This window comes from Myxine glutinosa, chromosome 3, assembly GCF_964187855.1.
Source record: "Myxine glutinosa chromosome 3, kmMyxGlut1.1, whole genome shotgun sequence".
Lineage (NCBI taxonomy): Eukaryota > Metazoa > Chordata > Myxini > Myxiniformes > Myxinidae > Myxine > Myxine glutinosa.
The window spans coordinates 7,646,094-7,718,182 of NC_136263.1; positions in this window are offsets into that span (position 1 = coordinate 7,646,094).

The window sequence follows — 72,089 nt, forward strand, 5'->3', positions numbered from 1 at the left end:
AAGGTGCTTCTGGAAAGCGCATCGTGCGCGAAGAGGATATCGGGAAAAGCTCATTGTGCTGTTTTGCCAGCGTACCGCGGGTCATGGTGGCGAGGTCAGCTGTGGAGCCCTGGAGAGGGGCATAAGACTTTATTGGGGCCGTCCCCTGGGGCGAGACTGTCCGGTAGATGTACACCCTGGGCCCGCCATGCGTCGAGGTGGTCCCAAAGTTTACGAGGGCTGCGGCCGCTCGGAGTGCGTCAGTTTGTGTTGGAGTTTTTGGAGTTGGCAGTTGGAGTTGGAACTGGACCTTTGCAGAGACAGCATCCCTTCCTCATCGCCATCCTCCTGCCCAGTGCCACACCAGACCTGTACAACACCAACCTGCAGAGCCCATCCTGGACTCACAACCAGCTCATGCCTTGCTCAAGCTCTCGTCCAGTAGGTCAGACAATTAATCTTTCAACTCAACTTTTTTCCTTCCTATATACAGTAACCACCTTCCAAAAAAATGTACAACACACTTACACTCCAGGCCTTCAATTTGGTGGCTGATCAACAACATCTCATTTATTCCTTGGTTATATTGAGGAATCATGGTCCTCGGTTAGTCCTATGTCAGTAGGTTAACTAATTCATCCTTCATCCTTTAGCTTCTTAAGAAACCTCAATATCAGGATACAAACTAATAAATGCAGTTGATCCAAAAGAAAGTTCAGTGACAGAAAAATTGTCTAAAGGAAAACATCAATCACAAATTTCTTAACACTACACAAGCACAGGTAGATGCAAAAAATCACAGGTAAGATTTCGAGGTTGTGGAAGGCTATATTTGCTTTTTTGTCAGAGCAATGGTGTGCTCATGATACATCGTGAGCAATTCTGTCTAAGAATCAACCTTGGACAGGTTGCTCGACAGTCACAGAGCGTGCGGCATTCCCGCTGAGTAGCCTTGGGAATTGAATCCACATCAGCAAAGGCAACAAAGCTTGAGGCACTCCATCACCAATACACTCAGGAGCAAAAGTACAGCACGAGAAAGGGAATATCCAATCAATTAAATGGAAAAGCCTCACTTCTCCTCGGTTATCCACCATTCCCTATCTCCCAATTTTTACCCTGCCCACTCCACCTTTGTGCACCTTTCTGCCTTCTAAACAAGCATAAAGGAAATTGTGCAGGGTGCTGAAGATCTAAGTGGAGGTGACGGTGAACATGTAGAAAAATTGACATTCATTCCAAATGACTCAACATCATCATCATCATCATCATCATCATCATCATCATCATCATCATCGATATACCATTCTCTTTACAGAGCGTTGGTGTTGCAGTTCCTGGTAAGGGTCTTTCCGATGGACGGCACTCACAATGATGGATTGCCCTGCGTTGAAACACCAGCATTCGTTTATTTGTTGATTTGAGATCCAAAGCCAAGCTAGAGGGCTTAAAGGTGAGCGTACAGACCTCTGAGCTCTCCTCTAGCCCTCCAGAAGACAAAACAAAAACAGCAATGCTCGTCTCCCAAATCAATCAAGCAATGCAGCACAAAGAACCTCAAATGATTCGACCATCTCTGGGTTAATGAATTGGTGATAGCTGCTACCTAGGGTCTACCCAAATAAAGTTCCATGACTGCCTCGACATTGATCAATAGCAACAATAAACTGGAATGGAAGCACGACTCCCAAATTTGAGATTCCAAATCAGCAAGGTCCACCAGACACTCACCGCCGCAAGCGGAAGGCAGTGGACAGAGTGCAAGGTGGACAAAAATCCAGGGCACTGGCAATGTCGGCACCAACTTTTCCAAAGCAATTATCCTCGACTGCTGCAAAACTTCCCCACAAAAACTTATCCTAGAACTCTGAAACCCGGTCTCAAAACTTTCCCGGAATATCAAGAGATTTCACGCAGACTGATGCGATATTACTCCCTCCCACGCAAACGTGGTCCTTTGCAATTATTAGAAAGATCAATTGCAATTTTCAAACAAATGCCACCGAATTCTCACTTATAATCATTTTTGTACAAAGGTTACACCACACATTTGCTACGTGCTGGGGATCGACTTTGGGATTTAATGAACGCTATTGGGCTCGCCATGGAGGAATTTGCATGGACACGTTAATAAATCCATATTGGAGTTACGCTTGCGTTCCGTTGGAAGTGGTAATTACTCATTTTGGATCAATTTCATGGCTTTTAGTGGACTCCCCCATCGGGTTTGTGAAATACGTGACACTTTATCCCACCCAACTCCCGACTCGTAATTCCCTTTGTATCGAAATATCCGTTTGATGATAATGTGCTGCAGAGTAATCGTCGACCTGAATCGTCAATTTGTTCCACGTCGATTTTAAAATCATACCTGGTGACGAGGTTCGACCTGCCTCCTTGGTTAGGTTAAGCTCCAACCTAGTCGTTGACCGAAATGACTACGTATTTACATTTGCACCAAACAGTGGGAGCTATTGGCCAGCCCCTGATATAACTAGATGGTATTCATAGAATACTTACCCTGCGCAGTCAACTTGTTGCGAGCTAACTCTTCTGTCTTTGAACATTTTAAAAATTTGATCCAATATGGCTGCCAGACCACGTGAGTGATGACATCATGAATTTATATTCTCTAATATAATTGTTGCATATATCATGCTCAATACAATTCAAACTGATCAGACTAAGTGTTGTCCCTGTCCAATTATGACGTCATAATTATGGCACCAATGACGCCATCGTTAACAACACCTATTCTTCATATGGAGTTCTTTACAATGGGCCATGTTTCAATTTTTTCCTTGCAGCAGTTTTGGGGATATAGAGGTGCAACATTTTTCGGTTTATCCAAGATGGCGCCTGTACCACATGACCTATGACGTCATGACTATCATTGAAATATTCTACATGCGGAAGCGTTGCTGTGGTGAAAATTTCGTGCCCATCAGACCAACAGTTGCTGAGGAAAAAAAATTCACAATGATCGGATAAGTGTACTTGTCGAATTATGACGTCATAACGAAGGCACCGATGACATCATCATTAACATATCTTATTCCCCAAGGGGAGTACTTGACAATGAGCTATGTTTAAATTTTTCCTATTGAGCGGTTTCGGAGATATAGAGGTGCAACATTTTTCGATTTTTTCCAAGATGGCGTCTGTACCAAGTGACCTATGACGTTATAATTTATCATTAAAAAAATTCTACAGGAGCCACACATATTCTGAAAATTTCGTGTCCATGGGTCTAACAGTTGCAGAGGAATTTTTGTTTTATTCATACTGATTAGATCAAGCGTTGTACTTGTCGAATTATGACGTCATAATTATGGCACCGATGACACCATCAACATACCTTATTCCCCATGGTGATTGCTTGACAATGAGCCATGTTTCCATTTTTCCATTGAGCGGTTGGGAGAAATAGAGGTGTAACGTTTTTCCAAGATGGCGTCCATACCACGTGACATATGATGTCATAATTATGAATAAAACAATTCTACAGGCGGATTTATGGTAAACTTTCGTGTCAATTGGACCAACGGTTGCCAAGAAATTAAAAAATGCAGACATGTACGGCACACGGCACACGTACGCAAAAGAATGCTTAACCCCGCTTTTCGCTTCGCGAGCGCAGGGTAAGCAGCTTAAGCCGATTAAGTCACCTGAAGCATTATGTTTTCAGGTCGTCCGTCCTGCTGTCTGTCCGTCCGTCTGTCCGTCAACCTGTCCGTGATAGGTTTTCATTACCACAATAACTTGAGAACAGCTGAAGGGATCTGAGTCAAATTTGGTACAGGTATGTATAACGATGCAAAGATTAACCGTTTAAATTTTCGGGTCAAGAGGTCAAATGTCCAGCGTCCCGTCAGGTACAAATTCTGTTAGCGAGCTAACTTATGAACCAGTCAAGGAATTTTCACCTAACTTGCTATAATTACAGACTTGGCATTTAATATGGAATATTTTTTTTTTCTTGACTTGGGTTTACTTTCTTAACTCAGTATATCAATCTGGTGAGTTTCTTTTACACTTTGGTGATTTATTTGTTAAAAGAACCATGTCACTGATTGTCGCAGCAAGAAGTCAACAACAGGATTATATCACAGGTGGCGTGGCAAAATGTACGGACAGGTGCATTTGACAATTGGCTTCACAGTCGGGTATACAAGGGTTGTTGCGTTCTGAATTAGTGGAAAACAACTGCTGCACGCCTCCAAAAGTTATTGCCGCTTCCTCTGAAGATGGTCCGTCAACTCGACAATGCTGTTTGTCATGGAGTGGTGGCTTTACGAAATTACGGCATGAAACAGCGTGCTATTGCTCGGCAGTATGGCATCACTCAAGATCAGGTGTCAAAGATCCTGAAACGAAATGCTCAGAGCGGTGTCCCTACTCCAATACTGAGGCCAGGACGTCCCCGCAAAACTACAAGGAGGGATGATCGCCAGCTGCACCGGTTAGTCCGCAATGGCCGTACCAAGTCAGCTAATCGGCTTAGGGCTGAGTGGCAGCAACTGACAAATGTGCCTGTATCCAGAAGGCTAGTCAACCAACGACTGGTTCAAGCAGGCTATCGTGCCAGGCATCCCCTGAGAAAGCCACGCCTGATCAGACAACACCGCCAGTGCCGATTGCAGTGGGCCAGAGAGCACCGTCAATGGCAGCCAGGACACTGGAATGACGTGATCTTCAGTGACGAGTCTAGATTTCTGGTCTATCGTCAAGATGGCCGCGTCCGAGTGTGCAGACAAGTGCATGAAGCCTACAACAAAGATTGTATAGTGCCAAGAGTCCAAGCTGGAGGTGGTGGGGTGACCGTTTGGGCTGCTTTTCATGCAGGGGGCAAAACTGACCTGTTGTTCTGAAAGGAAACCTGAACCAGTTCAAGTACAGGGCCATTCTGGAAGAAACATTGCTTCCATTTGCTCGTGCAGCCTTTCGAGGAAACTTTATCTTCCAAGATGACAATGCACGGCCTCATCGTGCTCGCATGATCCAACACTTTCTTGCTGACCGTGGTGTAGAGCATATGGAGTGGCCTGCCATGTCCCCGGATATGAATCCGATAGAGAAGTTGTGGGCAGAATTAACGCGTCAATTCGACCACTTGGACCAGCAGCCGACCTCTGTGCGTGAATTGCAGCAGGCTATTGTCACTGCATGGCAAGCGATTCCTGTCCAAACCTTGGCAAATCTCGTGAACAGCATGCCTCACCGTGTACGTGCTCTCCTGAATGCTCGTGGGGGTTACACGAAGTACTGAACTGTAATTTTACTGTCCGTAATCCCAGTCGTAATTTAACTTTTGTTTTTGTTGAAAATTTTTTTTGGCTAATGTGCAAAATAAAGAGATACTTCTGGAAAACGTACAGAAGTTTAATACAGTACTGTCCATGAATTGAGTTCGATATCAGTTTACATCACTTTCAAGGATCAATTTATTTGTTTCGAAATGTCAAATGTGGTTTTTGTTTCTTTTAAAGGTCACATTAACAAAATCTAGAACAATTTCAACATAATTCCAATGACCTTTTGGTTCTAAGACATCTTGAAAAGTAAGTTCACCCCCACAAAAAAAATATTCCATATTAAATGCCAAGTCTGTATATATTATGATGGAAAGATGAACTGATTCGATTTTGGGGTCAGGATGTCAAAGGTCAGAGGTCATGTTAAGTAAAATTTATATTGCCAGGCCAACTTGTGAACAAGTGATGGGATTTTGAACAAATTTGGTGTAAGTATATATGATGCAAAGATTAACTGATTGGATTATGGCACCAAGATGTCAAAGGTCAGAGGTCATGTCACGTAAAAATGTGTTAACTTGAGAACAGCTAAAGGAATTTATATCAAACTTGGTACAGGTATGTATAATAATGTAAAAATGTGGGCGGAGGCATATTATCTGGTTTATTTGCATAGCAACATCATACCTGTGCACAAGATTATTTAGTAACATGGTGATCAGTCGGGAAACAAGAGACTGTCTATTCAACATTGGTAATGGCCAAGCAATTGGGTATTTGGATGGTGGAGTAAATTTGGGATGTAAAATTCAAGTGTGTGTGTGTGTGTGTGTGTGTGTGTGTGTGTGTGTGTGTGTGTGTGTGTGTGTGTGTGTGTGTGCGCTGTCTGTCAGTGTTGGTGACACACCAGCAACTTAAACACACAGTAATGGAAGTGTATAATAATCTACACCTGTCCAACATCTCTTAGATGCCCTCTGTGATGAGTCAGGGGAAGAAACACCATTAGTGTGGCAGGATGATGTGGCAGGATGATATCAAGATGCCAGGTATCGTGTAGGCCGTAGGGTATAGCTCAAATACAATGATATCACACGCATTTTGGCCAATCGTCGACAGGATGTAGTTGCCTCGACCACATTTACTGGAAAATGGACGAAGTGCATAATTTTCTGTTTAATGATTTCCATCTGTCCTGTACTCCACCATCTCTTCACTGACTGATCGACTATCTCTTCATTTCCAGACATGAACAATGCCTGGAGCTCATTTTGAAAAAAAATAAAAAATAGACTTTCCTCAATCAGATCAGACATTCAGCCTCCAGCTATCCTACCAAACACCTCATCCCTAATGCAATGATTCATGCAGTCAGGATATTACTGGAAGGCAGTTTGTCTTCCCATCTTGAAAATAATTCTGCATTGATGACAACCTGATGTCTCTTCAGTAAGCTCCTAACTAGTGTTTCAGTCCTCCGATGCACCGCATTGTGTATCAGACCCACCTGAATTTTGAACTCACAGGTATTTCACCATCCACATAAACTTGGAGGCAATGGTCTACTCTGTTTCTGACGCATTCTCATCTGTTCTTCCGCTCTTGAAGGATCAGGTCCCCATGGACATTGTTCATGGTAAGGCGACTGCCGCAACTATTTTTGCAGGAAAGGCCAATGTCCATAATTCCTCTCTTCCTGTACCCATTCTACACCCTCATTGCAAACATCTGACATCCTGCAAGGGTGGACAAAATATTCTCCTCTCTTGGCTCCTCCATCACTACTGGATCAGACAGCACCATTGTTATAACAATAAAAAAAAAGATATCCATTAGTCTCCTCGAATGGTTATCAGATTTCCCATGTAATTGCAAGCAGTTGTTTGTTTTGGTTGTAATTCTATCCCAAACTGTTCCTCTTGAGGCCAGAGATCCTCGAGGTAGTCTTATGGGACCAATTTAGTATTTATCACTGTAAAATCAATTGTATCACTTTGCAGGTGACTACTCTGTGCAGGACTGTTGAACACCCTTCCACCTGGCAAGCTGTGTCAGAATCCCTCTCCACCGATCTAGAGAAAATACTTAACTGGTAATAACCATCTGGAAGATCATTTTAGTGGAAGAAAGATCCATATTCTAACTTATATCCTCCATAAGGACTAGCAGGTAAAATGCTACGGTCAGCCTCTGGAGAGGTACACTCTACAGAGATCCCATATCTCGTTAACAATCAGGTATAACCTCACCTCGGCAGATCATAGCTCCAACCTGGCCTTAAAATCTGCCTTCACATCGGAATAATTCGCTGGGTCAAGTCCTTCCTCTGCCACCCTTAGTTTACCTGCAATGATGTACAAAGCCTTCAGCAAAAGTTTACCTACAATGATGCACAAAGCCTTCATCCAGAGTTTACCTGCAATGATGCACAAAGCCTTCATCAAGAGTGTACCTGCAATGATGCACAAAGCCTTCATCAAGAGTTTACCTGCAATGATGCACAAAGCCTTCATCAAGAGTTTACCTACAATGATGTACAAAGCCTTCATCAAGAGTTTACCTACAATGATGTACAAGGACTTCATCAAGAGTTTACCTACAATGATGTACAAGGACTTCATCAAGAGTTTACCGATAATGATGTACAAAGCCTTCATCAAGAGTTTACCTGCAATGATGTACAAGGACTTCATCCAGAGTTTACCTGCAATGATGCACAAAGCCTTCATCAAGAGTGTACCTGCAATGATGCACAAAGCCTTCATCAAGAGTTTACCTGCAATGATGCACAAAGCCTTCATCAAGAGTTTACCTACAATGATGTACAAAGCCTTCATCAAGAGTTTACCTACAATGATGTACAAGGACTTCATCAAGAGTTTACCTACAATGATGTACAAGGACTTCATCAAGAGTTTACCTACAATGATGTACAAGGACTTCATCAAGAGTTTACCGATAATGATGCACAAAGCCTTCATCAAGAGTTTACCTGCAATGATGCACAAAGCCTTCATCCAGAGTTTACCTACAATGATGTACAAGGACTTCATCAAGAGTTTACCTACAATGATGTACAAGGACTTCATCAAGAGTTTACCGATAATGATGCACAAAGCCTTCATCAAGAGTTTACCTGCAATGATGCACAAAGCCTTCATCCAGAGTTTACCTGCAATGATGCACAAAGCCTTCATCAAGAGTGTACCTGCAATGATGCACAAAGCCTTCATCAAGAGTTTACCTGCAATGATGCACAAAGCCTTCATCAAGAGTTTACCTACAATGATGTACAAAGCCTTCATCAAGAGTTTACCTACAATGATGTACAAGGACTTCATCAAGAGTTTACCTACAATGATGTACAAGGACTTCATCAAGAGTTTACCGATAATGATGTACAAAGCCTTCATCAAGAGTTTACCTGCAATGATGTACAAGGACTTCATCCAGAGTCTACCTACAATGATGTGCAAAGCCTTCATCCAGAGTTTACCTACAATGATGTACAAAGCCTTCATCAAGAGTTTACCTCCAATGATGTGCAAAGCCTTCATCCAGAGTTTACCTACAATGATGTACAAAGCCTTCCTCCCGAGTTTACCTACAATGATGTGCAAAGCCTTCATCAATAGTTTACCTATAATGATGTACAAAGCCTTCATCCAGAGTTTACCTACAATGATGTACAAAGCCTTCATCCAGAGTTTACCTACAATGATGTACAAAGCCTTCATCAAGAGTTTACCTACAATGATGTACAAAGCCTTCATCAAGAGTTTACCTATAATGATGTACAAAGCCTTCATCAAGAGTTTACCTACAATGATGTACAAAGCCTTCATCAAGAGTTTACCTATAATGATGTACAAAGCCTTCATCAAGAGTTTACCTGTAATGATGCACAAAGCCTTCATCAAGAGTTTACCTATAATGATTTACAAAGCCTTCATCAACAGTTTACCTACAATGATGTACAAAGACTTCATCAAGAGTTTACCTATAATGATGTACAAAGCCTTCATCAAGAGTTTACCTATAATGATGCACAAAGCCTTCATCAAGAGTTTACCTGTAATGATGCACAAAGCCTTCATCAAGAGTTTACCTGTAATGATGCACAAAGCCTTCATCAAGAGTTTACCTACAATGATGTACAAAGCCTTCATCAAGAGTTTACCTACAATGATGTACAAAGCCTTCATCAAGAGTTTACCTACAATGATGTACAAAGCCTTCATCAAGAGTTTACCTGTAATGATGCACAAAGCCTTCATCAAGAGTTTACCTACAATGATGTGCAAAGCCTTCATCAAGAGTTTACCTGCAATGATGTGCAAAGCCTTCATCAAGAGTTTACCTACAATGATGTACAAAGCCTTCATCCAGAGTTTACCGACAATGATGTGCAAAGCCTTCATCAAGAGTTTACCGAAAATGATCTACAAAGCCTTCATCAAGAGTTTACCTACAATGATGTACAAAGCCTTCATCCAGAGTTTACCTATAATGATGTGCAAAGCCTTCATCAAGAGCTCACCTGCAATGATGTGCAAAGCCTTCATCCAGAGTTTACCTATAATGATGTACAAAGCCTTCATCCAGAGTTTTCCTATAATGATGTACAAAGCCTTCATCCAGAGTTTACCTATAATGATGCACAAAGCCTTCATCCAGAGTTTACCTGCAATGATGCACAAAGCCTTCATCCAGACTTTACCTATAATGATGTACAAAGCCTTCATCCAGAGTTTACCTACAATGATGTACAAAGCCTTCATCCAGAGTTTACCTATAATGATGCACAGAGCCTTCATCAAGAGTTCACCTGCAATGATTTACAAAGCCTTCATCAAGAGTTTACCTATAATGATGCACAAAGCCTTCATCAAGAGTTCACCTGCAATGATGTACAAAGCCTTCATTCAGAGTTTACCTGCAATGATGCACAAAGCCTTCATCCAGAGTTTACCTACAATGATGCACAAAGCCTTCATCCAGAGTTTACCTACAATGATGTACGAAGCCTTCATCCAGAGTTTACCTACAATGATGTACGAAGCCTTCATCAAGAGTTTACCTACAATGATGTACAAAGCCTTCATCCAGAGTCTACCGACAACGATGTACGAAGCCTTCATCAAGAGTTTACCTACAATGATGTACAAAGTCTTCATCCAGAGTTTACCTACAATGATGCACAAAGCATTCATCCAGAGTTTACCGGCAATGATGTACGAAGCCTTCATCCAGAGTTTACCTGCAATGATGAACAAAGCCTTCATCAAGAGTTTACCTTCAATGAAGTACGAAGCCTTCATCAAGAGTTTACCTACAATGATGCACACAGCCTTCATCAAGAGTTTACCTGCAATGATTTACAAAGCCTTCATCCAGAGTTTACCTGCAATGATGCACAAAGCCTTCATCAAGAGTTTACCTGCAATGATTTACAAAGCCTTCATCAATAGTTTAACTACAATGATGTACAAAGCCTTCATCCAGAGTTCACCTGCAATGATGCACAAAGCCTTCATCCAGAGTTCACCTACAATGATGCACAAAGCCTTCATCCAGAGTTTACCGACAATGATGCACAAAGCCTTCATCAAGAGTTTACCTGCAATGATTTACAAAGCCTTCATCAATAGTTTAACTACAATGATGTACAAAGCCTTCATCCAGAGTTCACCTGCAATGATGCACAAAGCCTTCATCCAGAGTTCACCTGCAATGATGCACAAAGCCTTCATCCAGAGTTTACCGACAATGATGCACAAAGCCTTCTTCCAGAGTTTACCTACAATGATGTACGAAGCCTTCATCAAGAGTTTACCTGCAATGATGTACGAAGCCTTCATCCAGAGTTTACCTACAATGATGTACGAAGCCTTCATCAAGAGTTTACCTACAATGATGCACAAAGCCTTTGTAGTGAAATCGTATCCGTACTGAACCCGGGTGGGGATGCTCGCTGCTCGCTGTCATTGTTGTCCCCACTAGGGGCGTGACTATAAGACCCGTTGCTGTGTCAGTGCTCCGAGACTTCTCCCTTGTGACATGTTACATCGGTAGCCTCGTTAATGGTACGCCTTTATAGAATATCTAGCTTGCTTGCATTGACTGATATGAATGGCTTTATGAGATGTCGCATCGTATGCTTATTGTGTATTTCTACTTACAGGAATGATCTGATGATCTAAATGCAATTAAACCAAACCGTTGGACTAAAGTTGTGCGGACCTGAATGGTTTTCCACAACACTTAATTGCATTTAAGATCTGCTGACATGGCTGGCAACAAGACGTTGACGGTGTCCATTTTCAGCGCCGACCCACAAGCCACGGACGGAGGCTTGCAACTCAAGCACTGGCTCCGACAACTGGAGCATCTCTTTGATGAGCCTGAGACCGCTCCGACGCCTGCCGCGAAGCTGGCAATATTACACTCAAAAATCGACTACCGGGTCTACCACGCGGTCGCTCAATGCACGACGTATGATCTTACCATCGCGGAGCTCAAGCGGCTTTATATAAAAGAAAAAAGCCCTGTGTATGCGCGTTATTTGCTGCAGACGCGGCGGCAGCAGCCCAACGAGCCTATGGATCATTACGCCCAGGAGCTCCGGCAGCTCATGCTGGACAGCGCCAAGGAGCCACGGACTCCCGAGCAGGCTAAAGATGATCGACTTTTAGATGCCTTCATAGCAGGGGTCTCCTCCCAGGAACTACGTCTCAAACTCTTGGAGAAGACCGACCTGACCTTCGCTACGGCGGTTGAGCAAGCGACGGTGTATACCGAAGCGCGGATGCAATCGAACGCCTATGATCGCACGCGCCTTTTGGCGGGCACCTCACTACACGCCCGGCCGGAGAGTACCACTGACGAGGACGTGGATCCGCCTGCTGAACTCCGGGAGGCTCCGGAGGATGACCCTACCCTGACAGCTGCCGTTACGACCAGCAGACCCAAGGCCTTGCGCGGGGCCGCATGTTTTTTTTGTGGAGGGCCTCGTCATGCCCGAGTCGTGTGTCCGGCACGTGACGCTATTTGCCATTTGTGCTCGCTAAAGGGACATTACGCGAAAGTGTGCAAGAAATCGGCACGCGGCTCGCGGCCCTTCGACTCGCGCAGCCGCGGTCGCGCAGGCGCGGCAACCTTGAACGGGCTTGTAGCAGAACCCACGAGCCCAGCGCCTTACCCGACTTCGAAGGGGAGGGCCCCTCTCCGCGGCCCGCTGGGCGCGCAGACAACCTTGACTGGCGCCACCGGACAGCCACCAACGTCTCATTCTCCATCGGGGACAAAGGTCGCGTCCTTGGCCAAACCTCGAGCCACGCAAGGGAAGAAACAGCTTTCGAATACTACGGAAGCCTTTTGTCAAAGCGACCAAACGAAAAAGGCGATTTCGAATACTACTACGGAAGCCTTTTGTCAAAGCGACCAAACGAAAAAGGCGATTTCGAATACTACGGAAGCCTTTTGTCAAAGCGACCAAACGAAAAAGGCGATTTCGGCTTCAACGGAAGCCTTTATCTGCCAGGAGTGTCAAAAGGCGATGCCAAATACTACGGAGGCCTTTTCTCGTCGGATTTTGAATCGCGAAACACCGGAATGCTGGGGAAAGCCCTCTGATGACGATAATGGATTCCCCATGGTCAACGCAGACACCGGCCACGATCGCAAAACTGCTGCTGGTGTAGGATCCACCCGCGAGGCTGGTCCGACCCATTCGGGGGGCTCAGTCCCGCTCCCAGCTGCCTCGTCTGGCCTGGCTCAAGCCCTTATTCCCCTTATGGTTGAGGGCCATTGTGTTCAGGCCTTGGTGGACACCGGATCTACGGATAGTTTTATCGACCAGCGACTTGTGCTCAGGCATGGATGGCGGATCGGGCGGTCTACGAGACGGATCTTCATGGCTTCCCAGGGACTCCGGCTTAGCACAAAAGGGGAATGCCGATTGAAACTAGTGCTAAAGGGACGGGTTTTCCCTGATGTACACCTTATGGTTTTACCCGCTTTATGTGCTGATATTCTGCTAGGACACGATTTTCTTAAGCTGCATGGACGTCTGGTAATGGAGTTCGGTGGGCCTGACACTCTTGTTGTGGGGGCGGACGACGCGCTAACGGTGTGCGCCCTAGCGCAAATGGACGTCCGTCCGCTTTCACTGTTCCCCAATCTAACCTCCGACTGTACCCCTGTCGCGGTAAAATCGAGACGCTACTCTCGCGCGGACATGCAATTCATTGCGGACGAAACGACTCAGCTCTTGAAAGACGGCATCATAGAACCTAGTAGGTCGCCGTGGCGTGCCCAGGTCTTAGTGGTGCGCAGTGAGGCCCATCGCAAACGCATGGTGATCGACTATTCCCAAACGATTAACCGCTTTACACAGCTGGATGCCTACCCCCTTCCGGGGATGGACGCGCTAGTGCAACAGGTGTCCCAGTATTCGGTCTATAGTACTCTCGATCTCCGTAGTGCGTACCACCAGATCCCTATCTCTAGGGCGGATCGTATCTATACCGCTTTCGAGTCGGGGCAGCGGTTGTACCAATTCACACGATTGCCCTTTGGGGTGACGAACGGGGTCGCTTGTTTCCAGAGGGCCATGGATGACCTCGTTGCGCGGGAGCACTTAACCGATGTTTTCGTCTACCTCGATAACCTTACGGTTTGTGGATATGACCAAGGGCACCATGACGCTAATCTGAAGCGCTTCCTTGAGGTCGCGCAACGGTATCACTTAACTATGAACGAGGATAAGTGCCGATACTCCCTACGCACCATAGATCTTCTGGGGTACACCGTGACCCATGGCTCTGTCTCTCCGGATAAGGAACGTCTGCGACCTTTGCTCGACATGGCCCCTCCCTGCGATCGGGCGTCCCTGAAACGCGCCCTTGGGCTGTTCGCCCATTACTCCAAATGGGTGCAAAATTTCTCCGCGAAACTTCGCCCCCTTGTGGCCTGCGACACTTTTCCCCTGAGTTCGGCCGCATTGACGGCCTTTGAAGGTCTTAAGACCGACATCGCCCGAGCCGCCGTAGCAACCATCGACGAGAGCGGCTCGTTCGTCCTCGAAAGTGACGCCTCGGATCAGGCCATCGCGGCGACCCTCTCCCAAGGGGGACGTCCCGTGGCTTTCTTTTCACGGACTCTTACCTCCGCTGAGCGGCGGCACTCGTCCGTTGAAAAGGAAGCGTATGCGATCGTCGAGTCTATTCGGCGATGGCGCCCGTACCTACTCGGGCGGAGCTTCCAAATCATCACGGACCAGCAAAGCGTTGCGTTCATGTACGACACCTTACACGCCCAGCGCATTAAGAATGAGAAAATCACTCGCTGGCGTATCGAACTCGCCGACTTCTGTTACACCATCAAATATCGCCCAGGGAAGGATAACCAGGCCGCCGATGCCTTATCGCGCCCCACTACATGTGCTGGTATCACCTCGTTGGAGGGCCTACGGGTGCTGCATGCTACTGCGGGCCATCCCGGCGTAACGCGTTTCGCTCATTTCGTGCGGAGTGGGAATCTCCCTTACTCGATTGACGATATCCGCCGTATCTGTCGCGACTGCGCTATCTGCGCGGAAATCAAACCGCGTTTCTATAACCCCCCTATGGGGACTCTGGTGAAGGCTACACGCCCGTGGGAACGCTTGGCGATGGATTTCAAGGGCCCTTTGCCGGTGTCGAGCGGCTCTCGCTATCTGCTCACTATCGTTGATGAGTACTCACGATTCCCCTTTGCTTATATGTGCGCGGACATGACTGCTGCCACGGTGATGCGTTGCTTACAGAACTTGTTCTCAATGTTCGGTTACCCGGCCTATGTCCATACCGACCGGGGTGCAGTCTTCTTGTCTCAGGAGGTGCGCGGCTATCTGCTCCAAAACAACGTTGCGTCTAGTTACACCACGCCGTATAGACCCCAGGCTAATGGGCAGATCGAACGCTTCAACGGGATTATCTGGAGGGCCGTCATGCTCCATCTCCGGACCCACGGCCGGGGCCTCGATAAATGGGCTTGGTCGCTACCTGCGGCGTTGAACTCAATCCGGGCACTCCTGAGTACGGCAACTAACCAAACTCCCCACGAGCGTCTTTTCCACCACCCCAGGAGCTCGGGGTGTATACGGTCTTTGCCCAGTTGGCTCGCTGGGCCCGGGCCGGCCTACCTTAAACGGGCAGTTCGCGCGAGCAAGTACGACCCCCTTGTGGACAAAGTGCAGATTCTCCAGGCTAATCCTGAGCATGCTCGTGTGATGACGTCTGATGGTCGTGAGACTACTGTCTCCGTTCGTCATCTTGCCCCTTGCGGGGTCGACGACCTTAGTAGGGAATCGGACGAACCGGTCGAACCCATCTATGAGACTATGACCTCTCCCGACGCTCCCATCGCCGATAGTCCACCGACCCTCCCCCCGTCGAGACTGCCCGGGTCCGACGACTTGGCGTTACCCCCTTCATCACCCGACCCTGTTGACGCCTCTGACACCGGGGATACAGGGTTACGAGACGCCGTACCCGGGGAATTTCGAACGCGTGCTGGCAGAGAAATTCGCCGCCCGGCCCGCTACGGTTGGGCCGACTGATACTCCGCGCCCATGCTGACGCTCACTCGCTTTTAGCCACGCGGCCGTATAATTCTGACGGGGGGTGAATGTAGTGAAATCGTATCCGTACTGAACCCGGGTGGGGATGCTCGCTGCTCGCTGTCATTGTTGTCCCCACTAGGGGCGTGACTATAAGACCCGTTGCTGTGTCAGTGCTCCGAGACTTCTCCCTTGTGACATGTTACATCGGTAGCCTCGTTAATGGTACGCCTTTATAGAATATCTAGCTTGCTTGCATTGACTGATATGAATGGCTTTATGAGATGTCGCATCGTATGCTTATTGTGTATTTCTACTTACAGGAATGATCTGATGATCTAAATGCAATTAAACCAAACCGTTGGACTAAAGTTGTGCGGACCTGAATGGTTTTCCACAACAGCCTTCATCCAGAGTTTACCTGCAATGATGTACGAAGCCTTCATCAAGAGTTTACCTACAATGATGCACAAAGCCTTCATCAAGAGTTTACCTGCAATGATTTACAAAGCCTTCATCCAGAGTTTACCTACAATGATGCACAAAGCCTTCATCAAGAGTTTACCTGCAATGATGTACGAAGCCTTCATCCAGAGTTTACCTACAATGATGTACGACGCCTTCATCAAGAGTTTACCTACAATGATGCACAAAGCCTTCATCAAGAGTTTACCTGCAATGATTTACAAAGCCTTCATCCAGAGTTTACCTACAATGATGCACAAAGCCTTCATCAAGAGTTTACCTGCAATGATTTACAAAGCCTTCATCAAGAGTTCACCTGCAATGATGCACAAAGCCTTCATCAAGAGTTTAACTACAATGATGTACAAAGCCTTCATCCAGATTTCACCTGCAATGATGTACAAAGCCTTCATCCAGAGTTTACCTACAATGATGTACAAAGCCTTCATCCAGAGTTTACCTACAATGATGTACAAAGCCTTCATCAAGAGTTTATCTGCAATGATGTACAAAGCCTTCATCAAGAGCTTAACTACAATGATGTACAAAGCCTTCATCCAGAGTTTACCTGCAATGATGTACAAAGCCTTCATCCAGAGTTTACCTACAATGATGTACAAAGCCTTCATCCAGAGTTTACCTGCAATGATGTACAAAGCCTTCATCAAGAGTTTACCTACAATGATGTACAAACCTGCCATGATCGTTCCTGGGAAAACCACATTTCCAATCTGGCCTCCAAAGCCAGTCGCCGACTGGGCGTTCTCCATCGTGCGAAGTCCTTCCTTGGCACACCTGAGCTCCTCACCACATACAAGGCTTCCATCCGCAGCTCAATGGAGTACTGCTCTCCCCTCTGGGCTGGTGCTCCTGCCTCACACCTAGCTCGTCTTCACCCTGTTGAAACCAAAGCGTTCATAAATCATTGGAATCTCCCGCGATGACGCTATCTCCGAGGGCCTTTCACTTACTCACCGCAGGCAGGTTGGTGGTCTTTCCGTCTTCTACCGACTCCTCTCCGGCCTTGCTCCCCCAGCTCTCTCTGGGCTCTGTCCCCCCAAATATTCCTGCAGGTCGCACAAGATCTACCTGCAACCCGGTTATGGTTAAACTGCCAAAATCAAGACTCTCTGCTCACCTTCACTCCTTCGTTCCTCTTTTCTCCCGCCTCTGGAACAAACTCCCTCACTCTCTTCAATCCCACTCCTCCCTCCAGGTCTTTAAAACAGCTGTTCACCACCATCGCTTATCTGCCCCCATCCAAAACCTAGATCTTTTCTACCCCCGCTAATTTCACCCCAAATCCACTTTTTTGAAATACCAACGTCTTTCCTGGAAGTCCTTGGTGTCCTTGCGTTTTATACCTATCCTGTCTCCGCCCAAGCCCTCTCCCTCCCACACATCTCCCGATGTCCCTGCTCTCAAATGTTGTTTTTGTGTGCTTCCCCTTCTCTCCCCATCTTGTCTACCGCTCCCCTTTTTATATACTTTGTTTGCTTGTTTGTTCGATTTGTTTGTTTGATAAATGTTAGCTCTTTCACGAGCCTCGATTCTGTATACAAAAAAAAAGAAAAAAAAGAAAAAGAAGCCTTCATCAAGAGTTTACCTTGTACAAAGTACAAAGTACAAATAAGTACAAAGCCTTCATCCAGAGTTTACCTACAATGATGTCCAAGACCTTCATCCAGAGTCTCATGCTACGTGGCCCGTCACTGTGGGTTGATGTGCCGCTTGCCATCTTGCTCCCCTCGACTTATATCTTTGGAACGTTCCCTCAGAAAGCAGGATGGCATGGTCTGCTTCTTGCTCACCGTCGGCAGGTTGGTAACATCACAACTTTTTATTGCCTCTATTGTGGTCTTGCTTCTTCGCTTTCCCCTTTCCACACAGGCTATGCCTCTCAAGGTTGCATGCCTCCTGCCAGAAAAAGATTCTTTGTTACCTTGCCAAAGTCAAAACTCAATGCTCAGCTCCACTCTTCCATGGCTCTCTTTTCTCATTTGAGGAAATGCCTTGAAGTCGTCTTCAAGAGCTCTTCCTGAGTAGGACTTTGTCTATTGTTGTTTCCCATTCTTCTTTTACATGCAATACAGGTTGCGGTAGCATCATCTGCTGGGGGCAAAGCTGTGCTACTGATGGAGCGCTACCTGTGGGTTAGGTGAGTAATTAAAAAATTTGTTCAGGGTGCCGGCGAAAACTCACCTACAGTTCAGGAAGACCCCTGTTGCCCAGTTTAACGTCCATCGAAAGGAACGGCACACACATTGCCTGCGAAACACCAGGACGACAGTTTATAGCTGGGCCGAGATTCACGTAAATATACGAAGTAAAAATCCCATGAATTGTCAAATTTTTAATTTGGGTTTTAGTTTATCTTTACACGTGGCAAACATGGATGAAATAGCTGAAGTGACGGAACACCAAAGTAATGCGTGGTCGTAATGAAAATGTCAAATGGAATGACCTTGGTGAATTGTGGCTCACAGTCACGGTGTCAACACTTTAGGGAATTGGTATTACGGAGTACAATGTGTGCATGTCTGAACCTGGCGGTTTTGTCTTCTGTTTGAGCACAGAAAGAATAGGTGATGATAACAACTACACTCGTAATGCAAAATAAATCCCATGTCAACACTTCTCCCCGACGACGTGTGTGATCACGGAAAAGAGGAATAAAACATGCAAATGGCTCAAATTCTCGAATAAATGAATTAATCTACCTATGTTGTCAACTCGGCATACATAGCAGCAAACCCTAACAACCCTAACCCTAACATAGCAGCAAACCCTAACAACCCTAACCCTAACATAGCAGCAAACCCTAACAATCCTAACCCTAACTGTAACATAGCATCTAACCCTAACAACCCTAACCCTAACATAGCAGCAAACCCTAACAATCCTAACCCTAACATAGCAGCAAACACTAATAACCCTAACCCTAACTGTAACATAGCATCTAACCATAACAACCCTAACCCTAACATAGCAGCAAACACTAACAACCCTAAACCTAACTGTAACATAGCAGCAAACACTAACATCCCTAACAAACCTAACCCTAACTGTAACATAGCATCTAACCCTAACAACTCTAACCCTAACATAGCAGCAAACCCTAACAATCCTAACCCTAACATAGCAGCAAACCCTAACAATCCTAACCCTAACATAGCAGCAAACACTAACAACCCTAACCCTAACCATAACATAGCATCTAACCCTAACAACCCTAACCCTAACATAGCAGCAAACACTAACAACCCTAACCCTAACTGTAACATAGCAGCAAACACTAACATCCCTAACAAACCTAACCCTAACCGTAACACAGCATCTAACCCTAACAACCCTAACCCTAACATAGCATCTAACCCTAACAAACCAGCAAACCCTAACAACCCTAATCCTAACCCTAACATAGCAGCAAACCCTAACAACCCTAACCATAACATAGCAGCAAATACTAACAACCCTAACCCTAACATAGCAGCAAACACTAACAACCCTAACCCTAACTGTAACATAGCAGCAAACCCTAACATCCCTAACAACCCTAACCCTAACCGTAACACAGCATCTAACCCTAACAACCCTAACCCTAACATAGCAGCAAACACTAACAACCCTAATCCTAACCGTAACACAGCATCTAACCCTAACAACCCTAACCCTAACATAGCAGCAAACACTAACAACCCTAATCCTAACCGTAACACAGCATCTAACCCTAACAACCCTAACCCTAACATAGCAGCAAACACTAACAACAATAACCCTAACATAGCAGCAAACACTAACAACCCTAACCCTAACTGTAACATAGCAGCAAACACTAACATCCCTAACAAACCTAACCCTAACCGTAACACAGCATCTAACCCTAACAACCCTAACCCTAACATAGCAGCAAACCCTAACAACCCAAACCCTAACATAGCAGCAAACTCAAACAACCCGAACCATAACATAGCAGCAAACACTAACAACCCTAACCCTAACTGTAACATAGCAGCAAACACTAACATCCCTAACCCTAACTGTAACATAGCAGCAAACTCTAACAACCCTAACCCTAACATAGCAGCAAACACTAACAACCCTAACCCTAACTGTAACATAGCAGCAAACACTAACATCCCTAACCCTAACTGTAACATAGCAGCAAACTCTAACAACCCGAACCATAACATAGCAGCAAACACTAACAACCCTAACCCTAACTGTAACATAGCAGCAAACACTAACATCCCTAACCCTAACTGTAACATAGCAGCAAACTCTAACAACCCGAACCATAACATAGCAGCAAACACTAACAACCCTAACCCTAACTGTAACATAGCAGCAAACTCTAACAACCCTAACCCTAACTGTAACATAGCAGCAAACTCTAACAACCCTAACCCTAACATAGCATCAAACACTAACAACCCGAACCCTAACTGTAACATAGCAGCAAACACTAACATCCCTAACAAACCTAACCCTAACCGTAACACAGCATCTAACCCTAACAACCCTAACCCTAACATAGCAGCAAACCCTAACAACCCTAACCCTAACATAGCAGCAAACCCAAACAACCCTAACCCTAACATAGCAGCAAACCCTAACAACCCTAACCCTAACATAGCAGCAAACACTAACAACCCTAATCCTAACCGTAACATAGCATCTAACCCTAATAACCCTAACCATAACATAGCAGCAAACACTAACAACCCTAACCCTAACATAGCAGCAAACCCTAACAACCCTAATCCTAACCGTAACATAGCATCTAACCCTAACAACCCTAACCATAACATAGCAGCAAACACTAACAACCCTAACCCTAACATAGCATCTAACCCTAACAAACCAGCAAACCCTAACCGTAACACAGCATCTAACCCTAACAACCCTAACCCTAACATAGCAGCAAACCCTAACAACCCTAACCCTAACATAGCAGCAAACCCTAACAACCCTAACCCTAACATAGCAGCAAACCCTAACCCTAACATAGCAGCAAACCCTAACAACCCTAACCCTAACATAGCATCTAACCCTAACAAACCTAACCCTAACCGTAACACAGCATCTAACCCTAACAACCCTAACCCTAACATAACAGCAAACCCTAACAACCCTAACCCTAACATAGCAGCAAACCCTAACCCTAACATAGTAGCAAACCCTAACAACCCTAACCCTAACCGTAACATAGCATCTACCCCTAACAACCCTAACCATAACATAGCAGCAAACACTAACAACCCTAACCCTAACAAACCAGCAAACCCTAACAACCCTAATCCTAACCGTAACATAGCATCTAACCCTAACAACCCTAACCATAACATAGCAGCAAACACTAACAACCCTAACCCTAACATAGCAGCAAACACTAACAACCCTAACCCTAACTGTAACATAGCAGCAAACCCTAACATCCCTAACAACCCTAACCCTAACCGTAACACAGCATCTAACCCTAACAACCCTAACCCTAACATAGCAGCAAACCCTAACAACCCTAACCGTAACATAGCATCTAACCCTAACAACCCTAACCATAACATAGCAGCAAACACTAACAACCCTAACCCTAACATAGCAGCAAACCCTAACAAACCAGCAAACCCTAACGCTAACATAGCATCTAACCCTAACAAACCTAACCCTAACCGTAACACAGCATCTAACCCTAACAACCCTAACCCTAACATAGCAGCAAACCCTAACAACCCTAACCGTAACACAGCATCTAACCCTAACAACCCTAACCCTAACATAGCAGCAAACCCTAACAAACCAGCAAACCCTAACCCTAACATAGCATCTAACCCTAACAAACCAGCAAACCCTAACCCTAACATAGCATCTAACCCTAACAAACCAGCAAACCCTAACCGTAACACAGCATCTAACCCTAACAAACCTAACCCTAACCATAACACAGCATCTAACCCTAACAACCCTAACCCTAACATAACAGCAAACCCTAACAACCCTAACCCTAACATAGCAGCAAACCCTAACCCTAACATAGTAGCAAACCCTAACAACCCTAACCCTAACATAGCATCTAACCCTAACAAACCTAGCCCTAACTGTAACACAGCATCTAACCCTAACAACCCTAACCCTAACATAGCAGCAAATCCTAACAAACCAGCAAACCCTAACCCTAACATAGCATCTAACCCTAACAAACCAGCAAACCCTAACCGTAACACAGCATCTAACCCTAACAAACCTAACCCTAACCGTAACACAGCATCTAACCCTAACAACCCTAACCCTAACATAGCAGCAAACCCTAACAAACCAGCAAACCCTAACGCTAACATAGCATCTAACCCTAACAAACCAGCAAACCCTAACCCTAACATAGCAGCAAACCCTAACAAACCAGCAAACCCTAACGCTAACATAGCATCTAACCCTAACAAACCTAACCCTAACCGTAACACAGCATCTAACCCTAACAACCCTAACCCTAACATAGCAGCAAACCCTAACAAACCAGCAAACCCTAACCCTAACATAGCATCTAACCCTAACAAACCAGCAAACCCTAACCCTAACATAGCATCTAACCCTAACAAACCAGCAAACCCTAACCGTAACACAGCATCTAACCCTAACAAACCTAACCCTAACCATAACACAGCATCTAACCCTAACAACCCTAACCCTAACATAACAGCAAACCCTAACAACCCTAACCCTAACATAGCAGCAAACCCTAACCCTAACATAGTAGCAAACCCTAACAACCCTAACCCTAACATAGCATCTAACCCTAACAAACCTAACCCTAACCGTAACACAGCATCTAACCCTGACAACCCTAACCCTAACATAGCAGCAAATCCTAACAAACCAGCAAACCCTAACCCTAACATAGCATCTAACCCTAACAAACCAGCAAACCCTAACCGTAACACAGCATCTAACCCTAACAAACCTAACCCAAACGTAACACAGCATCTAACCCTAACAACCCTAACCCTAACATACCAGCAAACCCTAACAAACCAGCAAACCCTAACGCTAACATAGCATCTAACCCTAACAAACCTAACCCTAACCGTAACACAGCATCTAACCCTAACAACCCTAACCCTAACATAGCAGCAAACCCTAACCCTAACATAGTAGCAAACCCTAACAACCCTAACCCTAACATAGCATCTAACCCTAACAAACCAGCAAACCCTAACCGTAACACAGCATCTAACCCTAACAAACCTAACCCTAACCCTAACATAGCATCTAACCCTAACAAACCAGCAAACCCTAACCCTAACATAGCATCTAACCCTAACAAACCTAACCCTAACCGTAACACAGCATCTAACCCTAACAACCCTAACCCTAACATAGCAGCAAATCCTAACAAACCAGCAAACCCTAACCCTAACATAGCATCTAACCCTAACAAACCTAACCCTAACCGTAACACAGCATCTAACCCTAACAACATTGCCTTCCACCTTTTGCCCTGTTCAAGTGACTCGTGGTCGTCGCGCTAGGCTTCCTCTCCCCATTGGTATTTTTGTGAATAGAAGATTGTTCTTCACAGTTCTGTTTAAATATGTTTCAACTATCCCCTTCATTGTTTTATTCAGTGGTTTATTACAACACGCTGTTTTTCTTCTTATTTAAAAGGCTCCTTTCAATTTCCTCTTCAACTCATTCCATTTCAAAAAAATATTCAATCTCTTATGATTCCAAATCACTCCATGCTCTAAATTCTCATTCATTCCATCCCTCCTCCATCGTTCTTAAACGACTCGCTAACTTGAAAATCACAACAAACCCAATTTGTTATATATGTTCATCTTTCATTAATCAACCACTTTCTAAACTCCCCCCTTGCCCCTCCCCTTCAAATCTCCCCCCCAACCATCCCTCCCAAATTCTCCCTCCTCCCACCTCCTTCTCAAAGCTGCCTCCTCCCCACTTCCTCTCCCTCCTATGTCATACCCCCACCTCCCCCAACCTTCTACTTTCCTCTGCCCCCCCTCAAACAAACTCTCACTGTGCCTCATTCCATCACCATCAAACCTTTCGTCCTCCTCATCCTTCCCTTTCTTGTAACTCCTCTGTAATCTCTGACACACTATCAACTGCTCTTCCTACATCCCCCTCTCACCCTTCATCTGACCCTACCCCTCCCCTCCCCTGTCCTGCACCCGATGCTCCCCATCTCTCCTCACTAACGGTATGGACCTCAAACATCCGGGGCCTTCGCTCAAACCTGATTGATCTCTCCATTCAGGTTGCTTCTGACAATCCAGACTTGATCTGCTTAACAGAAAACCTTCCTCCTTCAAGATGTCTCCGATTCCTTAATATCTCTTCCTGGTTACTCCCTCCTCCGGTACGATAGACCTGATCCTCGTCCTGGTGGTGGGGTGGCTATCTTTATCAAAAACTCTCTTCCTCACTCTCCCTGCACTGCCCTCTCTCCACCCCACCCACAGGAGTACCTCTGGCTATGGCTTCCTCTCCGCTCCCACCTTTTGTTCATATGTGTTCTGTACCGTCCTCCAAACAGTGATGACTCCATTTACATTTCTCTGTCGGACAACATGGACCAACTTCTATCAACTCATCCAAACTCTCTCTTCCTCATATGTGGTGACTTCAACTGTCATCATGCCAGCTGGCTGGGTGTGGGTTCATCTCTCACCAGCCATGGCACCTCAGCAAAGGACTTCTGCGACTCATTGGGACTGACACAATCTGTCAATTTCCCAACCCGGATCTCAGTCAATGGAGTATCTTCTCTTCTGGACTTGGTTATGACTAACTTCCCTGCAAATGTCTGCTGCTCTTCTTCTGCTCCAATCGGTTCTTCTGATCATGTGCTTGTTAAAGTGGACATCTCACTGGCCATTCTCAGAGAGCCTCCTCAGCGCCGACGAATCTGGCATTTCACTCAGGCCGACTGGCACGGTCTGCAAGCAGCCATCAATCAACTGGACTGGTCTCCCATCTCTAATGCCTCTGACATCAATTCTTCCTGGGAATTCTTCCAAAGCAAACTGCTCTCTCTCATGCACAGATTTATCCCATCTCGTCTTCAGTTGTCTTACCCTTCCTCCCGTCCATGGTACACTGAATCTTGTGGTGAGGCAGTTGCCCTCAAACAACTTGCCTTTGCCTCTTGGAAGGCAAATCCAACTGAAGGCAATCTCAGTTCCTTCCACCAAGCTCGAAACAAGTGTGTTTCTACCCTCAGGAGTGCCAGGAAGCACTATCTCTCCACACTCAAGTTTGAACTCTCAAACCTGTCTCCTTCCTCCAAATCCTGGTGGCGTCTGGTCAAATCCGTTTCTGGTGTTTGTTCCCCCTCCATCCCCTCCCTTACCTCAAATGGCTACACAGTTGACACCGCACGTGACAAAGCCGAATGCCTCAACTCTGTGTTTGCCTCAAAATCTTGTGTCCCAAACCCATCTCTCTCTGTTCCCACCTTTCCCAGTCGAACCCAACTGCTCCTGGACTCTGTGTCCTTCTCTCCTGACAAGGTGGAGAAGTTTTTATCAAACCTCGACTCTGATTCTGCAACTGGCCCAGATGGCATCAGCCCTCGGGTCCTAAAATCCTGCTCTGCCGCTCTATCTCACCCTCTCTCTGTTCTTTTCACCCTCTCTTTTGCTCAAGGTCATCTGCCAGCATCTTGGAAATCAGCAAACATTACCGCTTTACACAAAAAAGGTGCAAAAACAGATCCTTGCAACTACAGACCAATCAGCCTGCTCCCAATTATCAGCAAAGTCATGGAATCCATCATTGCTTCAGATATCAAATCCTTCCTCTTCTCCAATGGCTTGATCTCTGATCATCAATTTGGATTCAGACCAGGTCATTCTACTCTGGACATGTTGCTTCTGCTGTCTCAACAATGGATGGAGGTCCTCAATGCCAAACAGGAAATCAGAGCTGTCTCACTTGACATATCACGTGCCTTCGATACAGTCTGGCACCCAGCTCTGCTCACCAAACTCACCTCCTATGGTATTCAGGGAAATCTCCACTCATGGCTTGCGGATTTCCTCTCTGGTCGTAGGCAACGTGTGGCCCTGAATGGATTTCTCTCATCTTCCCTTCCTGTTCTGGCTGGAGTTCCCCAAGGCAGTGTTCTGGGCCCTGTGCTATTTCTGGTCTTCATCAATGACCTCTCCGACTCTCTGGAAAATCCTCTCTATCTCTTTGCTGATGACTCCACTATCTGCCGCTCCATTCCTCATCCCTCAGATCGGCAGTCTGCAGCCTCCTCACTCTCTGCAGACCTGGACAAAATCACAATCTCAAAATCACAGACTGGTCAAACAAGTGGAACATGTCTTTCAATCCTGACAAATCTCACACTCTTACAATGTCTCTCCGAAAGGACCGACTGGACAACCCTCCCATCTACTTTCTCAACAATCCTCTCCAAGAAGTTCTGTCGCTCAAGCTTTTGGGTCTCACTATCTGCCATGATCTTTCTTGGGAAAACCACATTTCCAAGCTGGCCTCCAAAGCCAGTCGCCGACTGGGCATCCTCCGTCGTGCGAAGTCCTTCCTTGGCACACCTGAGCTCCTCACCACATACAAGGCTTTCATCCGCAGCTCAATGGAATACTGTTCCCCCCTCTGGGCTGGTGCTCCTGCCTCACACCTTGCTCGGCTTCACGCTGTTGAGGCCAAAGCTTTCAGAATCATTGGAATCTCCTGCGATGTAGTCAACTCCGAGGGCCTTTCACTCACTCACCGCAGGCAGGTTGGTGGTCTTTCTGTCTTCTACCGACTCCTCTCTGGCCTTGCTCCCCCAGCTCTCTCTGTGCTCTGTCCCCCAAATATTCCTTCAGGTCGCACAAGATCTGCCTGCAACCCTCTTATGGTTAAACTGCCAAAGTCTAGGCTCTCTGCTCACCTTCACTCTTTCATTCCCCTTTTCTCCCGCCTCTGGAACAAACTCCCCCACTCCATTCAATCCCACTCCTCCCTCCAGGTCTTTAAAACAGCTGTTCACCACCATCTCTTATCTTCCCCCATCGAAAACCTTGATCTTTTCTACCCCCGGTAATTCACCCCAGAGTCCTTGCAGCGTTCATATGTTTTATTCCTCTCCCACTTCCCCCCAAGTCCTCCCGATGTCCCTGCTCTCAAATGTTGTGTTTGTGTCCTTCCCCCTCTCTCCCCATCTTGTCTGCCGCTCCCCTTGTTTTTTTGTGTTTTGTGTGTCGGTTTGTCTTTTTTGTGATTATTGTTAGCTCTTTCACGAGCCTCGATCTTGTATACAAAAAAAAAAAAAAAAAAAAAAAAAAAAAATAACCCTAACCATAACATAACATCTAACCCTAACAACCCTAACCCTAACATAGCATCTAACCCTAACAACCCTAACCCTAACATAGCAGCAAACCCTAACAACCCTAACCCTAACATAGCAGCAAACCCTAACAACCCTAACCCTAACATAGCATCTAACCCTAACAAACCAGCAAACCCTAACAACCCTAACCCTAACATAGCAGCAAACCCTAACAACCTTAACCCTAACCATAACATAGCATCTAACCCTAACAACCCTAACCCTAACATAGCAACAAACCCTAACAACCCTAACCCTAACCATAACATAGCATCTAACCCTAACAACCCTAACCCTAACATAGCAGCAAACCCTAACAACCCTAACCCTAACATAGCAGCAAACCCTAACAACCTTAACCCTAACCCTAACATAGCAGCAACCCCTAACAACCTTAACCCTAACCCTAACATAGCAGCAAACCCTAACAACCTTAACCCTAACCCTAACATAGCAGCAAACCCTAACAACCTTAACCCTAACCCTAACATAGCAGCTAACCCAAACCCTAACTGATCTGTGTTATGGGAACGATTTATTTATCGACACCGATCTGAAAATAGTAGAGAGCGGTTATACGTGCTTGCCTTTAGCCGTCTATAGTTTGCTTTCGATTCTGACCCGAAGATAAAGTGTCAGACCGCAGTTTATAAAGTGACGTCATTGGTATCCCAGACGAGCCCCTTTTGGTGCACCTCTCAGTTTTAAATAGGAACATTTATCGATTAAGACGAGTGACTAACGACCGGAATTGCCTCATTATTTACCAACAGATGAAAATACAACACTTTGCACTGAAAGATTATCCCTCGTTGTAAGAGATACCTTTTAAATGTGATCTAAGTCTCATATATGAGCTACACGTAAATTACCTGCAAGGCAAGGACATTGTGAGACGTCAAAAACTTTTATACCTGACACAAAGACATTGACAGAAGATTATATAGGCAATATATGAGGTAAGATTGAATCAAGGTAAGATTATAGTATCTAAGATTGGAATCCCACAAAGCATGAGCTAATGGGCCAAACAGATCATTTAATCAATTATTTTAATTAATTATAGTTAACAAAGGTGATAAATTGCGATTTTACAGGTAATTTATACAACGACAAACGCGACCTTAAAATACAACCAACAACAAGAGGGTCAATGCATAGCGAGACTCCACTGAGAGATCGATGCACGCGGCGATCCTCCATCAGGTGATCAATGCACACGGTGACCCTCCATCAGGGGATCGATGCACACCGTGAATTGGGAGATCAATGCATGGTGACTCTCCATCAGGTGATCAATGCACGTGGTGACCCTCCATTAGGGGATCAATGCACGGTGACCCTCTATCAGGTGATCAATGCACGGTGACCCTCCATCAGTTGATCGATACACACCATGATCCTCCATTGGGAGATCAATTCACGTGGTGACACTCCATCAGGGGATCAATGCACGGTGACCCTCCATCGGGAGATCGATGCACGCGGTGACTCTCCATCAGGTGATCAATGCACGCGGTAATCCTCCATCAGAGGATCAATGCACGGTGGCCATCCATCGGGAGATCAATGCACGCAGTGACCCTCCATCAGTTGATTGATGCACACCATGATCCTCCATCGGGAGATCGATGCACGCAGTGACCCTCCATCAGGTGATCAATGCACGCGGTGACCGTCCATCAGGTGATCAATGCACATGGTGACGCTGCATCAGGCGATCGATGCACACGGTGACCCTCCATTGGTTGATCAATGCATGCGGTGACCCTCCATCGGGAGATCGATGCATGCGTTGACCCTCCATCAGGTGTTCAATACATGTGGTGACGCTCCATCAGGGGATCAATGCACTGTGACCTTCCATCGGGAGATCGATGCATGCAGTGACCCTCCATCAGGTGACCGATGCACACAGTGACCCTCCATCAGGTGATCAATGCATGTGGTGACCCTCCATCAGGGGATCAATGCCTGCGGTGACCCTCCATCTGGTGATCAATGCACGGTGACCCTCCATCTGGAGATAGATTCACGAGGTGACCCTCCATCAGGGGATCAATTCACGCAGTGACCCTCCATCAGGGGATCAATGCGCAGTGCCCCTCCATCGGGAGATCGATGCACGCGGTGACCCTCCATCAGTTGATCGATGCACACCATGATCCTCCATTGGGAGATCAATTCACGTGGTGACACTCCATCAGGGGATCAATGCATGGTGACCCTCCATCGGGAGATCGATGCACGCGGTGACTCTCCATCAGGTGATCAATGCACGCGGTAATCCTCCATCAGGGGATCAATGCACGATGAAACTCCATCAGGGGATCAATGCATGATGACCCTCCATCAGGTGACCAATGCACGGCGACCCTCAATCAGGGAATCAATGCACGATTACCCTCTATCAGGGGATCAAGGCACAATGACCCTCCATCAGGTGATCAATGCATGGTGACCCTCCATCAGGGGATCAATGAAAGTGGTGATCCTCCCTCAGGTGATCAATGCATGATGACCCTCCACAGGGGGATCAATGCACGGTGACCCTCCATCAGGGGCTCAATGCATGTGGTGACCCTCCATCAAGGGATCAATGCATGGTTACCCTCCATCAGGGGATCAATGCAGGCAGTGACCCTCCATCAGGTGATCAATGCATGGTGACCCTCCAGCAGGGGATCAATGCAAGGTGACCCTCCATCAAAAGATCAATGCACATGGTGACCCTCCATCAGGTGATCAATGCACGGTGATCCTCCATCAGGTGACCAATGCACGGTGACCATCCATCAGGGGATCAATGCATGGCGATCCTCCATCAGGGGATCAATGCACGGTGACCCTCCAGCAGGAGATCAGATCTTTTGGTGAAGTCATTGCACTTATGTACAACATTCTCGCAATCGGATTTCTTGAATATCAGTGGTGGATTGTGAGACAAACAGGTAACACATCATCATCCTTCGAATGAACCAAATGGAGCATTTTGAGGAAATACCTGCAGAGGGCGCCAAACAATACCTCATGCCCGAAAATTCCCAGAGTTCGTGACTGTTCAAAATTATCAACTTTTTTACAGGACAGTGAGCAGCACTCCCATCCCTCTCTCGTCCCAAATTAACACTTTTGAACAATTTTCTTCAGAAAAAGCAAAGGTGTTTTGCATTTATGGGCGATATATTTATATTGTCCAATGGACCGTTTCACTTAATTACATTTTTACAAGTTTCAATCCTCTGTAATCCGCGAAGGAAAAGGTCAAGAGGGCACACACAAGAGGACACACACAAGAGGGCACACACAAGAGGGCACACACAAGATGGCACACACAAGATGGCACACACAAGATGGCACACACAAGATGGCACACACAAGATGGCACACACAATATGGCACACACAATATGGCACACACAATATGGCACACACAATATGGAACACACAAGAGGGCACACACAAGAGGGCACACACAAGAGGGCACACACAAGAGGGAACACACAAGAGGGAACACACAAGAGGGAACACACAAGAGGGAACACACAAGAGGGAACACACACAAGAGGGAACACACAAGAGGGAACACACAAGAGGGCACACACAAGAGGGCACACACAAGATGGCACACACAAGATGGCACACACAATATGGCACACACAATATGGCACACACAATATGGCACACACAATATGGCACACACAATATGGCACACACAATAGGGAACACACAAGAGGGAACACACAAGAGGGCACACACAAGAGGGCACACACAAGAGGGCACACACAAGAGGGCACACACAAGAGGGCACACACAAGATGGCACACACAAGATGGCACACACAAGATGGCACACACAAGATGGCACACACAAGAGGGCACACACAAGAGGGAACACAAGAGGGAACACACAAGAGGGAACACACAAGAGGGCACACACAAGAGGGCACACACAAGATGGCACACACAAGATGGCACACACAAGATGGCACACACAAGATGGCACACACAAGAGGGCACACACAGGAGGACACACACGAGAGGGCACACACGAGAGGGCACACACGAGAGGGCACACACGAGAGGGCACACACGAGAGGGAACACACAACAGGGCACACACAAGAGGGCACACACAAGAGGGCACACACAAGAGGGAACACACAAGAGGGAACACACAAGAGGGCACACACAAGAGGGCACACACAAGAGGGCACACACAAGAGGGCACACACAAGAGGGCACACACAAGAGGGCACACACAAGATGGCACACACAAGATGGCACACACAAGATGGCACACACAAGATGGCACACACAAGATGGCACACACAAGAGGGCACACACAAGAGGGAACACACAAGAGGGCACACACAAGAGGACACACACAAGAGGGCACACACAAGATGGCACACACAAGATGGCACACACAAGATGGCACACACAAGATGGCACACACAGGAGGGCACACACAGGAGGACACACACGAGAGGGCACACACGAGAGGGAACACACAACAGGGCACACACAAGAGGGCACACACAAGAGGGCACACACAAGAGGGCACACACAAGAGGGCACACACAATATGGCACACACAATATGGCACACACAATATGGCACACACAATATGGCACACACAATATGGCACACACAATATGGCACACACAATATGGCACACACAATATGGCACACACAATATGGCACACACAATATGGCACACACAATATGGCACACACAATATGGCACACACAATATGGCACACACAATATGGCACACACAATATGGCACACACAATATGGCACACACAATATGGCACACACAATATGGCACACACAATATGGCACACACAATATGGCACACACAATATGGCACACACAATATGGCACACACAATATGGCACACACAATATGGCACACACAATATGGCACACACAATATGGCACACACAATATGGCACACACAATATGGCACACACAATATGGCACACACAATATGGCACACACAATATGGCACACACAATATGGCACACACAATATGGCACACACAATATGGCACACACAATATGGCACACACAATATGGCACACACAATATGGCACACACAATATGGCACACACAATATGGCACACACAATATGGCACACACAATATGGCACACACAAATGGCACACACAAATGGCACACACTAGAGGGAACACACAAGAGGACACACACAAGAGGACACACACAAGAGGACACACACAAGAGGACACACACAAGAGGACACACACAAGATGGCACACACAAGAGGGAACACACAAGAGGGAACACACAAGAGGGAACACACAAGAGGGAACACACAAGAGGGAACACACAAGAGGGCACACACAAAAGGGCACACACAAGAGGGCACACACACTCATTGAACTCGATATAAGGCCGCACGAAGCGATTCGTCAACCGCACAGGTGTGTAAAAGGTAATGCTGTGTACCAGAGCACTCACACAGGATGGCCATGATACCAGGTGTGGCCGACTGTGAAACGAGGCATGCCATGTCGGTGTAATGCGCGTGGCGATTTCGATGGGTGAGAGGCAAGGGAATGTGTTCAGTTTCCAGGTTTCTTGAAGAGCACTCGCCATTAAAGATGCTTAAGCACTCAAGCGAGAACTCCATTCGACACCATTGATTAGGAAAGCGCTCGCTGGCAGCTTGGTAAACGAGTGCGCACCAGGTGTCATGGTGATGTGGTGAATGCAAGAATGCAGGATTGCGCAGACTTTGTATTTCCTCCATTTTATTGATGTGGCTGTTTTTCCTGCAGTTAATTGTAGGTTTAAAATCGGCATTTCCCAAAATCATCAGTGGCAAGTTAGCAAATTCCCTTCGCTACTCCATACGACTGTGAAATCTTAAATCTCAAATCTTAAAACTTAAACTTAAACGTGAAGTCTTAAGACCCTCTTCAGAATCATTGGAATCTCCCGCGATGAAGCTAACTCCGAGGGCCTTTCTCTCTCTCACCGCAGGCAGATTGGTGGTCTTTTTGTGTTCTACCGACTCCTCTCCGGCCTTGCTCCACCAGCTCTATCTGTGCTCTGTCCCCCAAGTACTCCTAGAGGTCGCACAAGATTTGCCTGCAACCCTCTTATGGTTAAACTGCCAAAATCTCGGCTCTCGGCTCACCTTCACTCCTTCATTCCTCTTTTCTCCCGCCTCTGGAACAAACTCCCTCACCCTCTTCAATCCCACTCCTCCCTCCAGGTCTTTAAAACAGCTGTTCACCACCATCTCTTATCTTCCCCCAACCAAAACCTTGATCTTTTCTACCCCCGCTAATTCACCCCAGATCCACTTTTTTTTGAAATACCGACTCCTTTGCTGGAAGTCCTAGAGTGTCCATGTGTTTTATACCTATCCCACTCCTCCCGCCTTCCCATGCCTTGTCCTCCCCAAGCCCTCTCCCTCCCACAGATCTCCCGATGTCCCTGTTCTCCACTGTTGTACTTGTGTGCTTCCCTCTCTCCCCATCTTATCTTTCGCTCCCTTTATTGTATGTTTTATTTGTACGATTGTTTTTTTGTGATTGATCTTAGCTCTTACACGAGCCTCGATCTTGTATACAAAAAATAATAATAATAATTAAAAAAATAATTGTTTTTTGTTTTCCTTTTGCAAGATGTACGTACAGTAGCTCTTACACTGTGCTACCCAAAGTGCTACCATCGTAAGAACTTCACAGGTGTGATAAATTCCAACAGGTGCGTCCGATTTGTACTACCGTGAGAATACCCTTGACTTCTAAAATGAGGAAACTCCCTCATTATTCAGTTTTTGTGCAACATATACCGAGGGGAGGGATCATTGTGTTTCATTCTGATTATCTTCATAGATTAGCATCAAGAAACAAAGCATTGCCCGATACGTTTGATTAAAGAGATGGTTGAGGTTTCAGAAATTCGAAACTTGTTTTTCTCCTTCAACCACTCACACCAGGGGACCGCTCACATCAATGTCCACATGTACTCTTCCCTCACCAAAGTAAATGAATCGATAAAAGAAACAACGTGACATTTTCCATCACCTGAAAAAAACAACAACAGAGAAAGCAGGTGAATCACTCATCATGTTGCGTTCCACTGTATTCATCACAATTTCCTTAAACCGCCACCAGTGGGATCGAGGGGTCATCAGTGTTTAATTTGTAACCCATTACTCCCTCTGCTCTGTCATCCTTCAACCGTTGACAGGAGGAAATCTAGAGCTAAATATACTACATCTTAGAGCCCGTTAGACCCTTTAGAATATTTAGACTTGTATGACTCTGTCGACACCTTTTGACCCCTGTCGACACTTTAGAGACCTGTAGACCCTTTTACCCTTTAGTCCTTTTATACCTTTAAGACCTCTTCTTAGACTTCCATAACTTTTAGACCCCACAAACCCTTTAGACCTTTATACCCCTTAAGTCCCTTGACTCCCGTTAGACCCCTTAAATCCTTCAGAACCTTTACAACCAAGCCAATAAACCACGTTAGACCCTTTAGAATCTTAAGACTAATATGACTCTGTAGACCCCGTTGACCCCTTTCGACAATTTAGAGACCTGTAGCGGCGTAGACCCCTTTATCCTTTAGACCTTTTATACCCTTAAGACCTCATTTTACACCTCTATAACTTTTAGACCCTGTACACCCTTCAGACCCTTTACAACCAAGCCAATAAACCCCGTTAGACCCTTTAGAATCTTAAGACTAATATGACTCTGTAGACCCCGTTGACCCCTTTCGACAATTTAGAGACCTGTAGCGGCATAGACCCCTTTATCCTTTAGACCTTTTATACCCTTAAGACCTCATTTTACACCTCTATAACTTTTAGACCCTGTACACCCTTCAGACCCTTTACAACCAAGCCAATAAACCCCGTTAGACACTTTAGAATACTAAGACCCTATACAACCCGTTTAAGAATCTAACTACTATTGGAACGTACCCTTTAGCGTTTGTACAATTGATAACTTTTAGAGGCACACCACACAAACATCTATAGTTGTCTTGCAAAACACAGACTGCACATTTTCAAAAAGTAATGTGCAAACTCGACCCACCCAGAGCGTAACCCTAACCCAGAGGGTTACCATACTCTGTTAGTGTTCTTACATTGTTGTACATCGGTTGTTACATTTACATAGGTGTGAACGACGTCATTTTAATACAATCGTAATTGGAAACTCACTTGGTTTCGTCAAATTATATTGGTGAAAGAGAATACATTGATAAAGATTAAATAATAGATCTGCAAGCTTGATTGACCTATAAATGGGCAAAAGGTCAACATCGGTCAAAGGTCAACAAATCAAGTGAAATATGGGAAAACTTAGGTGGAATAAGGGGAAGGCCCCATGGTGGTGCATAACACCGAAGTTGCAAATTTAGCATTTAATAAACGAGTACACCCACTGATTACGGGAGTAGCAGGGAGGGGCATTCGACTTTGGGGTATGTAGATTACAGTCGATCTATGGTCGGGTCTCAAGAACATTGGGTGTGTGTTTATTTACCAAGTTTCTTGTGGAGAGATCGCCAAGTGGTTTAAACATTCGAGCAAGCACTCTATTCAAAACCGTTGAGGAACGGCTGGCTTGGCAAGCGCCAGCTAGCTGCTTGGTAAATGAGTACAACCCGGGCTTCCTCCCTTCCAGTTTCGTATTAAACAGCAGGAGCCAGTTTCAAAATTTCACTAAGAAAAAAGCCACGGTGGCGGCAGAAAGGGCCATGTTATTTACTCAACATTTGTGGGGTATATAGAGTACCGTAGATCTTGGCTCAGTTCTGTAAATAAAACTTACCTCACGGATTTCGGGATTCCTCCAAATTTCTTGATTTAGTGTTATAAAGAGCATTAGCAACTGTTTAAAAAGCTAAGCATACGTGTTTGTGGTTTATAATATTTTTACTTCCTGTAGAAGCCGTTTCTCCCACAGAACACGGACGTATATAATAAACCTCGACCCGCAATGCGCCTGCTTGACTGAAGTCAGAGCTAGTCGGTCCGCGGCCATGTTTGTGTGACACTCGCTTGTAAACAAACCAACGTGATAACGTGGATGCATAGGTCAGGGAAGCATATTTTCTTGCGGCCAACATACTACCACGACAACATACTACCACTACAACATACAACATACAACTACTGCAACATACTACCCCTACAACATACTACTACTACTACAACTACTACTACTATATCATACTACTACTACTATAACATATGACTACTACTACAACAACTACATACTACTATGACAACTTGGCACTACAACTACTACTACCACTACATACTACTACTACTACCACTTCATACTACCACAACATACTACTACTACCTACATACATACTACCTACATACATACTACCTACATACTTACTACCTATAAACATACTACCTACAAACATACTACCTACACACATACCACCTACATACACAATACCGACATACATACTACCTACATACTTACTACCTACATACATACTACCTACATACTTACTAGGGGAGGGTGGGGCAAGTTGAGCCAGTTTTTGTTCTTGGAATGTTAGGACTGAACTTACTGATGATCTTGCACAAATGAGTATCTTGCCTTCTAATCTAATCCTTGGGAAACATTTTGTAGCTAGTTCTTACTTTCTATCCCCACACTGAAAGTCACTGTGACCTTTGAAAAAACGGAGGCCAAATGGCTCAACTTGCCCCGCCTGAGGGGTAAGTTGATCCAACCTCTGGGGTAAGTTGTACCACATAGGGGTAAGTTGATCATTGCCCCAAATAAAGATAACTAAAGTAGAAAAACCATTGTTTTGCCAGAAAAATATTTAATGTTGTAAAGTTCTACAACACTGAACGAAATGATTACCTTGTGTTCATGGTTATAGTAATCAGTTACGAACAAATTGAGTCACTCTCATAGAAAAACAAGATTGTCAACTGTGGTAAGAAAAGTCAACTCAATCCACCTGTCACAGTTTCAAGTCACAATTAAACAAAAAGTATCCCAAATAGTTGATCATTGCCCCAAATAAAGATAACTGAAGTACAAAAATTGGTCTGCCTGAAAAATATTTAATGTACTTGTTACAACACTGTACGAAATATTTACATGTACCTTGTGTTCATGGTTATAATTCAATGTGGCAGCTGGATTGAGTTGAAAACAGCTGCCAGTTTTAAGTCGCAATAAAACAAAAGTGTCCCAAATACACCCAGAAAGGCCAACAGTCAGACCTGTGGCAATTAAGGCACAATATCTTGCTCATCAATGCCAGCTTCATCATTTGGATCTGCAACTAAAACTAAAACATGTCAGAAATCAAGTCAATTAAGCTGCCAAACTGACAAGTCACAATAATTGAACACAAGCTGTCCAGAGCAACGGGCAGAACTGCCAACGCACTTAGGCTGTGGCAGCTTACGCACGATGTCTTCCAGTTAAAATCCTGCTTCATCCTTTGGGTTTGGAACAAACACTGGGTTGTCAGATCCAACTTTTCCAGCAACCTTCTGCAGGAAGACACCTTCAAACTGAAATTCCTCTCCATTCAGTACATCAACCCGAGCAATGTAATGCACAAATCTTGATTTGCCAGCACATTTGACAACTACAAAGTCACCTTCAATGATAGCCATATCACTGTCCACATCTGATTCGTCATCATACTCAACTTCTGAATCACCATCTGTCTCACTGGAACTATGAGTTTTTGATCTTGGGGGACATGTCTTTTTCCCATTAGCTTTGAACAAGCATCTCTGATTTCTTGGCTGATGGCTTCCGTTTGCGATTTTCAGATAGGGCTGCAAGCTCCTGGCGTACTGGGGTGTCAGTCAGAATCTTTGTGCTGCCTTTTTTGCGACCAGCTTTCGTTTTCTTTCTTGCTGTTGCTTTCGGAAATGGGTGAACATCAGATGGTGATACGTATTATTATTATCTCCACCAACATGAGTTGGCAAGTTGAGCCAGACCCTACGGGGCAAGTTGAGCCATGGCTCGATTTGCCCCGTAGGGTCTGCCTCAACTTACCCCAGTCTGAACTTTCTGAGATGTCTCCACATACACACATATTCTATGCATCCATCGTATTAAAGTCTATGACAAGAATGGACACATACCTGGACTAACAATTGTCATCTGCTATCCATATTATATCTATGCTGCATATGGAAGAAACGTGAACTTACCTGTTTTACACCTTTTTACTTTTATGGCTGAAAATTGGATTTTTCCCTCTGCAACACTGGTTTCTGTTTCAATTTAGAAAACAATATGGCAGAATTTGGAGTTATGCAATGGGGCATCTAGAGATGGCGCCACCACAAAGTCTGACTCATTCATAACTGGCTGGGAGGTGGCGGCTCAACTTACCCCTATGCTCAACTTGCCCCGCCTTCCCCTACCTATAAACATACGACCTACAAACATACTACCTACACACATACTACCTACATAAATACTCCCGACATACATACTTCTTACATTTTTACTACATACTTACTTACTACATACATACCACTACATACTTACTATCTACATACTTACTACCTTCATACTACATACTACCTTCATACTACCTTAATACTTACTACTTTAATACTTACTATGTAAATACTTACTACCTTCATACTACATACTACCTTAATACTTACTAATTTAATACTTACTACCTTAATACTTTAATACTTACTTTCTACATACTTACTACCTTCATACTATATACTACCTTCATACTTACTACTTTAATACTTACTATCTACATACTTACTACCTTTATACTACATACTACCTTAATACTTACTACTTTAATACTTACTTTCTACATACTTACTACCTTCATACTATATACTACCTTAATACTTACTACTTTAATACTTACTATCTACATACTTACTACCTTCATACTATATACTACCTTAATACTTACTACTTTAATACTTACTTTCTACATACTTACTACCTTCATACTATATACTACCTTAATACTTACTATCTACATACTTACTACCTTCATACTATATACTAACTTAATACTTACTACTTTAATACTTACTACCTTCATACTATATACTACCTTAATACTTACTACTTTATCTACATACTTACTACCTTCATACTATATACTACCTTAATACTTACTACTTTAATACTTACTATCTACATACTTACTACCTTCATACTACCTTAATACGTACTACTTTAATACTTACTATCTACATACTTACTACCTTCATACTACATACTACCTTCATACTTACTACTTTAATACTTACTATCGACATACTTACTACCTTCATACTACCTTAATACTTACTACTTTAATACTTACTTTCTACATACTTACTACCTTCATACTATATACTACCTTAATACTTACTACTTTAATACTTACTATCTACATACTTACTACCTTCATACTATATACTACCTTAATACTTATTATCTACATACTTACTACCTTCATACTACCTTAATACTTACTATCTACATACTTACTACCTTCATACTACATACTACCTTCATACTACCTTAATACTTACTATCTACATACCTACTACCTTCATACTACATACTACCTTAATACTTACTACTTTAATACGTACTATCTAAATACTTACTACCTTCATACTACATACTACATTCATACTACCTTAATACTTACTACTTTAATACTTACTATCGACATACTTACTACCTTCATACTACATACTACCTTCATACTACCTTAATACTTACTACTTTAATACTTACTTTCTACATACTTACTACCTTCATACTATATACTACCTTAATACTTACTACTCTAATACTTACTACCTTCATACTATATACTACCTTAATTCTTACTACTTTAATTCTTACTATCTACATACTTACTACCTTCATACTATATACTACCTTAAAACTTACTACTTTAATACTTACTACCTTCATACTACCTTAATACTTACTATCTACATACTTACTACCTTCATACTACATACTACCTTAATACTTACCATCTACATACCTACTACCTTCATACTACCTTAATACTTTCTACTTTAATACTTACTATCTACATACTTACTACCTTCATACTTACTACTTGAATACTTACTATCGACATACTTACTACCTTCATACTACATGCTACCTTCATACTACCTTAATACTTACTACTTTAATACTTACTATCTACATACATACTACCTTCATACTGCATGCTACCTTCATACTACATACACACAAAATATGTCAAAGTACGTTGAACACCTGATGAACAAACTGACTCATTTCAAGTTTCGCGGGGCGGCGGGAGTGTCAAACCAACATGGCCGCCAGACTGCTTCCGGTGACTTCATTAACTCGCGTGGGAGCGATAGACGCATTGCGGGTCCAGGTTTATTATAGACGTCCATGCAACAGAGACGTCATTATAACTATAAGCTATTTATAAACGTTATCACTGCAGGAAAAACGCCTTGGGGGAAGTGGGACATTATTAGTATTAATATTGTTTTGTAATAACATTAACAATATGCGATTATCATTAATTTTGTTATGAAAAGCGTATTTGGAAAAACGCCACAATAAATCTTCTTCTTTGGACAAACGCCACGATAAAGCTAATTTAACATTTATATACACCTCAACGTGCAACCCCATTGATGGCAAAGGTGGGCAAACTCGCTCGGGGGGGGGGGGGGGGGACTACCCCCCTGTGGAGGGGAGCAAATGAATGCGCGACAACCTTCATTGTGTAACCCTTCGTTATCCTGTCAAGTTTGATTGAGATTGGATAAGTCAGGACAGAATGTATTGGCATCAAAAAATTATCAGACAGACAGACACAAATGGCGTATTTTAGTATGATTCATTGATACATTCATTGTAACAACAACATACGATTGCAGTTTCCGACACGTGTAAATTATCAGACAATATCAAGATCTCCTTGGGTTTCAAAAGGTCTCCTTAGATCAATACATACGAAAAACAAGCTCTTTTATAAATACAAATGTTGCGGTTGTAGCGACCCATGGGTCCCCCAAGCGAGACCTGCATCAGAATCTCCTTGCTCCAGCCGGTGACGTCACCGGTAGGGAACCACGGCGCCAGAGTGGCTGGTCACGTGACCACCAAAGCGTGCCGTGCGTGCAGGTATAATCAGCTACACCTGTTGATCACGTGACCACAGGCGAGGCGTGGCTTTCGGTTTCGGTTTCGGTTTCTGGTTGTGCTTTATAAGGCAGCCCGATAAACGGGCTTTTAGAGAGTTTCAGTGTTCCCGAGTTGGTTTTACGAATAAATATCTTCTCGGACGAGTTGTGCCTTGCCATCCTTTTGTCCGTATCATGCTGGAGCCCGGACTCCTTCACTGGTGACCCCGACGTGATTTGAACACGCAACCCCGACTGGCCCCCGCACGGATGCGGGGGCTGCGAACGGACACGGCAAGCACGCCCTAGCCAGGGAAGCCACCTCGGCTGGTGACGCCGGCTTCTCCCGCACGGCTTCGGGTGCAGTTTCGAACGTGGCTTCGACATGCCGGAGTTTCGGTAACGACGACGGCCATGACTGAGGTTCGCGCACCGCGCTCGGCTCCTCCTCTACGACCGGAGGGGCGAACCTATTCCAAGACCCTCCGAAGGCACGGCTGCTTCGTCACCTTCGCGCGCACTGACGTTGGCGGAACGGCTGCTTCGTCACCTTCGCGCGCACTGACGTTGGCGGAACGGCTGCTTCGTCACCTTCGCGCGCACTGACGTTCGCGGCACGGCCCGCTTCGTCACCCTCGCGCACCTACAACTACAACCGCAACTACCTCTCCGACCCTGCATCCTCGGGAGGCCCGTGAGGAACCTCAGCAGCCTCCCCCGAGGCCAGGACCAGCCCCTCGGTTGGCCCACCTGCTTTTCGCGTGCACCGCTCGAGCCTTCTCGGCACTGCACCCGCGAACTGCAACCTCGGGAGGCCCGCGAGGAACCTCGGCAGCCTCCCCCGAGGACTCGCCCAGCCCCTCGGCCGCCCCCCATCCACTGCATCCCCCGAGGCCTTGACCAGCCCCGCATCCTCGGGAGGCCCGCGAGGAACCTCGGCAGCCTCCCCCAAGGCCTTGACCAGCCCCTCGGTTGGCTCACCCGCTTTTCGCGTGCACTGCTCGAGCCTTCTCGGCACTGCACCCGCGAACTGCAACCTCGGGAGGCCCGCGAGGAACCTCGGCAGCCTCCCCCGAGGACTTACCCGGCCCCTCGGCCGCCCCCCGGCCTGCACCCCCCGTCCGACCACCCGCCACCACACCGGACCCCCCCCCTGCCTGCACCCCCCGTCCGACCACCCGCCACCACACCGGACCCCCCCCCCCCCCTGCGACTGGCCAGGGGTCGTTTCGGTCGGGTCATCCAGACCCCCCTCAGGTTGACCTTCCTGGATCAAGTCCATTCTGGGGGGGCGTGTGTAGCGACCCATGGGTCCCCCAAGCGAGACCTGCATCAGAATCTCCTTGCTCCAGCCGGTGACGTCACCGGCGGGGAACCACGGCGCCAGAGTGGCTGGTCACGTGACCACCAAAGCGTGCCGCTCGTGCGGGTATAATCAGCTACACCTGTTGATCACGTGACCACCGAAGCACGCATCGCCTGAGAGGCGTGGCTTTCGGTTTCGGTTTCGGTTTCTGGTTGTGCTTTATAAGGCAGCCCGATAAACGGGCTTTTAGAGAGTTTCAGTGTTCCCGAGTTGGTTTTACGAATAAATATCCTCTCGGACGAGTTTGTGCCTTGCCATCCTTTTGTCCGTATCATGCTGGAGCCCGGACTCCTTCACGGTAACATTATACAAATGTTGCGGTTATAAATATACAAATGTTATAAATACAAATGTTGCGGTAACTTTTATAAATACAAATGTTGCGGTAACCGAAATGTTGCGGTAACCGAAATGTTGCGGTAACATATACTTATTACCGTAACATTTTAACGTCTCCACTGCGCAGGGCGAAACCGAGTTATTATTCTCGTCAATTCGATATTTTCAAAACTTATGTCAAAAGTTCCTGGAAGTTGATCAATAATGTGTAAATAAAGAGTTTGTCTTTAGTGATTATACATGTTGATGGAGTCGATATGCAGGATCCTCCGAACATAGCCCATGGTATTTAATTATTTTATTTCGGGAATTTTGTCCCAAATCTTGCCCAAAGAATTTCTGCCACTAATATAAATATTTTTCATACTTTTTTGAAGGACCTAAGTCTACAGATTTTGTTTTTCTCACCTGTTCATGAAACAGAGGTTATCGATGTTGTAAGTAATTTGAAGATTAAAAAATCCGGCTCCGGTTCCGGAGTCCGGGTTATGATTGTATAACCAACATTCTTTTTAAGGCGATTATTCATGAAATCGTTTTTCCCATTAACCAATGTTTTAAATTTGTCTTTATCTTAGGTATTGTTCCAAATAAAATGAAAATCGCAAAGGTCATTTCACGAAAGGTGACCAACAAGACTTAGGCAACTACCATCCAATATCTCTTTTGACATCCTTTTCGAAGATTCTTGAAATAATATTTTATTTCCGCCTTATTCAGTTTTTCAGTAATTGTCATGTTTTTGTTCAGTCACAATTTGGTTTTCGCCAAAAACATTTCATGCAACTTTATTTTCAGAATCATTGGAGTCTCCCACGATTAAGCTAACTCTGAGGGCCTTTCACTCACACACTGCAGGCAGGTTGGTGGTCTTTCTGTCTTCTACCGACTCCTCTCCGGCCTTGCTCCCCCAGCCCTGTCTGTGCACTGTCCCCCCAAAATTCCTACAGGTCGCACAAGATCTGCCTGCAACCCTCTTATGGTTAAACTGCCAAAATCAAGACTCTCTATTCACCTTCACTCTTTCATTCCTCTTTTCTCCCGCCTCTGGAACAAACTCCCTCAATCTCTTCAAACCCTCTCTTCCCTCCAAGTCTTTAAAACAGCTGTTCACCACCATCTCTTATCATCTCTTCCCCCATCCAAAACCTTGATCTTTTCTACCCCCATTAATTCACCCCATATCCACTTTTTTGAAATACCGACTACTTTCCTGGAAGTTCTAGCAATGTCCATGTGTTTTATACCTCTCCCATCCTCCCCCACCCCACCCACCCCCCCTCACTCCTCTTCCAGTGCCTCCTCCCCCCAAGCCCTCTCCCTCCCACAGATCTCCAAATGTCCCTGCTCTCAAATGTTGTACTTATGTGCTTCCCCCCTCTCCCCATCATGTCTCCCGCTCACTTTATTATGTCTTATGTGTCCGTTTTTTTTTTTTTTTGTCATCATGTTTGCTCTTACACGAGCCTCGATCTTGTATTCAAAAAAAACAAACAAAAAAAACAAAAAACAAATGCATTACTGTTATTTATTGATCAAGTTTCCCGAGGTATTGACAACATGTCTCACACAGTTCGTACTTTCCTAAACTTCTCCAAGGCCTTCGATACAATTATGTTGCTCATTATACTAAAGTGTTCTTTGTGTAACATGGATTCTGTCGCCTTCACATGGCTTCTCTCGTCTCATGTCCTTCTTTCATATTTTCCATGTCCTGACACATGTTTTATGCCTGTGTGTACTTTACATCTACTTCCAACCTATTGTTATGTTCAGACAAATAATCGTACTGCAGGAGACTATTCCTTTACAAGCTGAGCTTCTCGTTCAGGAGCCTCACATTTCACACTGAGTGTCTCTATCTTATTTATCCCACTCGACACATTTATTTATTTCACTGTACATGTGTTTGAGTCATTCTATTTATTTGTATCATCTTGAATTTGACAGATATTTGTATGAATTACGTCTTTTGTTGTGAAAATGTTGTGAAATGTGGAAAAATAAACAATTCAATTCTTCAACAATTCAATATCGAAAAATCTTAATTTTCATCAGGTGAAAAGAGGATTTGCATATCAGGTCAATGAATTCAACCACCAATTATTTTTATTAGCCGTGTCGCAAGACGCTGGTCATAGAGTGCCCTCTGCTGTTGTTGTTGTTGTTGTTCTTCTTCTTGTTCTTCTTGTTCTTGCAGAGAAGACAAAACCTCAAACGCTCCACCCATTCTGGGAACCATAGCTCCACCCATTGTGGGAGAGGCTTCATATAAACAAATATCCACCATTTTATTAACTCGCATAGCTTTGAGGCCTGTTTTGTAGGCCCGTGGTGTCTTCCTCTCTCACACAGTTTTATTTCAAATCAAATTCGATATATCATTTCATTTTTCACAGTCGCTAACATAGTTTTAGACTCGGTTGAAAAAAAACGGGAAGAAAATCCGATGAAAGTTGCCCTTTATAGCACGAAATGAATTCTCAAAGGCCTGTAACTTCAAGTCCATTGGGATATATATTTTTTTAAATCGCGGCATGGTCAGTCATACACCGCCCGAAATAAGAGACGGGAAAAACCCGAGATATATATATTTTGTTTAAATCGCGGCATGGTCAGTCATACACCGCCCAAAATAACAGACGGGAAAATGCCGAGATATATTTTTTTTTTTTAAATCGCGGCATGCTCAGTCATACACCGCCTGAAATAAGAGATGGGAAAATGCCAAGATATATTAAAAATTCGTCCATTTGATGACAATCGTCACGATGAAATATTTAATTTATACGTCGTCACAATAATGTGGAGAGAGGAGCATAGCTTCGTTCACGTGTCGCCACACACGGGAAATTGCCGAGATATATATATTTTGTTTAAATCGCGGCATGCTCAGTCATACACCGCTCGAAATAAGAGATGGGAAAATGCCGAGATATATTAAAAATTCGTCCATTTGATGACAATCGTCACGATGAAATATTTAATTTATACGTCGTCACAATAATGTGGAGAGAGGAGCATAGCTTCGTTCACGTGTCGCCACACACGGGAAATTGCCGAGATATATATTTTTTAAATCGCGGCATGGTTAGTCATACACCGCCTGAAATAACAGACGGGAAAATGCCGAGATATATTAAAAATTCGTCGCCACACACGGGAAATTGCCGAGATATATTTTCACTTTGCACAAAAATAACATCAAGTAATCGAATCAATAGGAATGTCCTGTGCCTATAACATCGACGTTATAGGCACAGCTGCATCTAGGCATTGTGTAACATCGACGTGGCTTTTGTTTTAATTAAAACTTTTTGTACTTGTTTAAGGTTAAAATAGGCCAAAAGGTCAACCTAGGCCAATTTTTCAAAATTGTCAATTTTAATCCGATTGACTTGAAATTTGAACGGGATTTGTATATCAGCTTGCTGAATTCAACCACCAATTATTTTTTGAGGTTAAAATAGGCCAAAAGGTCAACATAGGCCAATTTTCCAAAATGGTCAATTCTAATTCGATTGACTTCAAATTTGAAAGGGAGTTGCATATCAGATTGCTAAATTCAACCACCAATTAGTTTTAGGTTAAAATAGGCCAAAATGTCAACATAGGTCAATTTTTCAAAATTGACAATTTTAATCCGATTGACTTGAAATTTGAACGTGATTTGCATATCAGCTAACTGAATTCAACCACCAATTTTTTTTTGACGTCAAAAGGTCAACATAGGCCTGATTTTTTAAATCGTCAACTTTCATTAAATTGACTTGAAATTTGAAGAGGATTTTCATATCAGGTCACTTAATTCAACAACCAATTATTTTGATGTGAAAAGGTTAACATAGGCTGAAAATACAAAATCGTTAATTTTAATTGGATTAACTTGAAATTTGAACAGGATTTGCATATCAGCTCGTGAATTCATCCACCAATTATTTTACGAGGTCAAAAGGTCAACATAGGCCTAATTGCTAAAATCGTCAATTTTCAACCCAATTGACTTGAAATTTGAACAAGATTTTAATATCAGGTCACTTAATTCAACCACCAATTATTTTTAATGTCAAGTTTGCTTTAGGGATTTTGCAAATATTGTGGTCTGCACAATGTCTTTCTTGTTTGTTACTTGCCGGAATATATTCTTGCCGGAATATGTTGGTTGGTTGGTTTGTTACTTGCCGGAAAAGATTTCGGCAAGTATGTTGGTTGGTTGGTTTGTCTGTCTGTCTGTTTGTCTGTCTGTCTCTCTATCTGTCTGTCTGTCTGTTTGTCTGTCGGGCAGTCTGTTTGTGCGCAGTACTACATCTACACCGTTGCTCATAGAATCGTAGGTGCAATAGGTGTAACTCCAATAGATGCAAATTTTCACCATAGGTGCAACTTCACCTGTAGAATTCTTTAATGATAATTATGACGCCATAGGTCACGTGGTTTGGCTGCCATATTGGAAAAACCTAAAAAATTTGCACCTCTATATCTCTGAAAGCGCTGAATAGAAAAAATTGAGACATGGCTCATTGTAAAGAACTATCCATGGGGAATAAAATATGTTAATGATGATGTCATAGGTGCCTCCATTATGACGTCATAATTTGACAAGTACAAAACTTCATCCTATCAAGATGAAATTTCTTGTGTCATGTAGGCATAAATTGGTGGAGAAAAAAAAATAATGATGTCATCGGACATATGGTCCGACCGCCATCTTGGAAAAACAGAAAAAAATTGCACCTCTATATCTCCAAAAGTGCTGAATAGAATTTTTTTTAGACATGGCTCATTGTAAAGAACTCTCCATGAGGAATAAAATATGTTCATGATGATGTCATTTTTGCCTCTATTATAACGTCATAATTCGACAAGTACAAAACTTCATCAGATCAAGATGAAATTTCTTGAGCATAATCGAGGAATAAATTAGTTTAGAAAACAAATAATGATGACGTCATTGGTCACGTGGTTCGGCCGCCATATTTGTCCAAAATGGCCGATAAAAAGTACATTCCGGCAAGTCCTCGGTCTCTGACCGATTTTTCATCTGTCTGTCTGTCTGTTTGTGCGCCCGACTACATCTACATCGTTGCACATAGCATCGCCATACTTTACACACATATTTGCCATGCCCTGGAATAGACTGTGCCCAATTTTTGACTCTCTCAGCCCAAGATCAAGCTAAAGGTCACTCAAAACGTGAAAATCGTTAGATTTTAATCTTACAGCCACCATGTTGGTGCTCGCCGTCACTGCGATGCGAAGCAAAACACGCCTCAGAGCTGTCACATTCATAATCGCTATGTCGTATGTACTCCCGATACGTGTTTCCTTCATTGTAAAAACTACCAAGTCAACAGTTAAAAGGATTTGAGCCGATAGGTGTTAGGGCCTTGGTAAGATCGATGGAGACAGCGATCTGTTAGCTTATACACTGCCCAAATAGCTATGCTGGCTATGCTGCTTGTTAAACACCACCGGCAAGAGTATACATGTATAGATTTCAAGAGTATACATCTATAGATATCGATTTCCTGCCATTTTGATCCAAAATGGCCAATAAAAAAGTACATTCCGGCAAGTCCTCGATCTCTGACCGAGTTTTCATTTGTTTGTTTGTCTGTTTGTGTCCAGTATATCTCAAAAAGTTGTAGACGGATTTGGATGAAATTTGGTGGACCGGTTGGGGGTGTGAAAAGGACGAATTGTTTAGACTTTGGTTAAAATCTGGATCAGGATACGATATTTTTTTGTGATTCATCACCATTGAGAGATAGGGTCAAACACGATATATATATAATTATATATAATTATATATAATATATATATATATATATATATATATATATATATATATATATATATATATATATATATATATATAGGGTAGCGTGGGGCAAGACACCCCCATTAAGCAAGATTGCTGATATCTGCTCCTGTTGCAGCTATAGAGAACTAAAAGTAAATGCAAACAATAAGGACACATTAGCGCTACATAATACCACAAGCACACCAAGATAGAAAAAAACGAAAAAGAACAAGAAGTGAACATTTTTTTTTGGCATCTTTGCCCCATGCCGGAGGTAAAACGCCCACCAGGTTGGGGTAAAACGCTTACTGTGGGCGTGTTGCCCCTGAGAAGTGAGCGTTTTGCCCCTTACTTCTGAATTACATAAAAAGAAGATAATACTAACGTCTGACTAGAAAAACATGGTCTCCTACATAGAGGAAATTTCACTGTAAATACAAAATGTCATGAATTGTGACTTGGTCAAATTCAAACAGTCATGGGCACATGTCAGTCCGAGACATCCGACTCGCAGTTTGGGCACAGGAACTGGGCCAGTCCTGGCGTACATTGTTCATGTGCCCAATGAAGGCACAACTGGCACTGCACCCACACCTCCCTGGGTCTGGCACGGCTGTACTCCTCACAGCATATAAGACAAGGCCAGTCTTCCTCCTCACTCGAAGCCTGTCGAGCACCTTTTGTGGCCATGACTTTCCCGGGCTTTTGAACAGTTGTCAGCCCTGTCTCATCCATGTTCCACACTCTTGAAGGGGTGTAGTCTTCAGCTGTCAAACACTCATTGAAGAGGTCAGAGAAACCCTGGACCCTGGGTTTATTGAAGCCCACAACACGCGCTATGCTGGTTGCCTGAGGCTGCCTGAGGGTGAGGTCGTGACGGGAGAGAAAGTTCTGGACCCAGTCCTTTCCTGCCATCCGGGACTCTCTGTTGAAAGGGTGGCTAATTTGAGCCTTCTCAGCAACATCAAACGCTAGACGCTGCATGTCCCGCATCCTCAGACCGTACAGTCGCCTCTGCATCTCCGTTACATGTGCTTTCAGCTGCGCGTCGATCTCAGGAGGAAGGGCGTTCTTATAGGCCAAAATTCAGCACACCAGGTGCTGCTACTTGCTGGTCTCTGTGCCTTCGTAGGGAAGGCCTACGTGCCGGAACACCAAAGTCCTTGCTGGCACGAATGAGTGGAAGTCCCTCGCTCACTGCTGTCAAGGCTGCAGACAAGTTGCTTTGGCCATAATTGCCCCTCTCTGTCTTCCTTTTGTATGTTCTCACCATCATGTATCTGTTGACAAGTGTTTAAAAATGATTCAGTCTCTAAATCATAATTTCTTTTATTCATAACTTAGCGGAATATATTCAAATGATAGTCACTTTTACTAGCATAGCAGAGAGAGAGAGAGAGACATGCAGTACTCTAGCATTTCAAGTCAAGTCGGTATTACATTCAGTGGAATGAGGGGCACATTAGGCGTCTTGCCCCAACATCCCAGTGGGCGTTTGACCCCCAATCTGTTACAAATCTTATCTTTGGAAATCTGACTTAAAGCAAGGGAGGCAACTAGTTTAGTCTGGCATCAACAGATAGCTAACAGATCCCTATAACAAGAAAAAGTAGAGACGTTCTGTTTCTTCTGCTATTTAGATGATGGTACTGAACAAATGAAGTATGAAATTTACAACAAACAGGACGAAAACAAAGAAAAACATCTGAGAAACGTACCGCTTTCTCTGCCTGTGTCGCCGTCGTGGCGGGAAAAGATGTTTGCGGAAGGAAGCTCGCAAGGCATCATGGGGCTCGTTGCATCACGTGGTTTAGTATATATTGTGGGTAGGCGTTTGACCCCTACTGGGCCTCTTGCCCCACCCTCCCCTATATATATATATATATATATATATATATATATATATATATATATATATATATATATATATATATATATATATATATATATATCGCACAATATGTCAGAGTTGGGGACAGATTCCATCGAAATTTAGTTGACATTTTGGGTGCGTACTTCACATGGGCAAATTGATTAAGTTTTGATTAAGACGGATCTGGATACGTATTTTTTGGAATTTCTAAAGTAATTTTTCACCATAAATTGAGAGATGGGGGCCAAAAACGATATACAGGAGAGCACAATATCTCAAAAAGTTGCGGACGAGTTATGACAAAACTTGGTGGATGAGTTGGTTAGGTGATAAGAACAAGCTGATTAGATTTTAGTTTTGGTCCTTATCCAGATTCGGCCTATCAGTGGGATACAAAATGTAAAATAATCAATCTGGTGGAGGTATGTGCTCTACTGAGTGCCCTTATAGTTATTAGACTTTCAGTGAGGTTCCCACTGGAAGCCTATTGTTCTTGTAAGGATTATTATTATTCTCACACATTTTCTGGAGACAATTCCGACAAAACCGTTATAGCTAGCTACACGAAACTTTAACTCTTTATAGATATAGTGGGTGGGGGTAATATGGACCCCGGGGGAATATGGACCCCACTGAATTTCGCATGATGCACTGCATCAAGCCTCGTCTCCATATCACGGGATAAACAAGTATGGCCGACCAGCAAGTGAACAACTGCAGTTGATTCAAACTCTTTAATGACGGTAAGTGCAAACTCCAAAAGTTTTCATCTCAAATTTTACAATTCATAAGCATGCAGTACTGTGCATGTACATGTAGTCACTAGCTTGTTTGATGAGTGGTGTCCCTGGCTGAGTACACGTGAGAGCTGTCTACAGCATCACTGTGTGTAGAAAACTCCATCCCAGCCCATATGTACTGGGCATGCTGACATGATCGAGAGGCATGGTTTGGGGAATATGGACCCCTTGGTAGTGTCTAATATGGACCCATGTCCATATTCCCCGCGGTCGATGTCCATATTCCCCACACAGGAAGCTAATATAATAAGTCCACAAAACAGCATGTTCACTATCAAAATTTTAATCAAATAAATTTTTCTGCACTGACATATGTGACTAAGCAAAACTAGGCATGGTCCAAGTAGCCGTCAAGTATCGGCTGTTAACATGTACACTTGATTCTGTATAAAAATCCGACAGTGACGATGCGCTGTCGGAGATTTAACTCGCCCCGAAAAAGCGTTATCAACACAATTTCAACGTAATTCCACGATAAACAAATCTGACCTAGTTATTGATATGCCTAATTCTTTTGAATAAAATTTGTAATTGGTCACTGTAGGGGCAGGTAGAGGCAAGTAAAGGCTGGGTTTTTCTGTGTATGTGAAGGTGTATGATATCGGCTGTTGACAAACAGCCGATACTTGACGGCTAGGTCCAAGGTGTTTTTGGGGTCTGACAAGACGAAGAAGATGTGTTGTGATTTGGCTTTCAGATGGTGCGAACATACAAAAAGAAAGGTGTACGTGGTTTGTGGGCAGAGGAGGATATGCAGCGGGCAGTCGATGCAGTCAGACAAGGTCAACCTCTGAAGACTGTCGCACGAGAATATCATGTTCCACGTAATACGCTACGACGTCATGCAGGAAAAGATGCACCAGTGATGGTGACAAAGAGACTCGGTAGAAAGCCAGTTTTGGGTGAGGCACAAGAGTCCAGCCTTCAGGTTACCAAGTCTGCTAAGCAACACAGAAAAGGACTTGAAAACTGCATGAGTAATTTCTACTGCATATATTGCAAGAGTTATTTGTTGATCCACCTGAATTTTCTTGGATCCAATGCAGTGAATGCAAGCAATGGGCCCACGAAAACGAAACTGACTGTGAGGGTATAGGTGCTTTCGTCTGTGACGAGTGTCGCTAAGGTTGTTGTTCACTGAAAAATCGGAAAGTAACATTTGTCGAAAAGAAACTGGACTTACCACATTGAGGTAATATGGACCCGAGGTCCATCTTACCTCAATGGGTGGGGGGGGGTCCATATTCCAAACAACGTGTGGAATATGGACACTGATGGCATATTTTTATTTGTCCCCTCAATCATATGTCTTTGATTTTATTCAACCCAAACTGCACGGGGATGTAGTATGGCTGGTTGTCTAAATAAACCATTATTTGGAAATATTCCTTATCTATTTGTATAGTCTCTATCGGGACTTTGGCTTAGGGGGTCCATATTACCCCCACCTGCCCTATCAATGTAACTTAGTGCATCATGAATTTTGTTTTTGCAATTTTGACGAACATTAGTTGCCATTGCCTATGACGTCATAAACTTTAAACATCTTGTTCTCCAGAACCGCTGAATGGACCAATGCAAAATTTACAAATATGATCGCCTACCCATGGGGATAAAGATTTGCGAAAAAAAGTCACCGGTCACGTGGTTTTGCGGCCATATTGGATTTAAAAAGAAATCTTCAAAAAGCTACTTCCCAGAAACCGTTTTTCGAGCAATATGAAACTTGAAACACATATATACATTCCAATGGGGGGAAAATATTTGCAAACTATGATGTGAGTCATGTGCTTTGGCCGCCATCTTGAATGTAAGCAAAAAATTAAATAACTCCTTCCGGAGTACCTTTTAAGGGAGCAATGCAAAATGTCATACATATGATCAACTACTGATGTGGGAAAAGTATTTGTAAATTATGACATCATCTGTCACGTGATTTGGCGGCCATCTTGGATATAAGGAAAACCTTTAAACATCTTTTTCTCCAGAACTGCTGAACGGATCAATGGGAAATTTCACATGTGTGATCAACTCCTCATGCGGAAAAAAGTTGCTGGACTATGACATAATATGTCACGTGGTATGGCGGCCATATTGAATTTAAGGAAAACTTATTTGAAAATCCATATCTCGAGAACTGCTAAACCGATCCAAATGAAAATTTACACATATGATTTACTACCCATAACGAAAATTTATTGAAAATGAAGACGTCATCAGTCATGTGGTATGGCGGCCATTTTGCCTGCAAGCCTATCATCACTGCTCGCAATTCTAGTTGTTATTATAAGCTCACCTGGAACAAAGTTCCAGGGAGATTATGCGATGTCGCTTTGTCAGTCCGTCCGTCCGTCCGTCCGTCCGTCCGACAGTACGTCCGTCAGTCCATAAACACTTGCAACCTCTTCTCCAAAACTGCTAATGCGATTGTGACCAAATTTGGCACAAATTATATTTGTTATGTTGTGACTAAAGTTTGTTCACAGCCTTAAAAAATCAGGGTCTAAGGGCATCTACTGGGGGTCAAAGTGGATCCAGGTTTGATCCTCATCCCCCCAAAATAGGAGTTTGCTTTTTTCTCTGAAACTACAAACACTATTTGGATGAAACTTTACCACAACCTTCATCACCCATGTTGTACCGGCGTTTGTTCACCTCACTAAGAAAATCTAACTCTGAGGGGTTCTATGGGGGGCAAAGTGAGTCCAGGTTTGACCCCCCAAAATAGATATTTGCTTACTTCTCTGAAACTACACACAATTTCAATAAAACTTGACCACAACCATTACCACCCGTGAATTACCAAAGTTTGTTCAAGTCTTTAAAAAAATCGGGCCGTGAGGGGGTGTATGGGTTGGGGCAGGGGGGGGGGGGGTGGAGAGATGTCCCCCAAAATAGGTATTTTTGGTTTTTGTTTGTCTAAAGTCTTATGAATATGTTAGTATGATTCTACATGCTGCCCTGTCTTCTAGCAACCATTGAAATTGGTTAAAAATACCTTTAGTCAGTGTAGTATACTGTATATTCTACCAGGTGAGCACCAGGGGTATTGCCCCTATGTTTAGTATTGTTACGGTTCTCCACCGCCCTTCTTACCCTTACCAAGGGGGGGATTAATCCCCTTGTTCTTTCTGGGCTTAGTGGAACCGAGAGACTTGAAATGCCTCTTCCGGACAAACGCAAGGTGGGGTTTCGGGACCAAGTCTCGCTCGTACCTAAATCCCTACGCCGCCCCGGAAGCGGGGAAGCAAGCCTCGCACGAGCCACTTGTGATTTGGGTACACCGAGCGGATTGAGTACCACGTGGTGCGTGCAGTTTTTCGTAGTGGAACCCGATTCGAGGGGTTTTATTCGTACCACGCTTAGTCAATGAGGAAATCACAGGAACGATCGAATGGAAAAAGGAAGAACACAGGTTTAATTATTATTCCCACATGTATGTACAATGATCAGTGGACGCAGACACACAGAGCAGCACTTAGTCAGTCGTATTCTTAACTCCCAGACTCGGGCCCGTCACACTCACACAGGGAATTGCAGGCAGGTTGATGTTCAGGCCAACCGCGTCGACGTGGTCGTCCAGGAACAGCCCCGTCCGGCTCTCCACGATCCCAGCACGTCCCGCAAAGAAGGCAAGCAGGCGGTGGAAGGATCCTTGTAGCGCATCTCCCGAACAAAAGGCAGCCGATGAGGTAGGAAGGGAAATACGCGTCTCTCAGCGCGGCTGGCGATTACACAGCACATTATCACTCGCGTAACTTAATGCACTGTACGCGGCTCGGCTTCAAGTTCAACCAAGCGTTGCTTTATATTGGCGCGTATCCTGGTTCATGCGCGTCTTTCTTCACTCAATGCCAACCCAGTCCTCGTACCTCTCTTCAATCCAGCTGCTCGCGAGTTCTCTCGAGTCCTCCTGGGGGCTTTGCGCAACGGCTTATATTGATACGCCCCGAACCTTCTCGAACCCTCTTGAACCTTCCAACCACGCCCTGTGACGCAGTCCTGCCGCCACACCCTCTGAGCCCTGATTGGCGGCTCGCGCTTACCGTCAGCTCCTCTGCCGCCCTCATTCTGTCCCGCCCCGACCCTCCTAGGCCTGCCTCGTGTTAATTCACGCCAAAACGAACCAAAGTCAGCACAAAGAGGCATGAGGCTAGGGAGGCGGGATAGTCAATGGAAGTAGAAGTAGGACCTATTCTCCTTACTCTACTCAACGCAGACCTAACATAGGAAAAGGACTAAGCTCACAAATACTAAGAGATAACTACACTATCGCGAGGCTACATGTTGCTTGTGTGACTAACTATGAGGGGGAAATGTAATCTTTATTATACAAACGGTTACTAAAACTCAAAACCGCAACAGTATTACTAGCAGAGTACCTACCCGACCAGTGGTCTTGTTTCAAGCATGCAACACATTCTTCTGACACATCCCATATTCGGGTGGTGTATAGGTAAAGACCGCTGCCTTAATCCCTACCGAAAAAAATAACTCTGGGTACATACATGATGCAGAAATTTAGTTTACTACTTATTTGCATATATGTTATACATCGTGGTTATATAGTTCGGATAACTCCAATTGCACTAACCCACAGGCTTGCACGAGCGGCTGGGAGCCTTTGGCAGTTGCATACTGTCACCTTCACTAGACCCATGATGCTAATCAGGTCCAATCTTCGATATTTGATGATCCTTTTAACAGTGTCTGAGGTTATTTTACCCTGAACAGAAAACCTATAGATATGGCAAGGTGATTTTGAATATGACACTTCGGGAGAGGCTTAATAATAGCAACAAAATGGCGACCATGTAATTTTTCTTCAGGTTATAATTGTGGGTGGTGTCAAGCCAGCTGTCCAACCAATGGGTATAGAGCGGACATCCATCCATACTGTTCATACATAGATCCATACATTCTGTATATACAACACCCGGACACCCGGTTAACGTTGATCCGAGGGACAGCACACACATTGACGAATCACCAGGATGACAGTGTGTAACTGGGTCGGGATTTAAACCCATGCTAGATGGCTTAGTCCATCATCTTGGAGAACCCTCTCATAAGAAATACTCATGTAGAAAAAAATGCCAAAAAAAACATTTGCATTTCTTCGATGACTGTGGGCATCTTTTCGCCAACATTTTGAACTTTCCTCATATTTTCAAATTCCTCTTTCATTCACACATTTATCTTGCTCAAGACCTCATTTTGTGTCTCCATAAATTGTGTAGAAATTAATGTTTTGCTGTGTCAAGAAGTAAAATTAAATGTATAAATGTTGTGCTCTTGGTGTGTATAAATAATAAGAACACCCTCCAATGATGAGTTAAACATTCAAATGAATCCGAGTACCAGGCAGGTCACGTGGGCTCACCTTGATCCTCTGACGATTGAATTTCAAAAGCAAATTCAATACATTTTGTTCAACATTTAATATCCAATCATCCATCGCAATCGGTTGTCATAAATTTAACAACAACAACCAAACCAAAATCAAGGCCATTGGGCTTTGTCCATGCACTTTTAAATCTCCATTGTCCTTTGTTGTCCTTCCATTGTGAGTGATTGTTGAATATGTGACAAAAAAGGTCGTAAAGAAAATCTACCTCGGCCTTTTAATTATCGTCCTGTCGTTATTTTGTTGATCACCGGCAAGGTCATAGAATCCATGTTGGAATATTCTCACGAGAGGAGAAATAGGATAATTACATGATGGAGTCGCATTTACTCGTGATTAGCACATCCTCGCTTCATCTTCATAGAAACACCGAAACACAACAACAAAGCTCACTGCGTCGAGGGTTGAGATGATCAGCTGCTTGTCATGTTATATGTCAACGTGAATTATCCTGTCTGGATCACTCACTTCTTTGTCTAAACATCGACAGTCGGGATTGCTCTTAACTCATCCGTGTCAGTCAACTCGAATCTACTTGGGTGTTTTGCTTCCATAGTAAAGACGTAATTGGAATTTGCAGCTTATTCATCTGTACTCAACACGTCTGACAATTTTACAGGGTCAATGAAAAGCCAGCGAATCTCACCCCCAGCAGTGATGCAACCAGCAGAATCTGCGCACAAATGAATGTATCGTTAGCGCAAATCCCATGAAATATCTCAATTGCTGCCTTAGAATACCTGGGAGATCATCATTTTGTGTGCGGCACGTGACTGTGAGATTCAGCATGTGATTGAGTCACCTTCAGATGGGCTGGCAGAATGACCTAGAGGTACGAACACTCACCTCTAAACTGTCCAGCCTGGGTTCGAATCCCGACCGAGTTATAAACTGTCATCCAGGTGTTTCACAGGTAGGGTGATTCATCAATGGGTGTGACGTCTCTCGGATGGGCGTTGAACCACAAATCTCATCTGATTGGACGTTTAATATTCCATGGTGTCCTTCACGAAGAGTAGGAGTGCTATCCCTGGAATTCTGGACAAGCTCCAAATTCCTGCTTAACCTACAGGGGCACTGCATTTATAGCAACACTGCCACACCCTCAGTCACACCACATTACTCACAGCCTTGTGCTGCACTGGAAAAAAGAAGACGACCAGACCACGATGTACAGTATTTTATTGTAATAATATTTTAATTCATTTCATCTTTGAAAAAACTTCACTCAATGTTCTTTTCTGCAGGAACGCATTTCCCCATATATTTTTACGTTTGTGGGGGGTAGGCAATGAAATACCTTACTCCAGGTAGAAGTGTATAGATTACCATGCTCTGTATGTCTCCATGAAGAAGAAGAACCCCCATGTACTATAAGTAGGGATCCGTTTAGACCGGATGTCATGTAAGAGTGTATTTTTGTCCCCATGATGAGGAGTGGTGTTATGTTAATTAGTTAGGGATTAAGGGTAATTAATCCCCTGTATGTAATCGCCTCTGTACATTTCCCCTTGTTCCTTATGACACACACTACACCAGCCATGCACTCCACACCTAAAATAAACATTAAATAAAAGTAACCGGAAAAAGACATTGAACAATACCGCTGGTGCCGCCACCTGCCACATCGCAACATCAATCAGGCAGGTTGGTGAGGCCACGCACTGAAGTGCAGTGATTGGTCCGGTATGGTCGGGCGATGAGTGACTCACTGATTGGAGCATGCACAGGGGTCGTCGGATGACGTCAGAGCCTTGAGAATAAAAGAATTGAGTCCAGACATTTTATCCTCTTATGTGGGGACATTGGTGCCATGCAGTAACAGTTATTCTATTGCGTGGGTAAAGTCATTACAAGGAGACGCAGTTTATACGCTCTTGCGCGAGGGGCATTGAAAGTACATGGTAGCAGATACCATCCTCTTGCGCTGGGTTTTCAATATGGGCGGTGGCAGTTCGTGCACTCGCTCCTTCGTGCTGGCTCTCGGCGGCGTCTGGCTTGTGTGCACCTGTGTGAGGAGAACCTTTCGGAGCTATGGGGAGCCTTTGCCACGTTGAAGGAGGGGAGGCTGTGTGACTTGGTGCTCTTCAGGGGAGCTGGAGTTCATGTTGTGCTGGCAGGCCTGGGATTGAGCGCTGAGATGTTTGGCTGCATGCGGCATGGCTCGGTGCTCGCGTGATTGACCGGCGCCATTGGTTGAGCGCTTCGACGCACGGTCCTCTCGTCAACCGATCCCACCACAGTGCTCGTCGAGACCGGAGCTGAGTATCAGGCAAACGCACCTGATAACATTTTGTTACTTTCACATTTATTTTTCCCCTTGTGTGTATACGGGTCCATGTGGGAGCGCTCCATTTAGGATTTTATATTTTACAATGCATTATTTTGTTACCGGCATTTCTTTCAATAAAGCCGGTATTCTTGCATTTTAATTCCATGTCGGTTTGCATTGATTAACAGGTTCGAAGACGTTTGTTGGGGTCCGTGAAGGTATGAGCTTCATTACCCTTCGCTGCCCTCACCCCCCCCCCCCCCCCCCGCGTGTATTCACACTGTCATTGGATGGAATGCCTTGGAATATAAGCTCGATCGGATAATCCGTCCCTAGGGGTATTAACCCCGGGAATGCGACAATATTTAAAAGTAAATGACATTTGAAATTAGATTTACATTATTTCGATTTAAACGATGTTTTCCAGGAATGCATCTATGACTTCCAAATATGGAAGTTCCTGTAGAAAGATATATGTTGTGTGCACATATTCGTGTGTGTGTGTGTGTGTGTGTGTGTGTGTGTCGTTGATTGTTATCTCCATAATTTTGATTTTAGAAGGTGTGACGGAGTCCCCCCAGGATTCGAAGTATCCACCCCCGTTTCGGTGAAGGATTGCGATCCATGGACTCAGTTGTAAAGTTTTGTGCTCTCAGTGTTTTGTTCCAAGGACTCTTTTCAGGAATGTCACTGAGCCCCGTGCAGCCTCCAACTGTAGTTTGTTTATGGTAATGTTCCCAGGGATGGTTAGTAGGATCTTTGTGAGGTTCTTCTTTTATCATTTGCGTTTCTCCAATTACCACAGGTATATTTTGGAGCTCTTCAGCTTCCAGGATCGTTTCACTTCCTTCTTGAGGTTTTGGTATTTGGTCATTTTCTTGATTTCTGCGTTATTTAGATCAAAATCGCTGGGTACTGATATCTCAATCAGCAATGCTGTATTTTGCTTTTTGTTCCAGAGTACTATGTCTGGTCGCAATGTTTTGTTTTCTATGTTCACGCTGGATGGGATCATCATTATGAAGTGAGCATTATGTCCTTGTTTTCAATGATTGCTTTTGGTTCATGTTTCCATTACTTTTCTGGAACTGGGATATTGAAATTTCTGCACATGTGCCAGTGGATTACTCTACATACATTGTTGTGCCTTTGTATGTACAGCTGCTTTGACATGAGTTTTTTTTACATCCCGATAGGAGGTGACACGTGCTTTCTGTTTCTACCTTGCAGAAACTACACTTGTCTGATTGACTCAGTCCTGCCATCTTTTTAAAGCCATTTGTGTAGTGTCCTTGGTCTTGGGCGTTAATAATGATTCATTCTCCGTCCCAGTTTAACTAACGTCTTCTTAGCCATTCCAGTGATCCTTCTTTGTCTATCCCCAATCTGTCCAACTCTATTTATGTTTTTCCTGCTCTTTTGTCTTTCTCCCAGTTGTCACTATATATCTGCTGGTTTTTCATATTCTATTTTTTTTGTCTTTTTTGTAATTGTTGGGGATGTATTCATTGCTGTTTCGGTTTGGTGCATGACTTCTTCTATTCATACCTGATTTTGGAAGTTTTTTTGCAAAGTGAGTGAGAGATACCTTTTCTTGTTTGTACTGTTCATGCTTGTACACAAATTGTATTTGGTAGTCTGTTCAGCTTTCACTTACTCTCCTAATCCTACAGTCGGCGTTCCGTGCACTTGATTGAGTTCCATCAGGCCACCACCTCCTTCTTTCCACGGCAGGTATATTTTTGGGATGTACTGATGTGGGGAGCTGTTATTCCCCTCCCCCTTTGTTAATTCTTGCTGCTCTACCAATTACCAAGCATAACCAATTATATGTTTTGTTTTGACTGATTGCTGTATTCTTTTAAAATACTTAGTCCTTTCTTGTGCATTGAGGATGTGTAATACCCTAATAAGGAGTTCTGTGCTTGTGAGCTCTTGCCCTGTATTGGCATATTCCCTTGTTCCCCTTTTGTGGCCTTGGTTGCAGCTGCTATCTCTCAGCCTCCCACAAGACTTTGCCAATATCCTGTAGGCTGACACATTTATGAGTGTCCACTCCCTTTGTACTTCCCCAACCCAAGTCTCTATAAAGAAAGTTGTAAACATGTTGCCACATATTGCTGACCATCTCCTTATCTGAGCTAACCCATGAGTGGCCTTGGATGAACTTCCTTTAACTAACTGAACAACAGGATGGGACTAATGGTGGGGGGACCAATGAGCCCATTCTTTCTCTGTATCTTGTGAGCTAAAGCCACACCCTAATATTCTTTATATATAGCAAGTTTAAATCGAATTACTTCAGAGCACCTTGTTGTAGTGTTGGTCATTTCGTGAGCTTCAAGCGACATTGTGTTTTCCGCAAGCTTGTGTAAACGAGTTCTAATAAATATATCCGTTGCTCCTTTCTCTGAGTCCTCTGAGTCCCAAGTTCTAAGTCCCATTCTGACATATGGTGGCAGCGGTGGGATCAGTCTGTGCAGTCCGGGACGCGGTCCCAGGCAAGTGAGTGGTGAGACCAGCTGGCAATTGATCTGGGTCAGGTGAGCTGTGGTTTTCTTTTGTTTTTTCCTTTATAGCCTGGGGGTCAGTCCAAATTGTAACCCACTCTCTTGCTCGGGTGCCGTTTGTTCCGTTCCCTGCTCGAACCTGATCCACGAACCTAAATTTAAATACGGACCGCTTGGGTCCCGGAGCAACTGACTGTTTATGGACTCGTTAGGGTAACGTTACGTAAGGGGAAGTGCCCCACGTTGGACGCCCGAGGGTAAGGGGTAATAGATCTCTGGGTTGTGAGGGTAAGGATAAGGGCGGCGTCCCAATCCGAGGCCTACCCGGGAGACATTGGAATCATAAGTAAGGTTAGAAGTATTATAAGGGCGTAGGACGCCAGGAAAGTAAAGTAAGGATAGGTTAGACAGCTGTGAAGGCGGGTGAGCCTCTCAGGAGTTAGGTTGACGGCCGTACCTCGCGAGGCGGGCGAACCTCATGGGTACAAGGCTACGTCGGCCTCTCAGTAGTTAGGTAGACGGCCGTACCTCGCGAGGCGGGTGAACCTCACGGGTACAAGGCTACGTCGGTAAACTAAATTTTCCTAGGATGGGTAATAAGACTGTAAAGGCAGGTGAACCTCTCAGAAATACCCCAGCATTTTTCATGTTTAGGAGGTATGGCTATGACGCTGCGAGACCAGGGAAGTCATGGGTTGCGCTGACTAAGGATCTAGGTGAACCGTGGTCCGAAGGAGGGTCTTTTGCGCTGGAAAAATTGGACGCGTTGTATGGGGCATTAGAAAAGTTAGAACAGGACACGAAACACTTCCCGCCTGACTATTGGAAAGTCTTTGGTTGGTGGAAGGAAGAAGCGATGAAGCGACACGCAAGGTCGATACAGGCCAGCTTGGCCGGTGAGGTATCAAAACTCAAGGGCCTGAGGAAGCAGGCGAATAAAATGCAGGATGAAGCGGTTAAAGAAATAGAGAGGCAGGCCAACGCGCGACTGATGCCGCTCGTTGAAAATCCAGACCCCGCGGTAGGGGAGGTAGTAACCAATCTACCCTCCCCAGCCCCAGACCTAAGCCCTGTCCCGGGGTTTCAGGCGCCACCTATCCTTTCTGCGCTCCCGCCACCACCTCCCTGCAACCCCGCTACCGTCGCCGGGGTAGCCGGGCCCCCGGGGCCGATACCCCACGGCACGAAGGTCGTTACCCCCCAGAACCATCCGAGCCAGGGAAATCCGTTTGCACAGCTCGGGGCTAACGGGATAAATAACGGGACCGATATTGCAGGGTTCCCACCACCGATAGGACAGGACGGGTTATACCCCTCACTGGTAGGCTGTAATGGGAACGAGACCTCACAAACTACCCCATTGGAATGTCAGGAAATAACAGGAAGGAAAACATTGTGCCCCTTACAAGTTATTGGAGTTAATGCTCAAGGTCAGGGGGTTCGAGAAAGGGTACCATGGAAAGAAGCCACTTTAACAGTAATGCGGGAAAGGATTCAACATTTTCTTATTGAGGACCCTCGACAGATAGTGCCAACCATGTCGAATTGGTTTTTAGTTGGCGAGTGCGACTATCGAGACATAACCCATATGGGGGTATCCGTGCTCCCACCCAAGGTATGGGAAAGGGCTAGACAAAGAGCACAGTGGCCGATTGAGGATCCAAGGGCAGCAGGAGCGGGCCAGATAACACCAGTACAATGGGAGCAACTGAAGGTCCGGCTGCTAGAATCCATCGAGCTGGCGCTGTTGCCAGCAGGAGGTCCGGACTGGGGAAAAATCGGGGCCATAAAACAAAAGACAGGAGAATCAATTGGAGATTACCGGGAAAGGTTGGAAAAGGCCATCGCACGCTGGGGAGGACTGGGTCCAATGCAGCTGATAGGGCAACCCCAACCATTAGTAAACCAATATCTAATCGAGGGGCTTCGGCCGGCATTAAAGAAACAGGTACAGTCCGTCCTTTTCGGCTAGAAGGGAATGACAACCAACGATTTATGCGACAAGCTGGAACAATGCCCGGGCTCCTCCTTAGAGGAGAAGAAGGATATTAAGGAGGAAATATTGCAAATGTATGTCCAGGAGAAACGGGCTCAACTTAATCAAAATAAAAAGGGGGATCGGAGTCAGAGCCACATACGCGATCAGTGCCAGAAGTGGGGGCCCGTCCGGGGTCATGAGGACCCCTGGAGGGGGGGTTGGCCTTTCTATAGGGGCCAATCCCCCAACGGAGAGTGGGTCCACCATGAAGGCAACGACTGCGACGGTTGTACCGACCAAGACCATGGACGAATTAACATGGACGAGATAAGACAACAATGGACAATACCACCCCCTCTTCCCCCTCCTCCTCAAAACCCTCAAACTTGGACCATACCAGGGCCCCCTCCCCAAATTTGGTATCCACCAAGACCCCTTCTCCAAACCCCTGGACCACCCCCCAATAGTGGGATGCAGAATGGAGCGAGGGGGACCTGGGCCCCGCCTCGGGGTCCGCCGCAATGGCAACAAGAAAACCAGTCACAGTGGGGGCCGCCAGACCGACGGCTGGGCGGAAGGGGTGCCGTAGAGGGACGACCTATGCCCTCCGCACCGCCGGTTCCGCAGGAACCGTGCTTTTATTGCAAGCAAATGGGACACTGGAGACGTGATTGCCCAAGTGCTCGTAAGGGGTTTCCGCCCCAGGACAATAGAGGGGCCTATTGACGGGACGCCGGCGGGTCGCCTAAGGAGTGTCCTCTTTTGACCATGACACCGGCAGAGGAACCGACCTTGACGCTGGACGTGGACGGACGACAATTAGAGTTTCTTGTCGATACAGGCGCGACCCGCAGTACAATTAACGAGGGGCAATTGCCATCTTTGCGCCCCACGGTGAGGAACGTTCAAATAATGGGCGTTTTAGGCTTACCCCAAGCGCTTCCTATTTCGGAGGAAGTGCGAGTAACATGCGGCCCGCTGGAGGCTAAACATGATTTCTTGATGACCACTACCGCCCCAACAAATTTGCTGGGACGGGACTTATTGTGCCGAATGGGCTGTCAAATTTCATGTACAGAACAGGGAGTTTTTGTAGATGTCGCGGAATCTAAACACGGCTCATTGATGATGGCATTGTCTCGTCCCGGCCCCACCGCGTATTGGTGGCGCTTGGACGAAGGGGCTCTGGCTACTTGGACGCATATCATAGATAATGTGTGTTTGGACAGTCCAGTTCTGCGAGATTGGCTACAACTGCACCAAATTTCGATAAAACACTTAAAGGATAATCCACCCCACTGCACGGCGTATTACGATGCAAAGGGCGAGGACGAGGATTATCGAGAAAAGGTTAAGGAAAAGCTGGGCAAGCGCACGCCTCTACACTTATCACGGATATGGATCGGCCGTGAGGGGATAGGTATCGAGGTAATCCTATCCGCGAGTCAGCGTGCGTTGACCCAATACCCCAAAGGAGCGGCTGCCCATGTTACCCTCACTACTGCCAAGGGGTGGCCGCTGGAAAGTGTAGGTTGGATGGTGGGGCGATTACAGGAAGTTCCCTTACAAGGTTATTGGTTTAAGAGGGGCCGCTGGACTGTGAGATGGCTCAATAACGATGAAGGGTTCTCGATTGACATTAAGACACAACTGAGGGATGGAGTGTTCGAAGAGGCAGAGTTGCCCCCTAAGGGCACCTATGCCATGAGGGCAGTGCTTACGGACCCGGGTGAGTCAGACTACCTCCTGGCGGAGGTGCCAGACGATTTATGGCCTCAGAGCGACGATGAGGTTGGACGGATGCGAGACGCCGAACCTTTAGTGATATCAGTGCAGCCGGGAATGCGCTTGCCGAACGTGAAACAGTATAAGCTATGACCCGAGGCCGACGTAGGCATAGCACCAGTAATTCAATCCCTGGTGGAGCAGAAAATTATCGTGGAAACTAACAGCCCATGTAATACACCAATTCTGCCAGTAAAAAAGCCGACAAAAGATAAATGGAGGTTTGTACAGGATTTAAGGGAGGTGAACAAGGTGATACAAGGCATACACCCACTAGTGCCGAATGGAGAGACCCTTATGATGTCAATTCCGCCGGACGCAACATACTTCACAGTTATTGACCTTTGTTCTGCGTTTTTCTCTGTGCCCATCGCGGCTGAGTCACAATACTTGTTCGCTTTCACCCATAGGGGGGACAGTATACTTGGACAGTACTACCTCAGGGGTTTTCAGATAGCCCCACTCTGTTTTCCCGGGCGCTGCACCGCGACCTGCCGGATGTGGAATTGAAGGGAGGTTCAGTGTTGTTGCAATACATTGACGATTTGTTGATTTGCTCCCCTTCTAAGGAGGCGTGCGAAAAGGATTCCATGGCCCTATTAAAGGCCTTGGCGGCCAAAGGCCACAAAGTAGGCAGACCAAAACTTCAATTTGTGCGGAAGGTTGTAACTTACTTGGGACACGCCATTTCGCATGGGAAATGGGAATTGGATGCTGGACGGGTGACCGCTATCATGGAGATGCCTCGCCCATGATCGCAACGGCAAATGCTGCGCTTCCTAGGTATGACGGGATACTGCCGCACTTGGATACTTGATTTTGCGCTGCTGGCTAAGCCACTGTACGAGGCGACCAAATCAAACGCCCCGGACGAATTGGTATGGACGGATGAATTGAAGCGATGTTTTGTAGGGCTGAAAAAGGCGTTGGTCACGGCACCGTCATTAGGACTCCCGGATTATGCGAAACCATTTTCCCTTTACACTCACGCCGTGGGAGGTTTCGCCCAGTCAGTTTTGACACAGACCCATGGGGATAAGGAGCGGCCGGTGGCCTACTTTAGTAAAAAGTTAGACCCGGTCGAATGAGGGTTTCCGGTGTGCCTGCAAGCTGTGGCAGCGGCCAGGTATGCAGTAGAAAGAACCGCGGACATTGTTATGGGACACCCAGTAACGCTACGGGTACCGCATTGCGTCACTTCGCTGTTGTTACAGTGAAGCACACAGCATTTGTCCAACACTAGATTAATGCAATATGAATCCGCACTGATCACTGCAGCCAACATCACGATCGAACGTTGCACGACACTCAACCCAGCCTCACTGATGCCCACCCCTGAGGAGGGCGAACCCCATGTGTGCGCCGACGTTGTGCAGCTAGTCTCCACGGTGCGATCAGATTTAAAGGACAATCCCCTAGACTACCCCGACAGTACATTTTATGTCGATGGATCAGCTAGGCGCGCATGGGACGGGTCCCTGTTGTCCGGGTACGCTGTGTGCTCGGATAGCGAGACGGTAGAAAGCGGGCGTCTTCCACCTACATTTTCCGCACAGCAGGCGGAGCTGTGCGCCTTGACCAGAGGGTGCAGCTTGGCGGAAGGCCTTGCTGTTAACATTTACACAGATTCGGCCTATGCTCACAGCGTAGTCCACGACAAAGGGGCCACCTGGAAGATGAGAGGTTTTCTCACATCTGCCGGTTCAGTGATAAAGAATGGCGCGTTGGTGGAAGGGCTCCTCCGAAGCATTTTACTTCCCCGCGCTATCGCGGTAATTAAATGTCGTGGCCACCAAAGGGCAGACACTGACGTTGCCCGGGGCAATGCAAGGGCGGACGAGGTGGCAGGAAAGGCCGCCAACCAGCAGATAGAACGCAACATGCCGATGGTGACACGAGCAAAGGCGACATCTGCACAGATTGCTGACATACCGACTGTGGGACCACCCGCCACACCAACTAAGGACGATATCATAAACTTGCAAAACGCTGCGCCGATGGCCGAACACGAGGACTGGCTCAAACGGGGGGCGATACGCCCTGGGCCAGGGGAAATGTGGACCCTTGACGAGAAACCTATAGCACCCCAGGCCTTACTGCCTTGGCTGGCACGCATGGCACATCAAAATGGTCATGTGTGCCAGAGGGGGGTGATGGGACAGATAAACTACACTTGGGCGGCACCAGGACTGTCACGGATTGTATCCGAAGTGTGCCGATCGTGTGTGGTCTGCCAGCAACACAATAGAGGGGCGCCACCGAGACATGCACATGACGGGGGACGGCCCCCGCCAAGTGGGCCGTTCGCAAATATCGAGTTCGATTTCACGGAATTGGAACCAAGCATGTCATTTCGCTACGTGTTGGTAATCGTAGATACATTCACCAAATGGGTCGAAGCCTATCCATGCGTCAAGTCCGATGCCCCGACAGTAGTGAAGCGCCTCGTGCGGGATTTTATGTGCAGATTTGGCATCCCCCAGATAATTTCGTCAGATCAAGGGGGCCATTTCACGGCGCAGGTGGTCACGGGCATCCTGAAGGCGTTGGGCGTGAAACAGTCCTTCCATTGAGTTTACCACCCACAGTCATCGGGACTTGTGGAACGAACGAATAAGACTTTAAAAAATAAACTAGCGAAACTTTGCGCAGACACAGGCTTGAAGTGGCCGGAGGCTCTCCCGCTTGCATTGATGAGCATCCGTTCCACCCCGGGTCGCACTACGGGCCTTTCCCCCCACGAAATATTAATGGGACGACCTATGAGCTTGCCCGTTTCAGCACCAACGGACATGTCCACCCTTGCTTTGCCGGTGATGGATGACATGCTTTTGAGATTTTGCATAGGCTTGTCCAATGTGGCACGCAGCATCCATGCTCGAGTACGAGAGGCGCTGTCTGAACCAATAGGCCACGCCATCCACGACTTCCAAGCCGGCAACTGGGTGCTCGTAAAGCACTTCACCCGCAAAGCTGCTTTGGAGCCACGGTGGAAGGGACCATTCCAGGTACTACTGGTCACACCGACGGCAGTCTTCTGCGAGGGTAAACCTTCGTGGATCCACGCCACCCATTGTAAGTTGTCCATTCCCACACCACAAGCCACACAAGACACCGCACCTCACACTGCTGAAGACAATGCACCGTTTAGGGCACTACAGTCTCCTAAGGGCGGCGATGATGGTCATGATGATGGGAATTCTGGGCAGCGGCCTAACAAACCCTGCCAAAGATAGGCTTCTGCAGTTTAACCCACTGAGAGAGGATCTCCCCAAATACCCAGGACACGACAACTACACGTTATTTAAACTTTACCCCGTCAAATACATAACGGCTCCCCGGGGACAGGGGATAGTAGTACATTGCTGTGAGTTGGAGACACATTTCAAGTGGTTATCTGTAAGATGGATGGAAGCCATGGTGGTACACAATGGGACACCACAGGCACGCATGACAACCCCACGCATAGTCTTAACTAAAATTAGAAAAGTGAAAAATGGAAAGTTTACTGGGACCGTGAATAGTCACGCCGCCGCAGGATATCAATGGGGCACGGGCATCGACAATACTACTCTCCTACTGTCGCATGCCCTCGTCGGCCCACACACCACGATAATACTTGAATGTGGAATATGGCCCCCGCGCACGCTGATTAGAAGGAACAGAAAGACGGGAGATACCCAACACCAATTCCGGCCTAGTTGCGCCGCCTACGTCATTAAACCCCCTCCTGCCCAGGAAGTAAGAAGGGAGCCAGAGGAGAACACATACTGGAAGGTCGCACGGCATATGGCCACAGTACAGAATAGGACACGGTGTTGGATGTGTATGCACCTTCCCCGCACCAGCACAGCAGGAATACCAATGGTAGTGTTACCCCTATCACTCAATGATTTGTGCTCGAAGCCACTAGACACCAAATGCATTAGTACAACCCTGACAAGCCAAGGTTCTGACGGAACCGCGTGTAAACAAGTTTTTCAGTACTCCCACCCCATCCAGTCCCGACACTTTGAGGAACGTCCGGCGCCGGTTTGGGTCAAGCCGGCAAGGGGGGCCCTCTGCTTAGAAGGAAAGGGCCAAGTAATGGTAGGCAAATCCGTGTGTAGAGATACCCTCCCCGCGGACCCTAGGAAAGGGAAACACAGGTTGTCAGTGAATGTTACAAGTTTGCCATTACATAACCTCACACACCTCCAGTTGGCATGGAGAGGGGAGAACAGGACAAACACTATCCCAGGCCTTCTCACTTGCATGACCACCCATTTAGTGGCTCCGCACGGGACCATGTTTGTATGCGGGAATAAAGCTTACCCGTATTTACCTGATAATTGGGGAGGAATTTGCTATTTAGGATCAGTTTTCCCAGAGATGGAAATGCGACAACACTTGCATAATACCACTGCACTCATAAGGACACAACGAAGCACCTATTGGCACGACGACGACACCACTACCTTACACGGCGCTGATTTGGAGAAAGCCGTTAGTTTCTTCTTCCCATGGGCTGGGACGGTCATGAACAGTTACCGCATTGACAAAATTGCGTTAATCTTAGAAAGAGTGGCCAACGACACCGCTACAGCACATGACGAAATGTTGGACACGGTTGTCCACCTGCGTACAATGGTTATGCAAAATAGGGTTGCGTTAGATATGCTACTGGCAGAACGAGGAGGGGTATGTGGGATAATTAAGGGTAAATGTTGTACTTTTATTCCTGATCCTTCACAAGGGGTCAGTGCTGCTATTATAAGGTTAAGAGAAAGTGCTCATATATTGACAAAGGATCAAATGGATCGAGAAGCCTCCCACCAGTGGCTTACTGACTGGTTTAAAGGATGGACAGGTACGATAGTAAAGTGGATATTGACCGCCTTGGCAGTAGTCCTTGGAATCGTGGTTTGTTGTGTACTAATCAAGGCTTTAGTCCTTGCGTGTGTGAGAAAGTTTACCACAGGATGGACACTGAAGACGACACCAGAAAAGGCCATGGTGATGACCGACAAGCTGACCGTGGGTCCAGATGACACTCCGGCCGTCGACGTGACTGCAGATCGCGGATCCTGGAACGACGACCCGAACGAGTCACTGGGCCGCGACAATGAGATCTCCGCTTCTGAAGATTGTTCTTCCGTCGTTGATGTTACCGATAATGATTTTGATTACACAGTTGCGGACCTCAGAGCATTTCAGGCTGCCAGGACGCCGATTACTCTGGACCCCAACATGTCGCATGCAGACGCCAACGAGTACCTAAGGGAGACCTCTCGTTTTTTCTCGATGTGTAAGGCTATGACTGTTGCTGGCCGCCTACGCCGCAGGCCTAAGCAACCTGAGAATAATGTTACTGATGATGATTCCGATGATGATGTGGGCCACTTGCAAGGGTCCTCGACTGATGTTTATGTCTCAATGCAGGCTTTGCCTCTTTATGTTTCATGAGCTCACCTTTATGTCTCACAAGCTCACAGTGAGTCAAACGTCACTGACCCAATCCTGGATTTGGACCCAACTGCAAACCCGAGCCTGGATGGTGAGGGACTCAACATTGGAGATACTCTGAGTTCCGAATCTGATTGTCTTGAAGATTCGCCCATGGATAACGGCGGTGGAAGCAGCATCGCCTCGGACGACTTCGACTTTGACCCAAAGGAAGTTTCTCTCCCTCCTTTGGACCGTTATGCTTTGTTTTTTGCCCATAGGTTTAAGCCACCTGATACTGATGACGTTGTGTCTTCCCCAGATCACCAGCATATAAGAGACCTCATGAACATGAATATCGATTGAGCGCTGAAGATCTACAAGGATTTCACCTGGGGAAGCTTGGGCAAGCTCCTGTCAGGGGGGAGTCCTGGCCGCACCTCTGTGGACCAAGGGTGGGTCGGGAGATCCTCCTGGGTGTGGACCCCGGCTGAACCAGAGGTCTTCGTTGTGGATCTGACACGCTATTCGATCTTCATGCCTCTACGGTCTCACATCATACACCCATCTACACCTGACTTACATCATACACCCACATACACCCACATACACCCACATACCCGCGGATCATCCTGCTGAGTGCGATGTGTGGTACTTTGGGTGCGGGACATGCTCACTGGGCTGCATCCGCGTGGTATGTTT